Source organism: Miscanthus floridulus, chromosome 17 (assembly GCF_019320115.1).
Source record: "Miscanthus floridulus cultivar M001 chromosome 17, ASM1932011v1, whole genome shotgun sequence".
Classification (NCBI taxonomy): domain Eukaryota; kingdom Viridiplantae; phylum Streptophyta; class Magnoliopsida; order Poales; family Poaceae; genus Miscanthus; species Miscanthus floridulus.
This window is the reverse complement of record NC_089596.1, coordinates 37,885,282-37,957,370: the sequence shown is the minus strand read 5'-3', so window position 1 is coordinate 37,957,370 and position 72,089 is coordinate 37,885,282. Positions and strand designations below refer to the sequence as shown.

The following is a 72,089-nucleotide window of genomic DNA, read 5'->3' as shown; positions in this document are numbered from 1 at the left end:
GAGGCGACGGCCGTTTCGTGATGCGACATGAAGCGTTGGGATGTTTTGCCTATGCATAATATAATCGAAATGAAGGCGGGGTCGGTAACGTTACCTTAGCGGTATGGGTGACGAAAGGCTCCTACCAAATGTGTCTGTGCGGGGTTCGGACCCTGATGTTCGCGATGAGGTTGGAGTAACCTGCATAAGAATCACTAGTCTTTGTTTTTCGTATCTCGATGGCAGTTCGAGCCGTTTACTTAGCTTGGGCAACCTAACAGCTTCTCCTTTGGGGGAGATTCTGTAGGTGGACCCCTCTAAACCCTACCTGAGAAGGCAGACGTCGAAGCTAGAGACGCGAGGGGCGTTGAGCATGATTTTTCTGGTGAACAGGAACACCGTAGCTACCGAGGCGTAGGGTCTGCTAGTTTGTCCAGTTTTACTCAAAGTTCTACGCCCGTGTTTTGCATCCTTAGTTTCAAGCGTACGGAGGGGGTCGGGTGAGGAGGATGTCTAGATTGGTAGACATCCTCGACAGCCCCCGAGTGATGTTCATGTTCCCACTTTTTCACGGGGTCGGAAGCTCGAGAATGAATTTTAACGCGTAAAGTAAGAAAGCGGAGATGCTTATCTTTCTTTGGACATTCGTTCGTCGTGTCTTCTGGACCGAACGGCCGGCCTAGGAGATCCGAAAGGTCCTGTCATCGGATCATTCGTGTTCCTGCATGGGGAGGTGAAGGGCTGTCTGCCTATGTGGGCGCCTTAATTGCCACGTCCGGAGTGGGTTAGTGGCAGGCCATACCCAGGTAGTGCTCAGTTTGACCAAAGAGGGACGCCTCGTCGACCGGGGTGCATCCCGTCAGTTCCAGTGCGTCCCCTCAGATATCAATCAGCATTGATTTTGTATTTAAAGAGGAGAAGGGAGAGGGTTTTTCGTCCAACCTTTCGCCTTTCCTTAGCTGCACTGGCTCCTCTTTAAATAGGGAGGGGGAAGGGAGTTCTCATCCCACCTCATCTTCTACCGCTGAGCCGCTATCTCTCCTTCTTCTTCCTTTCTGCCAAATGTGTTCATGCGTCGTGGCGGTTCCTGAGTGAGGAAGAGTAATGCCAAAGAGAGAGAAAACTTACAGATTCGCTCGTGAATCTAGAGCGTGATGTCGAGCCAAAGGTTATCCAACATAGATGAGATGGTGCGTGCCGCCCTTGCTGAGGAGTCGCTGCTACCGAAGGAGAAGAGGCGCCGGTGGGCGTTGTACGTCGTCGACTACACCGTCGTCCACTATGCTCCTCCTTTGGTGGGAGGCGTTTCCTGCCCATACGCTGTTGTTAGGGTTGTGGCTGGGGATGATGGCATAGTCCCCAAACACCCTGGCGGTGGCACCGCTGTCGAGGTTGCAGTTGATGATGATGGCGTAATCCCTGGACGCTCCGGTGGAGGCGTCGCTGTCGGGGTTGTGGCTGACAACGATGGCGTAGTCCCTAGACGCTCTAGCAGAGGCATCGTAGATGGTGGCGCCTTCGAGGATCCAGCAAAGCGGCGGGATATCGAGATGTCGCTGATGGAGAGCGTGGCACGGCGACCGCAGTGGACGAGCTGGCCCATGTACATGCCCCGGGCGTCGCCAATGGAGAGCATGGCGCGGCGACCGCAGTAGACGAGCTGGCCCGTGTACATGCCCCGGGCGTCGCCGATGGAGAGCATGGCACGGCGACCGTAGTAGACGAGCTAGCCCATGTATATGCCCCGGGCGTCGCCGATGGAGAGCGTGGTACGACGACCGTAGTAATACTTGTAGTAGAGCTAAGCAGAGACTGTAATGAAATAACTTTGTGGGGAAGCCCCCGAGTAAACAGTCCTCTGAATTTATAAGTATATTATTCCTTTTTGTAATGAAATCGCTTTGTAAGTGATGAATTTGTGCAAAAAATGAACAAAATTACATCCCTTGCTTATGGCAAGCATTTTTTTATCTTTCTCCTTTCTGTAGGAATGATTTTAGTGCTTTCCGACCCTTCTCATGGTCTAAGTCATAAGAAGCTAGGAACGTGGGCGAACTAATTCTGATTGAACTAGTGAGCAAAGAGGTTGCAGCCACTGGGGCGTGGATGTCTCGCAGTCCTACTAGTTGTATTCAGAATTTGGTTCCCAAAATCTTAGCCCTTGGGACTCGTTTATGAGGCAAATGGAAAACTTAGAGAATGTTTGTAAATATAACACAGGAGGTTTTTTGCAAGTGTAATACTTGTATTACATATGTCATATGTTACGATCACATGCCAGCCCCTGAGTGAGGTCTGACCCTTCGCAATTTGCAGGGGTCGGAAGTCACTAAGGATCGGGGTTTTGTTATGACAAAATCTGATAAGGAAGAGTGTAAGCTTATTTTAAGGATAGAAACGACGTAGCTGCTCGATGTTCCAGGCGTTGGTGAAGACCTCGCCGTTGATGGTTTTCAACCGGTAGGCGCCTGGGCGAAGTACTTCCACGATGACATAGGGCCCTTCCTAGGGCGGGGAGAGTTTGTGGCGGTCCTTGTTGCTCTGCACAAGACGGAGGATGAGGTCTCCAACGTTGAAGGCTTGACCCCGCACTCGTCGGCCGTGGTACCGTCGCAACGCCTGCTGGTACTTAGCCAAACGGAGGAGGGCGATGTCGCGGGCTTCATCTAGCTGGTCCATGGCATCTTGGTGAGATTCTTCAGCCCCCTGTTTGTCGTATGCTCTGATTCTTGGTGCTCCGTAGTCGAGGTCCATTGCGAGAACAGCCTCAGAACCATAGACCATGAAGAAAGGTGTGTAGCCGGTGGCTCGGCTAGGAGTTGTCCTTAGGCTCCAGAGCACGGCCAGGAGCTCAGCTAGCCAGCGTGTGCCAAATTTGTTCAATCGGTTGAAAATTCTAGGTTTGAGGCCCTGAAGGAGCATACCGTTTGCGCGCTTGACCTACCCATTCGTCCGGGGGTGTGCGACGGCTGCCCAATCGATCCGGATGTGTTGTTCATCACAGAATCGAACAAATTTCCTATCGGTGAACTGCGTGTCGTTGTCTGTGATGATGGAGTTCGGTACTCCAAAGCGATGGATGATGTCGAGGAAGAATAGCATGGCTTGCTCGGATTTGATCATGGATATTGGTCGAGCTTCAATCCATTTTGTAAACTTGTCTATGGTGACAAGCAGGTGGGTAAAGCCCCCGGGCGCCTTTTTGAGTGGCCCAACCAGGTCGAGCCGCCAGACCGCGAAGGGCCATGTGATGGGGATCATCTGGAGAGCCTGGGCCGGAGGTGTGTTTACCGAGCGTAGTACTGGCACCCTTCGCAGGTGCGTACAATTTGCTCGGCATCGGCTACTGCGGTGGGCCAGTAGAAACCTTGTCGGAATGCATTCCCAACCAACGTTCTTGGTGCGGCATGATGACCGCAGACTCCACCGTGGATGTCGCTCAGCAGGAGTTTTCCCTATTCGCCAGGGATATAGAGTTGCAAAATCCTGCTGTGACTCCGTTTGTAGAGTTCGCCTTCTACAAGAACGAAGGACTTGGTGCGTCGTGCAAGCCGTTGGGCTTCCGTATTGTCTATCAGTAGTGTGTCGTGGAGGAGGTAGTCGAGGTAAAGCATTCTCCAGTCATCGGGAGGGTCAGACTCCACTGCTGGGTCCTCTTCAAGCTCCATGACCTCGGGGTCGGGCGGAGCAGTTGGTGGATCGGCCTCTGGGGTCGGACTAGAAGGGCCATTGTCAGCTTGTTCTAACCCCGCGTAGCGTATCGAGGGTTTGTGTTGGTCACTAGCAAAGATGCCAGTTGGGACTAGCTCTTGGCCGGATGCTGCTTTTGTGAGCGTGTTGGTTGCTTCATTGAGGCGCCTATGGATGTGATTGAGTTCGAGGCCATCGAATTTGTCCTCCAGCCGTCGGACTTCTTGACAATATGCCTCCATCTTGGCATCATGGTAGCATGACTCTTTCATGACCTGGTTGATGACCAGCTGAGAGTCACCCCTGACGTCGAGGCATCGGATGCCCAGCTCGATGGCGATTCATAGGGCGTTGATGAGCGCTTCGTATTCTGCAGTATTGTTTGACGAGGGGAAATGGAGCCGAACCATGTACCTCATGTGGATCCCAAGGGGAGATACAAAGACTAGTCCTGCTCCGGTGCCCTTCTTCATCAGCGATCCGTCAAAGTACATTATCCAGTACTCTTGATTGACGGCCGCTGGTGGCATCTGGACCTTGGTCCACTCCACGATGAAGTCAGCTAGTACCTGAGATTTGATCGCTGTTCGAGAAGCATAGGAAATGCCCTGATCCATCAGCTCGAGTGCCCACTTTGCAGTTCTTCCCATAGCGTCATGGCTATGGATGATCTCACCAATGGGGAACGACGTCACTACTATCACGGGGTGTGACTCAAAGTAGTGGCGTAGCTTCCTTTTGGTGATGAGGACGGCGTAGAGCAGTTTCTGGATTTGGGAGTAGCGGGTTTTGGAGTCGAATAACACCTCGCTGATGAAATACACAGGGCGCTGCACCTTGAAGGCATGCCCCTCTTCCTCTCACTCTACTACTAAGGTGGAGCTAGCCACTTGGGTGGTGGCCGATATATACAGTAGGAGGGATTCTCCGTTGCATGGAGGAACTAAGACCGGTGGTTTAGTTAGAAATCGCTTAACCATGTCAAGCGCCTCCTGAGCCTCGGCCATCCACTCGAAGTGGTCAGCTTTCTTAAGGAGTCGATAAAGGGGGAGTCCTCGTTCACCGAGGCATGAAATGAATTGGCTGAGGGCGGCGAGGCACCCTATGATCCGCTGAACCCCCTTTATGTTTTGGATCGGGCCCATCCTTGTGATGCCTGATATCTTCTCCGGGTTGGCTTCGATGCCACGCTCAGAGATGATGAAGCCGAGCAGCATGCCCCTTGGGACCCCAAAAACACATTTTTTAGGATTGAGTTTGATGCCGTTTGCCCGGAGTTTCGCAAAGGTTTGCTCAAGGTCGGCGACAAGGTGGTTAGCTCATTTGGTTTTGACTACGATGTCATCGACATAGGCCTCAACGGTTCGCCCGATGAGGTCTCTAAAGCAATTGAGCATACAGCACTGGTACGTTGCCCCAGCATTCTTTAGACCGAATGGCATTGAAACGTAGCAAAACGATCCGAAGGGGGTGATAAAAGATGTCGTGAGCTGGTCGGACTCTTTCATCGTGATTTGATGGTAGCCAGAGTATGCATCAAGGAAGCAGAGGGTTTCGCACCCTGAGGTGGAATCGACTATTTGGTCTATTCGTGGCAAAGGAAATGGATCCTTCAGACATGCTTTGTTGAGGCCAGTATAATCGACACACATTCTCCATTTCCCGCTCTTTTTTCGGATAAGAACAGGATTTGCTAACCACTCTGGGTGATATACTTCCTTAATGAATCCTATGGCTAGTAGTTTGGCTATCTCCTCGCCGATGGCCCTGCGTTTCTCCTCGTTGAAGCGGCGCAGGCGTTGTTTCACCGGCTTGGAGCCCGGGAGGATCTAGAGAGTATGCTCGGCGACCTCCCTTGGGATGCCCGGCATATCCGAGGGTTTCCACGCAAAGATGTCTTTGTTGGCACGGAGGAAGTCGACGAGCGTGCTTTCCTATTTGGAGGAGAGCGCAGTCCCGATATGGACCTTTTTGCCCTCGGAGCTGCTGGGATCCAAGAGGACCTCCCTAGAGCCTTCTGTCGATTCGAACGACCCGGTTGATTTCTTTGCGTCGAGTGCCTCTTTGATGACCTTCTCCTTGAGGGTGGCGAGCTCTTCGGAGGCAATGACTGCGGATGCGTGTCCGCAGCATTCGACCTCGCACTCGTAAGCGCACTAGAAGGAGGTGCCGATGGTGATGACCCCACGGGGGCCCGTCATCTTTAGCTTCAGGTACGTATAATTGGGAATGGCCATGAACTTCGTGTAGCATGGTCGCCCCAGGATGGCGTGGAAAGTCCCCGGGAACCCCACTACATCACAGGTGAGGGTCTCAGTCTAGTAGTTGGACCGATCCCCAAAAGTGATGGGCAGGTCGATCTGCCCCAGTGGTACGGATTGCCTACTAGGCACGACGCCATGGAAAGGTGCTCGGATGGGACGGAGGTTCGTTCGGTCGATGCCCATCTCGTCGAGCGTTTTGGCGTACATGATGTTGAGGCCGTTGCCCCCATCCATCAGTACTTTGGTGAGCCGCTTTGTGTAACAGAACCGACCAAATCATAAGAACGTAAGTACAAAAACAATCACTGAAGCGATCAAATTCCTGTACTTAAGCTCCCATAATCCCGGTAGCCTGGAAATCACGAAGGATTTCAACCAACTCTCGACATACAAACCAAGATCATAGTGATTCAACACAACACATCATCTGTTACAACATTTCACAAATAACATTCGGATTACCTCCATCAGAGTTGAAATAGAATGTTACAAACCAAGTTTGAGTGCGCGGAAGCAACATAGTTCAGTACAAAACATCACGGTTTTCAAATACATTGCCAAGTCTGAGTCATGTCCCACAAAAGCATTATCAGGTACGAGAACTAGTAGAGACTGCGCCCAACGGTCTAGTCTTCATCCCCAGCTGGGAGAAGGCAGTACTTGCAGCAACCAAAGTAGAACTGGTCATCTGCAACAGGTGGGAAATAAACCCTGAGTACGAGAAGGTACTCAGCTAGACTTACCCAACGAAAATCAGAAATAAAAGACACCAAGGATCATGCAAGGCTTTTCAGGTGGGCTAGCTTGACACAGTTGCATAAAAGAGCTTATGATTACAGTAACCAATTTAAACTTAGCATCAAGCTTATCATTATTTACCTGTCCACTAGATTAGCACCTGTACTAGAGCACTCACTTATTAGGAGCAAACAATATTAACCATAGCAGGTATAATAAGGCTGTCATCATCATATCATCATTTCCGAACCATTATGTTATTAAGTGTATCTACATTGGAGATAAGCCCGTCAAGTTCTCACTAACCGGGAGAGACGGCGACTCGAATCGAATTACAACTCAGCTGAGGGGGTATTCCTAACTCTCACCCTGGCATACTTTGCAAGGGTAGCCGTGGGTCACCTTTGGAACATCTCAGGAACCAAATTCGCGGGTTCGATCAGCGCCAGCACTCTTAGGGATTACCCTTCTGCCAGGATGATCAGGACTTTTAAATCACCTGCCCTTGGACTCACGCCTACGGCTCCCTTCCGAGGCGCACTTTATACTTATCGACTCCCGGCCTGAGGTGAGCTACTCGGCTTCGCGGTCGGTCTTCAGGCCGGCCAACTAAGAGAGAGGCATGCGTTCAACATGAACAGGAAAGGCTCCAAGATCCAGTCCTTAATCGACACAGACGGAGTCACTGCAAACCGGCAAGCCTCCGTCCGGTCTTCATTTCAAATTAAGACTGGTTCTTTTCCACGATAGCAAATATAGCCAACCGTGCCACATGTATCATCCTATATCTCGTAGGTGACAGGAAATCACCCGACTTCTACCGCGTTTAAGCAGGGCTAAGCACTACTCGAGCCTGAGCTACATAGGATTCAGGGTAACAATATCTGGACAAGGAATGGGTAACCAATGCAGCAAGTGTTTGCATCCAACACCTAAACTTAATGCAACAATATATGTAATAATAATACTGTAACTGCAGTTCGGAAAATAGGAGGCTTAATATGCTCCGGGGCTTGCCTTTCACAAAGTTGCAAGGACGGTGGTCAGGGCACTCAACGGCGACCTCGTCTGGCACTTCTCCTGAAGGCTGCTCCTCCTGAATCTCCGGTGTCGGCTGCTGCTGCTCGTTCAGTTCCTCGAATTCCAGCAGGGTTACTCCTTCCGGTACACCTATTGCATGCCGATGCACAAGATAAATATCATGGATGCATAAGGAATGACATGATGCTCATGATGAATGAATCACAATGGGTGTTTATGAAAACATCACTGGACACTCGTTTACCGAGTAATTAGCTCTATTCAAATCACTTTAAGCATGTATCCAACTTAACTTAAATAACAAGAGCAACTTACCTAATTTGCATAACCTAAGATAAAGATGCTCATCTTCAGTTAAAGGCCCAACACCTAGGAACAGTACCATGAACTTAGAATAGTAAAGACATACTTAAAATAGCAGTTAAAGCTTCATATGCAACAAGTAGTCACTTAATTCTATCATAACCAGAGTTCTATAACTCCAAATGACTTGCAAGAGGACATTCTGGAAAGCTTATGAAATTCTCTACAATTTATTTGTAAACATCAAAGCATGATTCTAAAGTTGACCGAATCCAATTCCAGTAGACCTAGAATCTGTCCCGCAATGACAGGGTTGCTAACTTAATTATTTAATGATGGTGCAAAAGCCTAATTTGACCAAACCAAGTTTACCAACTTGTTTTTCATACCTAAGAAACATCAGAAAGTATAGTGCTAACTTCTAAACAAATTATTTAATATCCTTTTCTAATTTATCTAGTTAATTAGGTGATTAAAGCAATATATAGTAAAACTATTCAGAAAAATCTACAAAAATTACAGTAGCTATCTCATGCTTCACATAGACTACCATAAAAATTTCAAAGCCATTGAGTAAGTATAACAGTCTACACAAAAATGATAAGGCATACTGGCTTAAAATGGCATAATTAAGAAATCCTAATGAAAAGTGTCAAGCAACAGATTTCCCATTTTTCCTAGCATCCTTCTATCATAAGAATAGCACCCATCAAATTTCACCTTCACTGGATCTATAGAAAATTATGAAAATTCACACAAGATCCACCTATTAATAAAAGGAAATTCTATAACTTAAAAACTACACATGCACTAGCTCTGAAATTTTTACCAGAGCTTCTAATAAACCAAAATAGAGGACCCACAAAATTTCATAATTTTTGGACCACAGAAACTCAAGATAAAATTCAAACAAGTTTGCATGCTTCTAAAAACACATTTCAAACTCCTATTTAATTCATCCAATTTTTCTAAAACATGTGCTCATATTCTATTTTTGTTAAATACTAGACAATACTAGGAACTCAACAAAATTAGAACCATAGCATTAGGATCTATATACAAGGAAATACGTATTTTTGAATAACAACACAAATCTGTGAAATAATAAAGCAAAACAAAATAAGAAAACAACTTTCAGCCGCGGTTGGGCCAGCCCAAGGAACGGCGGCCCACGAGTACGCAGTCGCGGCCCAAGACGATGGCGCGGCCCAGCGTGCTCCCGCCTCCATGTCAGAGACTGACGAACGGGGCCCGCTCGTCAGCGAAGGAAACAGGGGAGGAGCGACGGCCGGTGGCTCAGTTCACCGCCGGTGGCTTCTCCGGCGAACTCGACGGCACCGTCGTGTTCCCCACACACATGCGCATCTAGAGGACCCATCTATTGCAACGATTGCAGCGGCTAGAGGGGGTGGCGACGAGCACGGCGGCGCACGGCCGCGGCACGTCCGGCACCGGCGAGGCTACGGCGCTGCTGCCCTAACGGTTGACACTGCGAGCTTCAGCGGTGTTCCTAGGACCTAGCGCGAGCCAGAGGAGGGGTGGAAAGGGCGCGAAGACAACTGGCCACGTGGAGCGCCAGCTCCGGCGAACTTCCGCCGTGGCTGCGGTGGGGAAGAACGGCGAATACGCCCTTATCGAGGCTCGATTGACCCGGCTGAGAGGTGGAGGAGGTCACGGCGAGGCTGCAGGCGGACGGGGCAACGCGTTTTCGCGGTGGTGTGTGCGCACGGTGGCTGCGATGCTCGGTCGGCAATGGCGGGCGGCTTAGCTCTCGACGCGGCGTGCGGTGGAGGGCGAGAAAATGTGAAATGGGACGGTGAGTGCGTCGGACAGGCGCGCGGGTGGCTTCAAGGCGCGTCTGCGATGCCAGGAGGCGCACGGCGCGTGGCCAGCGCGACAGCAAGCCGGCGACGAGTGTCCCCCACGCGTCGGCTGAAATCTGAACTTTGATCACTGTAGCGTCGATTCAGTGTTCCATTCCGAGCCTGACAGCGTGACTTCAACACCTTGTTACGGCTAATCCAATGCCCGTTTGCAAAAATGGTGTACATGAAAAATGTAGATGTATGGTAGGACTACATCTTTGATTTAGAAATCAACAACTCATTCGACCTGGGTCAGAAGTTATATGAAGCCCAAGTTGGCCTGATCTCACTGAAATGCACCATGACTTAGGATATTTTTCTAAGTGTTGAAAACAGCATGTATTTCTGACTTGTGGGCCATGTTTGACCATGCTCTAGACCTTTTCATGAGTTGACCATAAAACAACTTTTGTTCCTTAATAAATTCACTACAACTTTGCTTTAGGTTGCTCAAGCATGCATAGACTCTAAGTTACTCTTTTTAAATAGTCAAACAGTGAGACTCCTAGGGTCAATTCTAGTCAAACCTTCACTCAAGGGCAATTTTGTCATTTTGACCTACATGAACAATGTCCAAACAAGTAACCTAAGTGTAGTTAAGGTGTAATAGATCATGATCAACCATTTTACAAAGTTGTTATACCACTTCTACTGATCACATGTGATAAAGAAAGTAAAACAAGCAATTCATACATATGTTTCAATACAATGTTTCACATGTTGCATGACCTTGTTGTTATCCTATACTTGTCACATTACTACCATATTGCCATGTTTCCAAGTATGAGAGTTTCATGTAACATTCACATGTTGCACTACTACCATTCACAACAATCAAGCATGAAACATACACAGTTGAAAATGTTGCATATGCACATTTCAGTAACAATGACATGATGACATAGATAATGCACATGTTTATGAAATGACATGCAATTTAGTGGAAGCCAAACACCTAGGGTGTTACACTTTGGACCGACGATCGGATCGACGACAAGCGGGTACCTTCCCGGGTGTGGGACGACATCCAGATGGTCGGTCCGATCGAAGGTTATGGTGGATTCCGACCACTGGAGGAAGGCTGGCGTGGCTGGTCTGGCGGTATAGACCTTGCAACGCGCGACCTTCTGGCGGCGTCTGGAGTCATAGGCCATTGATCCTCCAAAGATCATGAGGGCACCGGTTGGTGTTGGGAAGGCATCGTCCTTCTCCTCTACGTCGTCTATGATGGGAACAGGTTCCTTCCCCTGCTCCCCTTTGTTGAGGCCCCGGCCAAGTATTTGTGCATGAGGTTGCAATCCTTGTATAGATGCTTGGCCGGGAAGGCATGGTTTGGGCATGGCCCCTCAAGCATTTTCTCGAAGTGGTTCGGAGTGCCTTCCGTAGGCTTCCAACCACCTTTGCGGTCAGCAGCGGCCACGAGTGAGTTGTCACGCCGTTGCTTCTTATTTTTCTTTTTAGCAGGACGGTTGGAGGCGCCTTCACCGGCGTCCTCGTCCCGCCTCATCTTTCCATTGGAGCGATCAAAGATGGCTCCAACCGCCTCCTCTCCAGAGGCATGACTAGTGGCGATGTCTAGGAGTTCCTTGGTAGTTTGTGGGCCCCTGCGTCCTAACTTGTGGACTAGGGATTCGCAGGTTGTTCTAGACAGAAAGGCTCCTATCACGTCGGCGTTGGCGACGTTAGGGAGCTCATTGCACTGTTGAGAGAAGCGCCGAATGTACCCACGAAGGGTTTCATCGGCCTTTTGGTAGTAGTTTTTGAGGTCCCATGGGTTTCCAGGGCGTTTGTACGTGCCCTGGAAGTTGCCCACGAAGATCTCCGTCAGATCCACCCAACTCTGAATAGCATTGGACGGTAGGTGCTCCAGCCATGCTCAGGCCGAATCGGCCAAGAACAGCAGGAGATTGCGAATAATGAAATTGTCATCACTCGCACCACCGGCCTGACATGCAAGCCGATAGTCTTCGAGCCAAAGCCTGGGATTTGTTTCGCCAGAATATTTAGGGATGTTGGTAGGCGGTCGATACCTTAGGGGGAACACAACGTTGAGGATGTGTCGGCCGAAGGCCTGAGGGCCTGGCAGGCCGGGGCTCAGGCTTCGGTCCTCGTTGCTATCGTAGCATCTGCCACGTCGGGGATGATAGCCGCGGCGTGCTGCCTCTCCATCGTCGCCGTGGGCACATCTCCGAGCGTCGATGATGCTATGTACGTCGTGGCCATGGCTGAGGCGTTGATGTACTAGGACGACGGAGGGCTACCCGCTGGCTGGCGGTGTTTGGTGAACGGACGCGTCCTTGGTGGGACGCACTGAGGGCGTGCGCTGGCTGGTGTCAGGTTCGCATCATCGAGACAACGAACTTTCCGCTTGCTACACCGCTGCACGCTCGAGCAACGTGCGAATTTCTCGGCGAGCGCGGCGATCCTCAAATGTCGCGGCCTCCGGAAGGCCATGCAGCAAGGCGGTTGCTACGGCGATGTTCTGGCTAGCTCGGGCAAAGTGAGGAAGGGCCCCATCGTCGGTGAGGATCCTTTGGTGTACGGCGCGGGCTGTGGCGCGCGCGCGCCCCCTGTCTTTACGACGTTCAATCTCACGATTGATGTCCACGTACTCCCAGACAAGCCCTTGCCCGGCCTCATCGATCTCTTGCTGATGAGCCCTCAGCTGCTCCATCCTTAGGCGAGATGGGGCTATCATCTCTTCCCCGGATCTGCTGTTAGGGTTGTTTGTAGGGGTGACCTCTTCCCTGGAGGCGCTTTCAACATGACCTTCGGGGGTCTACATCATGAAGCATTCTCGAGAAGGGTGGTGGCTCCCCCTACTGGAATCCAAGCTAGAGAATGATCCTGGCTCCTCGTTGAGGAGCCCGTAGAGGGTCTCCGTATCATGCTCAATCGCCCCCATGAACTCGATGTCTGTGGGTGACTGAACCATATGTAGCGCCTGAAGGCAGCCAGCGGTTGCCGCAGCGTTGCGGAGACTGAACGGAAACGCCATCGGGGCACTCTGAACGGACCCTTCTGGACACAGGGTGGCATTGTGAGAGGCCTCCCTTGGTGACTGGACTCCTAGGGAGTTGCTCGGTGGGCCCTCAAGCCTAAGACAGCTAAGGTTGATGGAAGGGAGAGATGGGGCGGCTGAGTGAGTCAGCGCCAGCTCTCCTCCTAGTGTGATGATGAAATCTAGGTCGCCGAAACGCATGTGTGCGCCTGGGGCCCAGCTGATTGCGTGGGTGGCCATCCGAGGCCTGATTTGGAACATGCAAGCTCCCCTACCTGGTGCGCCAACTATCGATGTTTCGTGCAAGCACCAGCAAGTAAATTTATAGTAATGCGTGTTAGGCTCGAATGGTGCGCTAAAGGACATAAGATTTATACTGGTTCGGGCCAAAAGTCCCTACGTCCAGTTTGTGGCTGCTCGTGTTATTAGCACCATGAACGGTTTGTAGTAGGGGTACAAATGATCGAGAGAGGGACTGGTCCCAAGTCTCTGATGGAAGGGCTAAAGGGAGGTCAAGAGGTTTGAAGCCACTTGACTGTGTGTATCTGAGTGTCGTATTGTTCGGTCTTCAGCCTCCGTCCCTCTGATGGAGGAAGCGCATCCCCTTTTATAGAGAAAAGGAGTGGCTTTTACAAGGGTGAGGGTTTAGGATGTATACTCTACTTAGTCTTGTGGCTCACGTCTACACAATCCTCCTCCTTCATTCTAATGAGTGCGAAGGAAGATAAGTGCCTACAATACTGTCGATGTCTCTGTAGAATGTCAGGTTGATCACAGAACGTTGCCCTGCGCAGGGTATGGGCTGTAGTATAGTGGTTTTGACTTATCAGCCTCTCCAAGCCTTGCTCCGCACGCCTTCTGGTTCTTGTGAGTCTTCGTCGAAGGGACGAGGGGTCGGAATCTGATGAAATGCCATGGTCAAGGCCTTCTGTCTTGGCGGACCTAAGGGGTCAAGAAGCGGGCGCCGCTCCCTTGGGTCCATAGCATGATGATGAAAAATCCATCGTTCGTGGAGATAGTAAATCCTTTTTTGGAGCGTAGCGGTTGTCGTATATCTTCATCGGGTTGCGTGTCCCAGGGCTGAAGGCGGCATCTACAACTCTACAGGGTGAGGAGCATGCACCTGTATAACCTTTCGGGCTCTGCGGCGCCTGGAAGGGTCTAAAGCACCTGTCCTGTCATCCCCTGGCAGTACTTTTCCTGCCAGGGCGTAGGGTATGGTTCTTGGAGCCATGGTTGACCCGAACGTCTTGTCTTGCCCTGTACTTATCATCTTGAGGGAATGGGGAGAAGTTGTCAGGTAGGATGAATCCAATCTTTAGATATGGAGCAGGGTGAGACTCATTCCTTGCCATCGGGCGAAACAGAGACCAATTCCTATCTCTCGGGTGAGACCGACCTCGCCCCTCCGGGGTTGGGCGAGGTGGAATCTATCCCTCAGCCCTCGGGCGAGACCAAGCCCACCCTCAAGGCGTTGGGCGGGACAGAGTTTGTCCCTTGGCCCTCGGGCGAGACCGAGCCTATCCCCATGGCGTCGGGCGAGACGGAGATTAACCTTGAGCCCTTGGGCGAGGCAGAGTTATCTCCCAAAGGCATCGGGCGTGGTGGAACCAAACTCTTGTCACTCGAACAAGGGATGAAACGGTGCCTTATGCATCCAGAAGTTTTTCACATTTGATGGTTATTGGTTCCACCTTCTAGGGTACCCCGGTATTAGGTCCCCGACACTTCTAATCGTAATAGTTGGTCTTCTTGCTCAACGATGCGCTAGAATGAGCGACATAATCACCCTATACACAAGAATTCTTCTAACTGCTCAAGATCTTCATAGCAAAAGGATAGACCATGGAGGATCCAGCGGCATCGGGAGCACTCAAGGAGGCAGATAGAAAAGAAACATGGCTAAATTGTTGAGTTGCTCTCGCTAGGGTTGGATAGACATTTTATAGCCGACCTAGAAGGATGAATCCAAATGCCCGTGAAGCAACGATGCTCTCATAAAAGTTTTGAAGCATGGGCTCATGAGCTGACATAGATGGTGACAAATAGTAGTCCCCAGAACAATATTCTTTACCCATCACTGTGGACCTATCAGGGGCACAGACGTGATAATTTTGGAATAAAATTACTTTTATCCCAAAATTGGGGGCATGTGTTTACACCAAAATTTGGAAGAAGAGTCATAGGGACTCGAAAACTCCCAAGATCATGTCATCAAGGAACCAATTGCGTGCAGATCGAAACCAGCTGATTCGAATGCAAAACTAGAATCAGCTTTCTTCAGATAGCGCCAATGGATAACGACAAAGGCTATGATCGGCGCCAGGATGAGACATGTTGGACTCTACAAAAAGGGAAAGATTAGAGTCTAAGCTATCTTAAATTAGGAATGTTTTCTCTAGGGTCAAGAATTGTGATGAGTCATGCTTAGACAGGAGTCATGCGTAGGTCCCAGGTATATATATCGAACCTCGGCTATTGTAAAAGACACATAATCAATCCAATACAAGTTATTTACTTTTTTTGGCTCCGGTCACCCTTAGGAGTAGGAGTAGAGTAGATCTCGGGGGGTTCTTCAGTAAGTACGGCTGCAGCGATCCAGTCGACCTCCACTGCTTGTCTGTAAGTACCGTCATGGCTTATACCTCTGTTTGTATAGCTACATCGATCTGGTCGATCTCCACTATGACTTTGGTATGAGTTAGTTATCGATTCTTGTCTAATTCAAGTATGGCTGCATCGATCTGGTTGACCTCCATTGCTCGAACTAGATCAAGGTCAAGTTATCGGCTCTATCTAAGGGTGGCGTTCCTTCGGATAGATTCATTAAGTTACCGATATTGCTTATTGCTTCCATTATTGATTTAATTACAACAGAATCACTTTGCCTGATTGAGATTGATCTAGATCAGCCTTATATCTTGTTTAACCCATTGTTTGTTAATCTAAACTAATCTAAGCTACACTTTAAACAGTGAGTTATGTTTTATCGGCTGTTTTACATCAATCTTGATCGTTGAAAGCTCTAGTTTAGTTTTGGTGAATTGATGAAACCCTAAGTGCTAACCTAGTTTATCAAGTGATCATGAGATAGGTAGCACATTCCAAGTGGTGAAGCAAATGAAGATCATGTCATGATGATGGCGGTGCCATGGTGATGATCAAGTGCTTGGACTCAAAAAGAAGAAAGAGAAAAACAAAAGGCTCAAGGCAAAGGTATAAATAGTAGGAGTTATTTTGTTTTAGTGATCGAGACACTTAGCGAGTGTGATCACATTTAGGTTCGATAGCTGTACTATTAAGAGGGGTGAAACTCGTATCGAAATGCGGTTATCAAAGTGCCACTAGATGCTCTAACTCATTGCATATGCATTTAGGATCTAGTGGAGTGCTAACACCCTTGAAAATGTTTGTGAAAATATGCTAACACATGTGCACAAGGTGATACACTTGGTGGTTGGAATGTTTGAGCAAGTGTTAGAAACTTCACCGGTGGAGTGTCTGCCCGTAGAGTGTGGATAGTCCGACGGTGCCACTGGCGCCCTAAACTCAGGTGAACGTGGTCACTGTAAGTGACCGAACGCTGGTCTCTAAAGGACCGGTGCGTCCGGTTAGTAGCAGCAGAAGAAGCGCAGCATCGGTCATCGACCGAATGCTAGCGCTGAAACAACCGGACGCTGGCTGGTTGCGTCTGGTCACACTGACATGGTCATGCACAGGGGAAACGCCAAGTGACCGGACGCTGGGTGAGTCTGGTCGAGCATGACTAGATGTGTCCAGTCATGAAAAGTCATCTCTGGATGCTTACTGGAAACGACCGGATGCTGGGGTTCAACGTCCAGCCACTTTGAGCTGCTGCGTCCGGTCATCACTTGACCATTGAGATTGGATGATCAACATTTGAAGAGAGGGGACACATGGCACGCATCGTGTGATCAGATGCTGAGGTCCAGCGTCCGATCGATATGATCAGAGCGTCTGGTCACCCCGTGTTGTGCCTAGTGAAGGGGTATAATGGCTCTATTTCGTGGATGCTTCTATTTAAGCCCCATGGCCAGCTCAAGCTCACTCTCTTAGCCATTTGCATTAACATAGCAACCTTGTGAGCTTTGCCAAAGCCCTCCCACTCATCTCCATCATAGATTCAACATCTTTGTGAGATTGGGAGAGAATCCAAGTGCATTGCTTGAGTGTTTGCATCTAGAGGCACTTGGTGTTCGTGTTTCGCTGTGGGATTCACTTGTTACTCCTGGTGGTTGCTGCCACCAAGACAGCTTGGAGCAGCGAGGATCGTCAAGGGGAGGGTGGTGATTGTCTCCGGCTCCGATCGTGGTGATTATGAGGGGTTCTTGACCTTTCCTCGGCGGAGAGCCAAAAGGTACTCTAGTGGATTGCTCATGGCTTGTGTGATCCTCATCTTGTGTTGGTTGTGTGGCACCCTATTGAGGGTTTGGCGTGTGAAGCCAATTAGCGCGTGAACCTCCAAGTGAGTGAATCGCCACAACGAGGAGTAGCTTGCCGGCTAGCAAGTGAACCTTGGTAAAAAAATCATTGTGTTCATCATTTGATTCCGAGATGATTCCTCGACTTGGCGGTATAAACAAATTGCTCACTCTCTTCACTTTACCACAAACTAGTTGTCAAGCTCTTTAGTGTAGCTAGTTGTGAGAGCTTGTTAGTTTGGTTAGTGTGGCTCTTTAGTTAGCCTTTGAGAGCACATTAACTTAGTATAGTGTCATAGCTTTTGTGTGGATAGAAACTATATAAACTAGAATTGTGGTAGGTGGCTTGCTATTTTTGTAGGCTAGCGCAACACTTGCTTCGCCTCATAATTATCTAACCGGTTTGTAAAGTGTTGTTGTAGAAATTTTTAATAGGCTATTCACCCACCTCTAGCCATTAGGACCTTTCAAGTGGTATCAGAGCCGAGGTCACCATGATTTGAGGCTTAACAACCTTCGGTGTAAAAATGGCTCAAATCAACAACACAAAGAAGCCACCCCAATTTGATGGTACAAATTATCCTTATTGGAAGTCAAAGATGACCACACATATCAAGTCAATCAATAGAAAGGTGTAGAAGGTGGTAGAAACCAAAATTGAGATTGGTGATCCAAAGAATCCCACCGCGGCCGAAGAAGTGCTTTTCCAAAACAATGACATTGCTCTAAGTGCCATTCATGATGCAATTGATGAGAGAACATTTGAGCAAATCAAGAATATTGAGATGGCTCATGAGGCATAGAAGAAATTAGAGGAATCATTTGCAGGCACTCAAGCCGTGAAGGGTGCAAAGGCATATATTCTCAAAGAGAAGTTTGCAAGATTCAAGATGAAGGAGGATAAGAGTGTGCCAGAGATGTTTCATAGGCTTCAAGTGCTTGTCAATGATCTCAAAGCACTTGGAGAAGAGGTGAAGGACAAGGACTTCTCCCACAAGTTCTTAAGATGCTTACCTTCAAGATTTGGTACATTGGTCACTATTCTAGTGAGGAGTGGTTTGGACACCATGACACCAAATCAAGTGTTGGGAGATATAATGACCGATGATACATATAGAGATGATGATGAGAAGGAAGAAAAGAAAGAAGAGATAGATGAGAAGAAGAAGAGTGTGGCATTCAAGGCCACATCATCCAAGGGCAAGGCTAAGCAAGAAACATCAAGTGAAGATGATGGCTCATGGGATGATGATGATGATGAGAAGATGGCTCTCTTTGTCAAGAAATTTGGCAAGTTCATGATGAAGAAAGGGTACCATGCTAGAAGAAAGAAATCTTCATCCAAGAACAAGGAAGAGTCAAGAAGGTGCTTCAAATATGGAAGCAAAGATCATCTTGTTGCTCAATGTCCATACAATAGCGACAATGATGATGACAACAAGAAGAACAAGAAGAAGGACAAGAAGGAAAAGAAAGAGAAGAAGGACAAGATGACCTTCAAGAAGAAGAAGGGTGGTTCATATGTGGTCACTTGGGATAGTGATGCTTCCTCAAGTGATGATGATGATGATAGTGATGATGACAAGACCACCAAGAAGAAGGCACTTGCAAGCATTGCAATCAATGAGAAGCCTTCTCTCTTCGACACTCCATCATGCTTCATGGCTAAGGCCACTAAGGTACAAAATTGTGATGATGGAAGTGATGAGAAACATGATAATGAAAATGAAAATGGAAGAGATAGTGATGATGATGAACCTACTAAGGATGAATTATTTGACATGTTAGAAGATGCTAAAGAACACTTTGACATCAAAAGAAGGGAATGCAAAAGCTTGCGTAAGGAACTAAAAGCCCTTAAGCAAGCCTTTGATGAGCTCAATGCATCTCATGAGAGGCTAGAGGAAGCCCATGAGAAGCTTGGTAAAGCTCATGAGAAGCTTGAAAAGGCTCATTCCTCTTTGCTTGATGAGCAAAATAAAAAGAAGCATGTTGAAACTTGCAATATAGGCTTAACTTGTGATATAATTGATGAATCATTATCTATGCCTATCATTGTTGCTCCCACTAACCCTTCTTGTAGTACTTCTATTTCCACCTCATCTAGTAGTGATGGTTTCACTTGTGATGCCTTACTAATGGTTGAGAATGAGAACCTCAAGAAGGAGGTCAATAATCTCACTCACACCTTAGCTAAGGCCTATGGTGGTGAGGACCGCTTGCTTATGTGCTTGGGTAGCCAAAGAGCCTCTCTCTACAAAGAGGGATTGGGCTATACCCCCAAGAAAGGCAAGGCAACCTTTGCTCCTCACAAGACTAGCTTTGTGAAGAACAATAGTTGGTTTTGCACTAGTTGCAAGCAAGTTGGTCATGTAGAGCAAAAGTGCATGAACAAAAAGTCACAAGCTAATGTATCCTCTATTAAGTTGATTCTTTCTATGTCCCTACCAAGGGTGCAAATGGTGTAAAGGCTAAGTTCATTGGTAAACCATGGATGGGCTCAAAGAAGAAAGTCATTTGGGTGCCAAAGAGCTTGGTCACTAACCTTCAAGGACCCAAGCAAGTTTGGGTACCTAAAAAGAATTAATCTTCTTTTGTAGGTCAATTACAAAGCCAGAGGAAGGCATTGGGTTCTTGATAGTGGGTGCACTCAACACATGACCGGTGATGCAAGAATGTTCAACTCAATCAACACCAATGGCAAAGATGGTTATGATAGTATCATATTTGTTGATAATGGCAAAGGCAAGGTCAAAGAACTTGGTAAGATTGCAATATCCAATGACATGAGCATATCCAATGTGTTGCTAGTAGAGAGCTTGAACTTCAATTTGCTATCCGTGGCTCAATTGTGTGATCTTGGATTCAAATGCATATTTGGGTAGATGATGTAGAGATCATAAGTGTAGATGGCTCTAACTTGATCTTCAAAGGCTTTAGATATGAGAATCTATACTTGGTTGATTTCAATGCTAGTGAAGCTAAATTATCTACATGCTTGTTCACTAAGTCTAGCATGGGTTGGTTATGGCATAGAAGGCTTGGTCATGTTGGAATGAAACAATTGAATAGATTGGTTAAGCATGACTTGGTTGGAGGCTTGAAAGATGTTGTGTTCGAAAAGGATAAGCTTTGAAGCTCTTGTCAAGCCAGAAAACAAGTTGGAAACATCCATCCTAAGAAAAGCACGATGAGCACTAGTAAAGCATTTGAGTTATTGCACATGGACTTGTTTGGAGCAACTCAATACACTAGCATTGGTGGTAACAAATATGGCTTTGTGATAGTAGATGATTACACTAGATACACATGGGTATTCTTTCTAGTGGACAAGAGTGATGTGTTTGCAACATTCAAATCATTTATCAAGGACATTCACAATGAGTTTGAAACAACCATCAAGAGAGTTAGAAGTGACAATGGTAGTGAGTTCAAGAACACTAGAATTGATGAGTTGTGTGATGAATTTGGAATTAGACATCAATTCTTAGCCAAATACACTCCACAATCAAATGGCCTTGTTGAGAGGAAGAATAGAATACTCATTGATATGGCAAGGTCTATGCTTAGTGAGTACAATGAGAGTCAATCTTTTTGGGCCGAAGCTATCAACACGGCTTGATATTGTAGCAACTGCCTCATTGTCACCCATTGAAAGAGAAGACACCATATGAGCTCTTGAATGGTAGAAAGCCCAACATTGCATATTTTTGGGTCTTTGGTTGCAAATGCTATATCTTGAAGAAAGGTACTAGATTGGGCAAGTTTGAAAAGAAATGTGATGAAGGATTCCTACTTGGTTATTCAACCACTAGCAAAGCATATAGAGTTTGGAATTTGGATAGTGGTACTCTTGAGGAAGTTCATGATGTTGAATTTGATGAAACCAAGGGTTCACAAGAAGAGAATGAGAACTTGAAAGATGTTAGAGGCATTCAACTTTCAAATGCCATGAAGAACATGGATGTTGGTGAATTGAGGCCTATGCAAGTGAATGATGATGAAGATGATCAAGTGCAAGTGGTCTCCAACTCAATTGTCCAAGATGATACAACTCAAGCAAGCTCTCATGATAATGAACAAGATCAAGTGGCTAGTACATCATCTCAACCTAATGATCAAGCAAGTGCAAGCAATCAAGTTCCAATCCTCCAACCAACCAATGTTGCAAGGGATCATCCATTAGACACTATCATTGGTGACATTTCAAGAGGTGTGCAAACTAGATCAAGGTTGGCTTCATTTTGTGAGCACTTCTCATTTGTGTCATCCATTGAACCAAAGAAGATAGATAAAGCATTGAAGGATGTTGATTGGGTGAATGCTATGCATGAAGAATTGAATAACTTCACAAGAAATCAAGTATGGGAATTAGTAGAGAGACCAAAGGGACATAATGTGATTGGAACCAAATGGGTCTTTAGAAACAAGCAAGATTAAGATGGGATAGTAGTAAGGAACAAAGCAAGATTAGTAGCACAAGGCTATACACAAGTTGAAGGTCTTAACTTTGGAGAAACATATGCCCTGGTTGCTAGATTGGAAGCAATTAGAATCTTGCTAGCCTATGCTTGTGCCCACAACATCAAGCTATACCAAATGGATGTTAAGAGTGCATTTCTCAATGGTTACATCAATGAAGAAGTATATATTGAGCAACCTCCCAGTTTTGAAGATGACAAGAAGCCCGACCATGTGTCTAAGTTGAAGAAGGCATTGTATGGGTTGAAGCAAGCACCTACAACATGGTATGAGAGATTGAGGGACTTCCTACTCTCTAAAGGGTTCATGATGGGCAAGGTTGATACCACTCTTTTCATCAAGAAGATTGGAAAAAAATTATTTGTGTTGCAAATCTATATTGATGACATCATATTTGGATCAACAAATCAAGACTTTTGTGATGAGTTTAGAAAGATGATGTCTAATGAGTTTGAGATGTCCATGATTGGAGAGTTGAGTTACTTCCTTGGTCTTCAAATCAAGCAATTGAAGAATGTTACATTTGTGAGTCAAGGCAAGTATATCAAGGACATGATCAAGAAGTTTGGCATAAATGATAGTAAAGCCATTAGCACACCAATGGGAACAAATGACAACTTGGATAGTGATGCAAGTGGAAATATGATGGATCAAAAATTGTATCGTTCTATGATTGGAAGCCTACTCTATGTGACCGCATTAAGGCCGGATATCATGTTTAGTGTATGCATGTGTGCAAGATTTCAAGCCTCACCAAGAGAAAGTCATTTAAAGGCTACTAAGAGAATTTTGAGGTACTTGAAGCATACACAAAATGTTGGTTTGTGGTATCCCAAAGGAGCAAAGTTTGAGCTAGTTGGTTACTCCGACTCAGATTATGCGGGATGCAAGGTTGAAAGAAAGAGCACCTCAGGCACATGTCAATTGTTGGGAAGATCACTTGTTTCATGGTCATCAAAGAAGCAAAATAGTGTTGCATTATCAACCACCGAACCTGAATACATATCCGCTGGTAGTTGTTGTGCACAAATACTTTGGATGAAGGCCACTTTGAGTGACTTTGGAATCAAGTTCAAGAAAGTGCCATTGCTATGTGACAATGAGAGTGCAATCAAGTTGACCAACAATCCGGTTCAACATGCAAGAACAAAGCACATTGATGTCCACCACCATTTCATAAGAGATCACCAACAAAAAGGGGACATTTGCATTAAGAGTGTAGGCACCGAATATCAACTTGCCGATATATTCACCAAGCCATTGGATGAGAAAAGGTTTTACAAGCTAAGGAATGAGTTGAACATATTGGATTTCTCAAATATATGTTGATGCACCCCCACTTATATGACATGCCTCTCCTTCGAGCAATCCAAGGTAAAAGTTGATTGGCATGGCATACATCCTTGCTAAGGACTTGTTTAGTGCATCTAGACATCTTTCACATTTAATAGGCTCATTTATGAAAATCAAATGAATTTGATGATTGTATGGTACCACTATTGCTTCTATGCTTATTTTTAATCTAGTGGTAGCATATGACATGTTAGTGGGCTTGTAAACCTAGTATTTAATCTAAAAAATGAGCTCTAAGTGTTTAACTCAACATGGTACAAGATAACCCTTATTTGGAGGTGTGAAGAAGCTTGTCCTTGGATCAAACCGAGTTAAATATCTTTGGTAAATGATCTAGATTGGACCAAATTTGGGAATATGATCCTCACCCCATTGATTGACATTGATAATCTCAACCTATCTATATTTTGAACCTTTGTGGTCATTGATGACAAAGGGGGAGAGAAACAAAGATATTAGTACATGGGGAGAAAAACAAAGGTATTAGTGTACTAAGATTAATGAAAAGGCAACAAAGGGGGACAACTTGACATAGGGGGAGAGATATGACAAAGGAAAAGGATCAATTAAAATTTTGAGCACACAAGTAGGGGGAGCAAGCTCATGAACTTGTGTGGTGCATTTGAATGTGCATTTCATATGTTTGCTTGCATGGCACAAGTTTTAAATTTCAATATCCATGCTTGTGTGGTGTATGCTAGTTGTAGGTTTAAATGATGAAATGAAAATCTAGCATGCATAGGTTATCCAGTGATTTTATTTCCAAGTGTTTCCAAGTGGTATCGAGCTAACCATGGTGCTAAGGATGGTATAATGGTGCACTCTGATTGGTATCACACTTCAAAGGTCCATCTTTTATACCTTAGCATCATTTGGTAGACAATGTCTCGTATATTTCCTATCTAAGCATATGTGCAAGCTTCAATCCAAACTCTTAGCACATATGTAGGGGGAGCAATTGCTACCATTTGGGGTTCATGAAACTTGTCCATATCCTTTTACACATGGTAAATATGCTTGGGCAAGCAACATGTATTCAATTGAATTTTAATTCATATCTTTGTGAAAGGGTTGTCATCAATTACCAAAAAGGGGTAGATTGAAAGCTCTAGTTTGGTTTTGGTGAATTGATGAAACCCTAAGTGCTAACCTAGTTTATCAAGTGATCATGAGATAGGTAGCACATTCCAAGTGGTAAAGCAAATGAAGATCATGACATGATGATGGCAGTGCCATGGTGATGATCAAGTGCTTGGACTTAAAAAGAAGAAAGAGAAAAACAAAAGGCTCAAGGCAATGGTATAAATGGTAGGAGCTATTTTGTTTTGGTGATCGAGACACTTAGCGAGTGTGATCACATTTAGGTTCGATAGCTATACTATTAAGAGGGGTGAAACTTGTATCGAAATGCGGTTATCAAAGTGCCACTAGATGCTCTAACTCATTGCATATGCATTTAGGATCTAGTGGAGTGCTAACACCCTTGAAAATATTTGTGAAAATATGCTAACACATGTGCACAAGGTGATACACATGGTGGTTGGCATGTTTGAGCAAGGGTTAGAAACTTCACCGGTGGAGTGTCCACCCATAGAGTGCGGACAGTCCGATGGTACCACCGGTGCCCTAAACTTAGGTGAACGTGGTCATTGTAAGTGACCAAACGCTAGTCTCTGAAGGACCAGCGCGTCTGGTCAGTAGCAGCAGAAGAAGCGCAGTGTCAGTCGTCGACCGGATGCTGGTGCTAAAATGACCGGACGCTGGCTGGCTGCGTCCGGTCACACTGACATGGTCATGCATAGGGGAAATGCCAAGTGACCGGACGCTAGGTGAGTTTGGTCGAGCATGACCTGATGTGTCTGGTCGTGAAAAGTCATCTTTGGATGCTTACTGGAAACGACCGGATGCTAGGGTTCAGCGTCTGGTCACTTTGAACTGCTGCATCCGGTCGTCACTTGACCATTGAGATCGGGCAATCAACATTTGAAGAGAGGGGACATGTGGCACGCATCATGTGACCGGACACTGAGGTATAGCGTCCGGTCGATATGACCGGAGCGTCCGATCACCCCGTGTTGTGCCCAGTGAAGGGGTATAACAGCTCTATTTCATGGAGGCTTCTATTTAAACCCCATGGCCGGCTCAAGCTCACTCTCTTGGCCATGTGCATTAACATAGCAACCTTGTGAGCTTAGCCAAAGCCCTCCCACTCATCTCCATCATAGATTCAACATCTTTGTGAGATTGGGAGAGAATCCAAGTGCATTGCTTGAGTGTTTGCATCTAGAGGCACTTGGTGTTCGTGTTTCGCTATGGGATTCACTTGTTACTCTTGGTGGTTGCTGCCACCTAGACAGCTTGGAGCAGCGAGGATCATCGAGCGGAGGGTGGTGATTGTCTGCGGCTCCGATCATGGTGATTGTGAGGGGTTCTTGACCTTTCCTCGGTGGATAGCCAAAAGGTACTCTAGTGGATTGCTCATGGCTTATGTGATCCTCATCTTGTGTTGGTTGTGCAGCACCCTATTGAGGGTTTGGCATGTGAAGCCAATTAGCGCGTGAACCTCCAAGTGAGTGAATCGCCACAATGAGGAGTAGATTGCCGGCTAGTAAGTGAACCTCGATAAAAAATCATTGTGTACATCATTTGATTCCGAGGTGATTGGTCTTCATTGGTATTCATTCTTGTGATTAATTGGCTCCTTCCTCGACATGGCGGTATAAACAAATTGCTCACTCTCTTTACTTTACCGCAAACTAGTTGTCAAGCTCTTTAGTGTAGCTAGTTGTGAGAGCTTGTTAGTTTGGTTAGTGTGGCTCTTTAGTTAGCCTTTGAGAGCACATTAGCTTAGTGTAGTTTTATAGCTTTTGTGTGGATAGAAACTATATAAACTAGAATTGTGGTAGGTGGCTTGCTATTTTAGTAGGCTAGCGCAACACTTGCTTCGCCTCATAATTATCTAACCAGTTTGTTAAGTGTTGTTGTAGAAATTTTTAATAGGCTATTCACCCCCCTCTAGCCATTAGGACCTTTCAATCGTGCATAGCGTGCGGTTAAGGCAAGTTTGATCTTGAGTAGATCTATTGGCTTAGGAAAACTGTTTCATGGCCCGTTATCATGGCCTATGTGATTCTGCCTCACACCCCACTGTTAGCACCATGGAGTGGGGATCGCTATTTGGTAGATCTGTTCCTGAGAGATCATGACCTTAACTGTGCGCTATGCCTAAATCGGCTGTTTTAGCCGATATCGAGCGCTTTCACGAATAGTTCACGTCACGAGACCATTGATGTAGCGATAGGTTAAAAGATGTATTAGCCCCATGATCTTATTATTGTATTATGGCCTACATGATTCTGCCTCATGCCCCACTGATATTAGTAATAAGTTAGGGTTGTCGAGTCTATTGTTGTTTCTACGGCCTGCATGATTCTGCCTCATGCCCCACTGGTCATAACGATAGATGAGATCTAATATGCTCATTAGATTTATCTCTATTAAATGGTTGAATGATGATGAACTATTTCTTTCATAAAAAGGGGTTCGGTTACTTGTAGTCATTGGCTTAGCATGAACTAATTACTATTGATATCCTTTTGCTAGTGACCAATATTTGTCTAAACAATGATATGCATCCAGAATGATTACCGATTCTTCTTACACAACCCCATGAGCTTTAATCAATTTATTCTTATGAATGCTGGAATCAACTATTTAGTCGATCTACTTTCATATCGGCTCTCAGAGCCGCACATTCGAGACTGTCTGGTAACACCGACATGTTCTGCTCTTAACTACTGATAAACTTTCTCTCCTTGTCAATTGTAGGGTCAAATTGACTGGCACGTCTTGGGAGGAGTGTGCAGGATCGACCACCCCTCCGCTGAAGCTAGGCAGATCTCTAGCTCCGTCGAGCGGACCGTTCTGGCTTGCTCGTGTGTCCTCAGCACGAGATGAAATTCCGTGTCGATAGACACAGAATGCAAGAGACAGCGATTAGATAGGTTCAGGCCGTCAGTTTGACATAATACCATACATCCTGTATCTTTGTAGATTATATAATGAGAGATGAGATCAAAATGACGGGGGTCCTTACCCACCTTATATAGCCTAGGGGTAGGGTTATAGATCGGTTGTTTCTATCCTGATTGGTTTTACAAGATAGGAAGTTACAGATATTACATGATCTAGCATATCCGAGCAGGTTTTCTAGATCACCGAAGATCTTCACGTAGTCTCGCGAGGCACGCCGACCTGTGTTGTGCTTCGCACAACATCGTCTTGTAGGCTGGGCCTCCACTAGTGGCATGGCCCATGCACCGTCTTGTGAGCTGGATCTCCCGTAGCGGCTCGGCCCATGTACATCCCTACTGGTATCGGGGGTTAACCCCCACAGCTAGTCCCCGAGCACCTTGCATTCATTGAGCAACACTGTCTTGAACTTGTCCAAGCTGTCGAGCATGCAATCGAGCTGCTGAACATGCCATCCGAGCTATTTGAACATGCGTCCGAGCTATTTGAACATGCGTTCGAGCTGTTCGTTTGGTTACTAGAGCCGAGCACACTCAAAGCCAAGGTTTGTCAGAAGGATGTAAGGAGCTCAAGTAAAAAAATTTCAAAGTCTCCATCTTAGGTGAAGTGTGCCCACTTAGGTTCCGGGCGTCGAAGTTGGTCGTGTGGCATCCTTGACTTAGTTAGCACAGAAGAACTTAGCTGCTTTGAAGAGATCTAAGTCAAAGAAATAAGCATATTCACCACAAGGTGAAGTGTGCCCACTTAGTCCCCGAGCCTAGCACTAGGTGAAGTAGTCTCATGGTGCCAGGGTCAAAAGTAGTAGTCTTCAGGTGCTGAACCAGTTTCTAGCTTAGCCAAGAAAAATAGTACAGTCATTGATAGATGACGTGTACACACATAATCCCTGAGCCTGCTGGAATATTATGAAGAAATCTTGTAGTAGGGTCAGATAAAGAAAATATCATGTCGTAGCAATGCTCAACGTTGAATATCAACCCATGTTTGACACGGTTTGACACGGCGGCCCACTAGGCCCACTCAGCGGCCCAGCGGTGTGTGGAGACGTCGGGTGAGAATGTAGCATGGCAGGCCCAGTATCCCAAAAATCCTAGAAGGCGAAGGGTTAGGGGTTGAACCGTTATAAGAGCACCGCGATCTCAACGCACATTCCCACTTTCTCTCCACCACTTCATCTTCTTCCTCACGCCCACATCGCTTTGCCTAGCAACTGCTCTGCCACTAGAGCAACTGGAAGCGTGCAGCCTCCTCTAGGATACGGATCTGTTAGATGGTGCCCAAAAGAAACCACAGTGGCTCGAGTAGAGCATCACACGAGCTCAATCACACCAAGGAATGGGTGGGGTCTATCAGCAACGAGACGGCGCTCAATCGGTTGGTGGAGGATGACATGCTGCCTGATAGGGTGATGGCGGGATGGCATCTAGCTCGAGGTGAGAGCTTTCCGACTCCTCGCGGTGATGAATTAGTAGTTTTTGAAGATTATTTCTATTGCGGATTTGGTGTTCCAATCCATCCGTTCCTCCATGGATTGATTGACTATTACGAGATTAGTCTTTCCAATCTGGGCCCAAATTCCATCCTTCATGTCTTTATCTTCATCCATTTCTACGAGGCTTATCTTGGCATTCTTCTGCATTTTGATCTCTTTCGCTACTTCTTCTATTTGAAAGCCTGGGGGGATCTAGATCTAGGATCGTAGGCAGCATGTACTTGCAGCTTCGGGATGGGATGGTTGGCCAATACATCACCACCCCGTTGAACGAAAATGTGAAGTATTGGGTGCAGTGATGGTTCTACATGCCACAGTTGGAACACTATGTGGCATGTGACATTGATCATATTCTTGTGAGCAACGCCAAGTGGTCGGAGAGACCTGGTGCCAATGGGATGGAGCACGTGATGGAGCTGTTGGCACTGATCGCCCAAAGAAGGGTGGATGGGGTCATAGTAGCGACGAACTTCACTTTTCGATGATGCCAACCCAGCAAGGAGGGAGCACATCCCAGATATGAATTTTGGGGAGATACTGATGGGACCCATGAGGTGCCCAAGCTGATTAATCGGGACGAAGTCATGCGACGAATAGGAGTGTTGTTTAACCTCGTGTGGCGTTGTAGGATCAATGATTAGCAGTGGGCCTTCAGTGTAGGAACCCTCTCACCATGGTTAAGAGTCTTTTTTTAGTTTTGCTTGATTCCTTATCTGTTGCAATATACTCATTTGTTTTCTAGAAGATTTGTGGGCAGGATTGGGCGGTATACTTCTCGGTGGTGCCATCCGCTAACTGGCCGAGGCGTGTTGATGCTCGGTCGAGTAGTCCTTAGCGTCGAACTAGACTGAAGGCTAGTGGGGCTAGCTCGGCCGACATTGATGATGGAGACAAGGATGAGCGGATGCTGTATGTCCACGAGAAGCTCCGAGGGAAGCGGCCAGCTGGCGAGGAGCCATCCTCAAAAAGAAGAAAAATAGTTAGATTGTCTCGCTATGAGGAGAGGCCGGTAAGCATTAGAGCATTGACCTAGCCTCGGAGATGGTAGGTGGTGCTATCAAGCTCGTCGGACGACGATGGACAAGCAGCACCTCCTTCACCGATGGCTATGATGCTCCCGCCGTATGCATCGGCTAGGGCGGAGATGCACGAGAGGCGGTGAACGTGGGAGTCTGTAGCAATAATGCTCGATAGCACACGGGTGGCACTAGGAACAACAGCTCAGGTGATGCCATCAATGATAGCCTAGATGGCTACCATAGTCTCTGAGACCACGTGGATGACTCCAATGGTGGTAGCACAGGCGACCACCGCAGTCCCCGAGACTACGCGGGTGACTCTAGTGGTGACGGTGGAGATGCCAGGCGATTTGGCTATTGGGCAGACCGGTTCTAGGCGGGGACGCAGGTTCTGAGCTGTGCAACAGGAGTCCCAGTTGTAAGTGCCTTATTCATTTGCCGTATTCCTTCGCATGGTGGTTTGCTTCTTGACAAATTTTTTGCTTGTTGTGTGGAGTTGATGGAGGTCATGCAACCATCAGCTACTGATGATGGAAGGCACATGGAGGAGCTAGTAGCTCCCCATGCCAAGCAAGCACAAGCAAGGGTGGATCTGGTTTCCCCCACCATGGAGCAACCGATGGTTGCGGAACTGACCGCCCCTACTATAGAGGAGCCCTCAACAACTAGGCCGACCTCACCTAGCGACAGATTGCATGATGAAGGCGATCCTAGTGTAGAGGAGGTGTGGGATGCTAGGGCGACGTCAAGTGGCCTTATCGAGCTGGTACGGAGCCTATAGGGGACGCGCCAAGCAGTGCAGTGCAAGGTCCACCCGCGGTTGCTGAACAAGCGTCATCTGCAATGGCGTCAAAGGTGAGAGTGGCGCTCAAACACTCTGTCCAAGCACTACAGCAACCAAGGAGGGCACCTTTACCAGCGGTCACCATTGAAATTGAAGAGATAGTGTGGGAGCCCACCCCGCCTCCCCAACTCCTCCGCATGGTCATTCAGCGCGGCGAAGAGTTTGAGATGCTGGAGGGAGAGGCACACGTGGAGACAAAGAGGCTGAGGGATGATCTAACATCAATGATGGGCCGCATTGAGGTAAGCCTAAAGTGCTCTTCTTTTTCCTTTAAAGAGCGCAGTCTGTTAATCCATTTGCCCGCTGCAGAATGTGATGAAGGTGTCCGAGCAGCGTCAACAGCAGCTGGAGGAGATGACTCTAGTACTAGAGGAGAACAAAAGTCTACAAGTGTCAGTGAAAGACCTCTAGGCATGCCAACTCCAAGAGCGCCACCACAGGGAGGGCCTAGAGGTGAAGGTTCTAGCATTGGAGAAGGAGTGCCAACAAATGGAGGTGAAGGTCCAGTCGATGGCCGAGCAGCTTAGTCGTAGCACTAATCGGCAGAAAGGTTGGTCTTAGAATTTTACTTTGCTAGTATTCAACATTGTGAGACGTCTGACTGTTATACGTAGCACTGGAGATGGAGCTCGGCCTTTCCCAGGAGGCCTTCGGCTGGCTTCAGGAGGCAAAGGAGAAGGCGGAGGAGAAGGTCGAGAAAGTCACTAAAGATCTTCAACGTGAGTGTTTTTCACGCTATTTTGACTTGTGAGGCGTTAAGCGCATGCTTAGCATATGGCCGTCTCATTTGTACAGTATCAACACCAGGCCCAGGCATAGTTCTAGGTGCTCGTGGAACAAGTGAAATGCCCATGATGACAAGCTAGAGACGATGATCGCATGATCTAGCCCGTGCTAGACTACGTTGGTCTTGAGCAACCCAAGGGGGCACGGCTGCCTGGTGATGGGCCATACAGGTCGGTCATGGATCGTTTCTAGACAACATGGGTGGACTTCAAGGAGTTCGCACGTAGCGCCATGCATGAAGCCATCCTCCACACACTTGTGCAACTATGGTCACACTACCCTTCAGTGTATCTCTGATGGGTGGAGACCGGGTATGCACAGGGCATGAACGCGGAGAAGATCATCAGGCTTGAAGAAGATGCAGAAGAGACGATGAAGAGGTTGGCCAAAGATGTCAAGCTATTCGGTGAAGGGGGAGCAGTGCTCCATAGATTAGAAAAAAACCCATGTTGAATTGTTGTACAAAAGTGCTTAGCAACTTTTGTTGAACACTTGTCGTTATGGTGTGTTTGTGTTTATATTTAATATAAACCATCCCATTAGTAGTGTATAGTTGAGTCCCTAGCCCTAGCTAGCCTATTAACCATACGTGGGGCACAAGGGCCGTGTGTGTGTGTGTGGGAAGAACAGGGCGTTGCTAAGGAACCGCTGCCGACCACCGATGACGCAGAGGGTGGACGCTCATGCACATGCATGGAGAAGTCAAAGACAAGGTCGTCTTGGGAGGCGTCCGAGCATCAATGTGTCTATTCATGCATTTGCCTTAGGCATAGTTGGCATGTCATCTTTAAGATGTTGTACGTAGAAACATAATTGGTTAGAAAAAAGCATGAAGATAACAATATGGAGAAACATTAGAACAAAAAGTTTATTGAATACTTGAATATGAATGGTACATATCTTTGAAAGGAGACCCTTCAAGGGTAGAAATGCCTAAAAAGATCAATGTGCTAAGAATTTGGGACTTCTCTTTCATCCATGTCACATAGCCTGTAGGAACCTGGTCGGGTGATTGCCTTGATGATGAAGGGGCCCTCCTAGGGTGAAGATAGCTTGTGCATCCTATTGGTCTTCTGCTTCTTGCGGAGTACTAGGTCTCCGACCATGAAGAATCGATCATTGACGTTGCGGTTGTAGTATCTTCGCATGCTGTCAAGGTACTTCACTGTCCAAACACATGAAACCAGGCGCTCCTCCTCTAGGTTGTCCAACTCAATGAGCCGGGCTTGGTTGAAGTATTCTTCATTGTAGTTCTCCACTCTGAGTGCTTGGAAAGCGATGTTGGCTAGTAAAATGGCCTCAGAGCCTAAAACCATGAAGTATGGGGAGACACTAGTGTTGCGACTAGGCTGGCTCCTTAGTCCCCAAACCACAACTAGCAATTCCTTGAGCTACTTACCGGGGTGCTTCTGCTCGTTCTTGTAGAGCCTCTTCTTCAACACGTCGAGAATCATGTTGTTGGCGTGCTTAGCTTGGCCATTTGCCCTAGGGTGCATGACTGAGACAAACTTAACTGAGATGCCCCTTTCGTTGTAGAAGTTCTAGAAATCAGCACTAGTGAATGTGGACCCCAAGTTGGTGATGATGCTATTCAGCATACCAAACCAGTGAATGACGTCATCAAGCAGCTCGGCTACCTTCTTTGCTATAGCTTGGACTAGGGGTTTGTATTCGATCCATTTGGAGAATTTATCGATGCAAACATAGACCTAGTGGAAACCTCCCAGCGTGGGCTTGAAGGGCCTGATCATATCTAGTCCCTAGCATGTGAAGGGACAAGATGTAGGAATCGTTTGCAAGGCCTAGGTTGGGACATGGATTTGCTTTGCAAAAAACTGACAATTCTCACACCGGTGAATGAATGCCTTAGCATCGGCAACCGTGGAAGGCCAATAGAAACCAGCTCAAAAGGCTTTGTAGGCCAGTGTTCTAGATGCTGCGTGATTGCCGCAAGTGCCGACGCGGATCTCCTTGAGTATTGTCTCGCCCTCTTCCACGGAAACGCACTTCTAGATTAGCTCTCCCTTGGCATTCTTGCGATATAACTTTCCTTCAACTAGGATGTAATGCTTGCTATAGTGAGTGAGGCATTCTCTCTTTGTGTTGTCACCCAGGATGTCTGTAGTGATGAGGGATTTGATGAAAGGTTCCCTCCAATCACTGCTCGGGTCGAGGACCGATGCGACTAATGGCTTGGCAGGTGGTTTTTCTTCAATGCCTTCTTGCCCCTACTTTATGGATGGCGTCACCAAGTCCTGGATGAACACTCCGACTGGAACTTCAGCCTAGGTCAACCCTAACTTTGATAGCTCATCGGTTGCTTGGTTGTTAGCCCAGACCACATGCTGGTACTCGATGCCGTATAACTTATCTTCTAACTTTCTTATCGCGGCGTAGTAAGCGTCTATCTTCTCATTGTGCAATTCCAATCCTTGTTGAGCTGATTGATCACAAGTGCGGAGTCACCGTACACCTAGAGGCATTTAATGTAGCAGAACCGACTAATTTATAAGAGCACAAGTACAATGGAAGCCCGTAAGCGGTCACCCTATCATACTTGAGCCCATATAAACCTGGTAGTATATCGAGTACCACAAAGGGTCTCGATTAACCATCAACATACAACCAAGATCGTACATGATTGAACATACATGTCACACATTACATAAAGTTCACAAATATAGTTCATCCATCAGAGTACGAATTAAAGTTATTACAAACCACGTTCAGGTAAGATAGTAGCGGAAGCAAATGAAAAGTATGAAACCAACATCTGCAACATTGTTTAAATATAGTGCCAGCTCATGATCACACTTCCACAAAAGCATAAGAGAGGGATTAATAAGAGATGCTTGCCTAGGGCTTACTTCTCGTCCACGACGAGATAGAAGCAGTTCTTGCAATAGCCATGATAAATTGTATCATCTGCAACAATGGGAATAAAACCCTAGGCACGGTTGTCTATATTTGATCAAAGTTCAACCATACTAAAACAACGTGCAAAGTGCCAATATTACACCGAACTTACGTCACAAATACCAAACTTCAAGCTACAAGTCCATTACATGAATAATAGGGATATAGCTACCGCTTTAACTAGTCACTAGGCGACTCTAATCTTCAATGTGCTCACTATCGAGGTCGGAGATAACATCATCCTCATCCTCTAGCTCCACCTCTTCTTCCTCCCAACCGTCATCTTCAACTATCATTTCTGGATCTTCTTCTTCCTCATCAAGGATCGGGTGTAGTTAGTTGTTCAGAAAATTCACCTCATGCTGAAGATCAACCACCACATTCTAGGTCTATGCAAGCTGCTGATGCAAGTCCCTCTTGACACAGTCCTGCTGCACGATTAGGGCTTCAGCTCTATTTCATGCTGCTTCTATCAGGGCTACACGGTTGTTTGCTTGGATCTGCTGGCACGTAGATATGAGCACCTCAACACGAGCAGTCTCTAGCTGCTCTAGCAGTCCTGCTAGCACTGCTTGATCATCCGCTCTTGCCTCTTGGGCAACAACTCTCTGTTGATCAACTTGCTCCATTTGGGTTAGAGATTTCCCAATGCTACATATGCCTGGTCTGTTTCCCATCGAGCCTCACTTGCTACCTTATTGTGCTTGCGCACACACTTCCTCAGCTTACACTGTGCAGCTTCGGCTCTCATGAGCCTATCCATGCAACTGGTATAGGACTCCTACCAAAAGTCCTTGGTGTCCTAACGAGCATAGACAACCTTCATCACTGCAAATATTGCACTCATAGCGAGACTAGAACTATCTGCTCATTCATCTTAGTCTTGGATCAACGCATTATGGTTGCACTATGCCCAAACTACTGTGGATGGATCCACCCGAGGAAAAGTACCAGCAACACTGTAGGTAGGCTCATCCCTGTGCTGTTGATAGATTTGACTCAGCACCTCAAAGGCCACTACTTGGGCAGCCTCCCAAGGAGTTTTTCCTTTAGATTCTGCCCTCCATTCCTACTAGAAGGGTGCTTGGTTATGAGCTGGTATGGTTAGTTGTACTTCATACCATGGTTCGTAACTAGTTGGGCTACATGTCTCGCTGTTAGTGTACCTGCACAAGAATTTCATTTTAGCCCAATCCCACAATTATATATGCAGAATGTAAATCTAGGCTTTAGGTTGCAAGCTAAATACTTTCATATATATACTTCTATATCAAAGCTACCCGAGAGTAAATACGTCCCATATATACATATAAATATGCATATACAGTCGTATCAAAGCTAACCCACAATTAAATACCTCTGTATATATATGAGACATATATATACTTTAGTATCAAAGCTAACTCTCCCTATTAGACCGCACACTCACATCTTGCGGTCATGCCACTGTGATGATGAGTGACATCTTACCTTAGGCGTAGAGGCATTTGATCCATACATTACCACTCAAGTGAATGGCATCCATACAATAGTCGTCGTATGGATGACGAAATTGAAAACCCCCAAGTTAGTACTTAATTAGCCACCTAAAATCCTTAATTGAGCATAAAGGAAGTGATCACTGGCACACTTTAGATTCAAACTTTAGGTTTAAACACCTATATATATATATATCAATTGCCAAAACTGGTTTTGGAAAAACAAAAACCTTTGTTTTAAATACACATGTGGCAATTAATGTTGAATCTTGCTCTAATACCAGTTGTAGCAGAACCGACTAATTTATAAGAGCACAAGTACAATGGCAGCCCACAAGTGGTTGCACTGTCATACTTGAGCCCATATAAACCTGGTAGTCCATCGAGTACAATGAAGGGTCTCAATTAACCATCAACATACAACCAAGATCGTACATGATTCAACATACATGTCACACGTTACATAAAGTTCACAAATACAGTTCATCCATTAGAGTACGAATTAAAGTTATTACAAGCCACGTTCATGTAAGATAGTAGTGGAAGCAAATTTAAAGTTTGAAACCAACATCTTCAACATTGTTTAAATATAGTGCCAGCTCATGATCACACTTCCCCAAAAGCATAAGAGAGAGATTAATAAGAGATGCCTGCCCAGGGTTTACTCCTCGTCCACGGTGGGACAGAAGTAGTTCTTGCAATAGCCATGATAACCTATACCATCTGCAATAATGGGAATAAAACCCTGAGTATGAGAAGGTACTCAGCTAGAATTAACCGTGATAAACCAAAAATAAAGTGACTCTAAGGATTATGCAAGGCTTTATAAGTGGAGCTAGCTTGACAATATTTTGCATAAAAAGCTTACCAATTCAAGTATACAGTTATGATTCGGTCATTGAGTTAATTATAGCTATTCATCTCAAGATTAGCAACTAACCTATGCCAAACATGTAGTATATCATTTAGTAGCATACAATAGTAACCATAGCCGGTATAATAATTCTATGTTCATCCAAACCATCATATTCTATAACACAGTTACTACGATGTTGGGACTAGCTTAAATCACATGATTGCTCTATATCATCACATACACATATGTTGGGACTAGCTTGTTAGCTTAATCACATGATTGCTCTAGTATAAGTGCTAATCTAGAGATGAATAGCTATAATTAACTTGGTTACCGAATTCTAAAATGTATAGCTCAACTAGTGGCTTTTATGCAAAATTTTGTCAAGCTAGCTCCACCTATAAAACCTTGCATACTCCTTGGTGTCACATTATTTCTGGTTTATGATGGGTAAGTCTAGTTGAGTACATTCGAGTACTCATGGTTTATCCCACCATGTTGTAGGTGAAGTTCTTGGCCTGCTAAAGATGGTGGCTAACCGTCGGTGGGCTCAATGACTCTATATTTATTTCTCATCTATATGCTTTTATCAGAGGATGTCACTTATGCTAGCAATGTATTTGGAACTTATATTAATGTAATCATTTGAAAGTTATGTTGTTTTCCCTTAACCGGTTTTGAAACCCAAATTTGTACTATTATTTGTGAACCCATTTGAAATATTATTTCTGCTACAACTCTGTGTATGTGATGTGTATTTACTTAATCATGCGATCTTGGTTATGATGTTGATTTACCAAGGTCCTTCGTGACACTCGACGGACTACCAGGTTTATATAGGTGAAAGTATGTGCGTGTCAACGTGTATAATGTGAATGAGCTTCATAGTTGCCTCTGGACCCTCTATAAAGGTAAGGACCTCCAGCCTGAGGTCAGGGGCCCTCGGCGCCATGATGCGGGCATCCTCCATTGTGGCAGGAGCGGCGGCTATGAGCTAATGCGGTGGAATAAGATGGGGCATCGTTCTAGAACTCGTTGACTTGGACTTGCGCTGTTATGATATGTGCTCAGACCTTCTTGACCTCTGGAGTGTGAGGGAATTTGTTGAGCTCATTGAAAGCGACGGCTAGATTAGCGCTTGGAGTCTGGTAGACTGGTTGGTCACCGACCATGTCAAATGCCTCCTCTAGATTACGTGGATGGTGGGGTGGGCCACGACCATCCTCATCAGCCCCATGGGCTGCTTCTGCATCTCGACGATGTTGTCGATCAGCGTTCTTCGCTAGATGAGCTTCGCGCTCTTCAGCGGTTTCGCCGCCCTTGGTGATGCTGTCGTGGCTGACGTGGAAAATCATGCCCCCAAACTTCGAAGGGAAAGTAGGGCAGCTTGATATGGTCTTGGTTGAGCCCTCGGAATAATCATCGGGGCTCTTGTTCAGAACATTGTGGAGAGATTCAGTCAGAAGAGAGGGATCATCCGAGAGCTGGCGAACAGCCACCATGTTGACCATGGGGGTGGGCCGACCGAAGTCAGCTGGGTCAATCATGTAGAGGTTGGTGACATGGCCGCACTTGACGTGATCGATAAAGAGGTGGTAGATGACATTCTGGTATGTAGATCCCGCACCCTTTAGCCTAAAAGGATAGGGCTTTGATGAGTCATCCATCGGGGCCTCGTAGTCGACCAAATGTAGGTCGATAGCGGGAAGTGGTCGGCGCCACACCGTGCGCCCCTCTGGAGTGGTTGTGATCACCAGATTGAAACTTGGCTGCCTTGAACAATGTGGCTGAGCAGGTCACTCGGTTATAGTGGCTTAGTGATCTTGGAGTACGAGAAATTCATCGCTCACTCTAGATTGATCTAAGACCAAATCCAAGAGGAGCTGGCATTCCGCTAAGCGGTCTGTGACCCAATCGATGGATGCGATCAGATCATCATTGCTGATGGATCTCCTAATCCAATGGTGGGGCGCCGGGATCGGAGATGTCGTTGCAAGTGTTGGCGTGATCGGCGTAGGGTGATCCTACACCGCCTCCACGATCTCCTCATTGTCATTGGGGCTAATGACCTAGGTCATGGATCCGACCATGGAGATCTAACCTGGCTCGGGAAAGGCCATGGAGCTCAAGAAGGTGACCATCTAGTTCGCCATGAATTCAGCACGCACACCCCCTACCTGGCGCACCACTATTGACAAAATACGTCTAGCAGTCTACCGAGGGGTATGCCCATGGTAGTAGATGAATCGGTGGAGGTACACATGAGGGAACCGGATGGTGACACATAATGCAAGAGACAACGATTAGACAGGTTCAAACTGTTAGCTTGATGTAATACCATATGTCATGTATCTTTGTGGATTGTATTATGTGAGATGAGATCAAAACAAGGGGGGTCCCTACCCTCCTTATGTAGCCTGAGGGTAGGGTTATAGATCGGTTGTTTCTATCCTGATCGGTTTTACAAGATAGGAAGTTATAGATATTATGGGATCTAGCATATCCGAGCAGGTTCCCTAGATCACCGAAGATCTTCAAACAGTCTCATGAGGCATGACGACATGTGTCATGCTTCGCACGGCGTTGTGTTGTAGGCTAGGCCTCCACTAGTGGCATGGCCCATGCAGCGTCTTGTGGGCTAGACCTCCCCTAGCGGCTTGGCCCATGTACAGCCCTACTGGTATCAAGAGTTATACCCCCACAGCTAGTCCCCGAGCGCCTTGCATCCATTGAGCAACATCATCTTGAGCTTGTCTGAGCTATTAAGCATGCAACCGAGCTGCTGAACATGTCATCCGAGCTGTTTGAACACGCACCCGAGCTGTTTGAGCATGCGTCTGAGCTATTCATCTAGTTGCTGGAGCCGAGCACACTCGAAGCCAAGGCTTGTTAGAAGGATGTAAGGAGCTCAAGTAAAAAATTCAAATTCTCCATCTTAGGTGAAGTGTGCCCACCTAGGTTCTAGGCATCAAAGTTGGTCACATGGCATCCTTGACTTAGTTAGCATGGAAGAACTTAGCCGCTTTTAAGAGATCTAAGTCAAAGAAATAAGCATATTCACCGCAAGGTGAAGTGTGCCCACTTAGTCCCTGATCCTGGCACTAGGTGAAGTAGTCTCATTATGCCAGGGTCCAAAGTAGTAGTCTTCATGTGCTAAACTAGTTTCCAGCTTAGCTAAGAAAAATAGTACAATCATCGCTAGATGACGTGTTCACACATAGTCCCCGAGCCTACTGGAAGATTATGAAGAAATCTTGTAATTGGGTGAGAGAAAGAAAATATCGTGTTGTAGCAACGCTCAATGTTGAATATCAACCCGTGTTTGACATGGTTTGACGCGGTGGCCCACTAGGCCCACTCAGCGGCCCAGCAGTGTGTGGAGACATCGGGTGAGAATGCGGCACGACGGGCATGGTTTCCAAAAAAACCCTAGAAGGCAGAGGGTCAGGGGTCGAACTATTATAAGAGCATCACGATCTCGACGCACATTCCCCACTTTCTCTCCACCACTTCATCTTCTTCCTCACGCCCACACTGCTTTGCCTGGCAACTACTCGGCCACTAGAGCAACCACAAGCACGTAGCCTCCTCTAGGAGATAGATCTGTTAGATGGTGCCCAAAAGAAACCGCGGCGATTCGAGTAGAGCATCACACGAGCTCAATCGTGCTGAGGAATAGGTGGGGTCTGTCAGCAACAAGGCGGCGCTCAATCGGTTGGTGGAGGACAGTGTGCTGCCCGATAGGGTGACAGTAGGATGGCGTCTGGCTCATGGTGAGAGCTTTCCGACTCCTCACGATGATGAATTAGTAGTTTTTGAAGATTATTTCTATCTCGGATTTGGTGTTCCAATCCATCCATTTCTCCGTTGATTGATTGACTATAACAAGATTAGTCTTTGCAATCTAGGCCTAAATTCCATCCTTTATGTCTCTATCTTCATCCATTTCTACGAGGCTTATCTCGACATTCTTTCGCATTTTGATCTCTTTCATTACTTCTTGTGTTTGAAAGCCCAGGGGAATCTGAATCTAGGATCGTAGGCAGCTGTCGGGTATTGATATCAGGGATACCCAAAGCAAGATAGTTAGCACCCATGCTGACTTCCCCCAGATGGCTCAAACGAATTTGGATGTGAGAGGGGGCGACGTCGGCATCCTTCGGAGCCCCCGGGTGTACGCGTCCACGGGAGATGCGAGGCCATAGGGGAACCGGTCGTATGGCGGTCGCATCGGGGATAATGGGGTCCCTCCGGGTAATCAGCGGAAGATAGAGAATAGTAAGTAAATAACAATATGTACAATACTTATAGTGGGGTTTGAGCAGAGAGTTTGCTCGAAATGAAGCGCGGATGCCATGTCCTCAAAGTCGTGCGTCTCGAAGTCAAGGGGCGGCGCCCCTCTGATGGGTGCCGGAACGAGTGCCTCCTCGTGGAGGTGTAGTATGCCGAGCCGGTCGGTGACAAAGTCTAGGCTTCTGAGGACGAAGGCCTGGGATGGCTCAAGGATAGGTGGAACCCACATCCCAACAGGTGGGAGCGGGGGAAACTCCAGTGAGCCGAAGCAAAATGAATCGCCAGAGCTCGCCACGGTGAGGGTGGTGGAAAAGTGGACCATCCGATGACCAAAAAAGTGTTGAATGTACAACATCTTCCCCACGGATGGCTCCAACTATTAGTGCCGAAAGTGACCAACAAGTAAATATTTGTAGTTTTGCCATACATTGTGATCGGAGGTGGCCTAGCACTCAATGACATAGGGTTTATACTGGTTTAAGCAATGTGCCCTACGTCCAGTTTGAGTCGGTCGGTGACTTTATTCCTGAGCCTAGGTGCTCGAAGTTTGCAGTGGGGTTACAAACAAGAAGGACAAAGATGGGGTGCACGAGAGGTCTGGTCGGCTCTGGTCATAAGGGCCAAGAGCGACAGGAGATCCTCTTTGAGGTAAGTGTTCAAGCATGTGCTTGAGGTCCAAACCAAACGGTTCTATGGTTGTGAGCTAGTGAACTTGATCAATCTAGATTCACTTGTATGAACTTGAATCAACTGAGTCTCTTGGGAGAGAGCGCATCCCCTTTTATAGATGAAGGGGATGGCCTTACAAGTGAGAGGGAGAGAGTACGTATGTTTCTAAGTCTTGTTGCCCACGCCGGTGGGTACAGGATGATGGTAGGCGCCCACAACACTGTTGGATGTCAGATGCACATGGGAGGTTACGTCATCTTTGTTTGGGTATGGCAGATGTCAGCACCTGCAAATATTGTTGATGCCTAGAGGCATGTGAGGAGTTTCACCATGTTCGCTCGGTATGATAAATCCCAGTGCCCAGAACACTATCAATGCCCAGAGGCATGTGGGGGGCCTTACCGTATGGGAGTTTAATTGCCGCCCACAATACTGTAGAGGAAAATGTCGGCACCTACAATATTGTTTGTGTCAGGGCGGTTGTAGAGTATTGTTCCTACAGGTGTCAGGGTATGGTCCCTAGTATCATGGTTTTGACTTCAAGCGCCTTGCTTGGCTTTCTCCGTTTGTTCCCTAGTCCTTTCTAGGTGGGCATCCCCGGTCGGTTGGTCCCAGTCGGCTCTGGTTGCGCCAGTCGGAGAAGAGCGGTGAGCCAGCCTTCTGCGTACCCTGGTCAGAGACACGGGGTCAGAGTCAGAAGTAGTGTTTGGGCCAGGCCTTCTAGTCGGAGAGGCTGTCCGGAATCGGCTAGAGTCAGAGCGAGTGCTCCGATCGGTGAGGTGGGCCAAAGGCAGAAAATAGGTGTCGCTCCTCCTCGGATAGATCTTTCGGTCGGTGATTGGGTAGCCCTCCTGGCCTGTTTGTTTAGATACTTGGGCTAGTCTATGAGTTGCTCGCTGTCTGCTTGGGCCAAGCCTTTTGTTGGGAAGCTAGTCTATGAGGGACCCCGGGTTTATGAACCCGACACCGAGCTTTTTAGCCTTAACTATGAAAAGTGTCAAAACACATTAAAGAGTATATCTATCTGGTAGACATTCTCTATGCCTGACCCTTTCTCATGTTAAGATCTAGAAGCAAGGCTTGCGGAAATGAACACTCAGTAAAACTGGTCAGACTGCAAGAAACCTACACCCCAGCGGCTACGACATTTTGTGTCAACCAGCGCGATCAGAGTTTTCTCACCCACACCCTGAGCTTTACAGCCTTAACGACGGAAAGGGTCAGAATGCATGAACCTTTTTATATGCTCCACCTCGTCTAGAGCAACAAGAACCGCCATAAGCTCTCTCTGCTATGGGAGGGACCGTACGATGTCATGGAGGTGTTCTAAAAAGGAACCAATAATCTTAGGACCATCGACAGCGAGGTCTTTGTCAATGCCTGGAACATCGAACAACTACGTCGCTTTTACCCTTAATCTACGCACCCTTTCTTTTATCGGTTTCGCTATTGACTCCTCGATCATTAGTGACACCCGACCCCAGCAATGGTGAGGGGTCGGGCCTCACTCGGGGGCTGATAAAAGCATATCTATTCAGTAGACATTCTCTATGCCCAACCCTTTCTCATGTTAAGATCTAGAAGCAAGGGTTGTAGAAACAAACGCTAAGTAAAACTGGTCGGACCGCAAGAAACCTACGCTCCAGTGGCTATGGCATTTTTGCTCATCAGCGTGATTAGAGTTTTTTGCCCACACCCTGAGCTTTTTATCCTTAACTATGGAAAGAGTCAGAATGCATTAAAGAGTATATCTATCTGATAGACATTCTCTATGCCCGACCCTTTTCTCACGTTAAGATCTAGAAGCAAGGGTTGTGGAAATGAATGCTGAGTAAAACTGGTTAGACTGCAAGAGACCTATGCCCTAGCAGCTATGGTATTTTTGCTCACCAGTGTGATCAAAGTTTTTTTTACCTGCACCCCGAGCTTTACAGCATTAACGACGGAAAGGGTCAGAACTCATTAACCTTTTTATATGCTCCGCTTCGTCCAGAGCAACAAGACTGCCACAAGCTCTCTCCATCATGGGAGGGACCATACCTCATTGTGGAGGTGCTCTAACCAGGCACCTATAAGCTCAAGACCATCAACAGTGAAGTCTTTGTCAACGCCTAGAACATTAAATAGCTATGTCGCTTTTACCCTTAATCTATGCATGCTTTCCCTTATCGGTTTTGCCATCGACTCCTCGATCTTTAGTGACACCCAACCCCAGTAATGGCAAGGGGTCGGGCCTCACTTGGAGGTTGATAAGAGTATATCTATATGGTAGACATTCTCTATGCTCGACCCTTTCTCATGTTAAGATCTAGAAGCAAGGATTGTGAAAACAAACGCTGAGTAAAACTGGTCGGACCGCAAGAAACCTACACCCCAATGGCTATGACATTTTTGCTCACTATCATGATCAGAGTTTTTTGCCCATACCCCGAGCTTTTTAACCTTAACGACAGAAAGAGTCGGAACGCATTAAAGAGTATATCTATCCGGTAGACATTCTCTATGCCCAACCCTTTCTCACGTTAAGATCTAGAAGCAAGGGTTGCAGAAACAAACATTGAGTAAAACTGGTCAGACCACAAAAAACCTATGCCCTAGTGGCAGCGACATTTTTGCACACTAGTGTGATCAGAGTTTTTTGCCCGCACCCTGAGCTTTTTAGCCTTAACTACAAAAAGAGATGGAATGCATTAAAGAGTATATCTACCCGGTAAACATTCTCTGTGCCTGACCCTTTCTCACATTAAGATCTAGAAGCAAGGGTTGTGGAAATGAATGCTCAGTAAAACTAGTCGAACTGCAAGAAACCTACGCCCCAGCGGCTATTGCGTTTTTGCTCACCAGCGTGATCAGAGTTTTTTCACCCGTACCCCGAGCTTTACAACCTTACCAATGGAAAGGGTTAGAATGCATTAACCTTTTTATACAAAAAGGGGAGAAGAGCTAAAAATATGTTTGGCCATAGCAAAATTTAAGAGCTTATCCACTTATTACAAGTTTGCCGCCTGGCTTATCTGCCTAACGAATTTCTTGGGGGGTGACCGTATCCTCTATCTTGGTAGGTAAGTCCTATGCCAGAGGAGACACCTCCTTCTCAATGTCGTCCATCTTAGTGTCGGTGTAGATAGACGTGAGAATCATCATAGGTAAGGAGGGATACAGAGCTGAAAATGCTCCTACGGCCCATTCAAGCCTAGGAGTTTGAAGGCTGGCCCTCTAATGGGTTCACAACCGCTCTAGGGCACCCATAGAGTGAGGGGTGGAAAGGGATGGGCCCACTAGTGACTAGTACCGGGGCGCACGAGTGTCGTGGGCATCCTAACCCACGTTCGAGTCTTGGCCGGTTCCCAGTCCATGGTTTTTCCTTGAAGAAAGGCAACGAGCCATTGGGACCGGTCGAACGGACCCGAGAACTATATGGATTGGCCACTAAGAATCTAGAGTCAGTCACCAGCTGACCCATGTTGGACCCCCGCGAATGGGAAGCCAGGGCCCCACTCGGACTAGCCTATTAATAGCTCACCGAGCACCATGTTTCGTCCATTGAGGGAAAACGTGGCATGGCTCAGCCCCTCTGTTTTATCAAAAAAACGCTTGAGGGATGACGATCACAAAGATGAGATGACCCTCAACCAAACCCCTACTATGCGTGGGGGCTCAAGGGAAGTTGGACTCGTAAGGAGACCAAACGTGCGATCGTAGTACGACACGCGGACCGATCGGATCCTAGGGGATCAAAATCAAGAAAAATCTATCCGACCTCCCGAATCCTACGGTTACATACCCCTAAGAAGACCGATCACGACAAAAAGGAATCATCATCCTACCAGGACATGCCACGGGCTACAAAAAGAAGGCCAAGGCCCTCAGAGTCCTCCTGTCCAGAAAAGCCTCCAAAGGAGTATTCTACTCCTCCGTAGGCTCGGGGGCTACTATCGGGTATTAATATTAGGGATACCCAAAGCAAGGTAGTTAGCACCGATGCTGACTTCCTCAGATGGCTCGAGACATATTAAAAGGTCTTGCCTGACCCTAAAGCCACGGGCTCTATCTTGCCTGACCTTGAGGACGTGGGTTTCGTCTCACCCGACGGGGACCCATACCACCACCAACCACTCTAGGTCCAAGCGTATGGGCCTAGATCAAAACTCTAACACAAGGGAAGAGGCTGGCACACCTCGATGTTATCCATGGCCATGATGGGCCATACCTGGGGATTCACATCAAGAACAGTGTCGGGCATGCCGGTGCTGTTATGCCTAATCCTCATACGGACGCTGACAGGCGCGTCAGTTCACCACAACATCCACTAGGACGGAGTGGAACTCTATGACCGGCAGATGATGCCTATGCATGGCGCCAGTGACAAACAAAGCCATGACATGGAGCCATCCCTATTGACATCTATAAGATCGGCGGGGCCACATGAAGGAGAAGAAGGACCCGACAACCCTGGAAGCCTTCTTCTCCTTTTCCTCCTCTATAATCCGTGCTTTCCCTTCACCTATAAAAGGGAAAGCAGGGCGCCCCATGAAAGGGGAGATTTGAACACGGGAGATCTAGAACACAAGAGGACAACACGAGCACATGGCTGAGCAGCAAATGAGCTCTTAGCACCCGTTCACTCTTCCACCAGAGACTTGGGATCCTCTCCCTCTCTCGCCTATTTGTAACCCCTACTACAAACCAAGTGTCGGTAACATGAGTAGCAGTGAACTGCACGTAGGGACATTCCGTCTAAACTAGTATAAACCCTTATGTCCTAGCACACTATCTGAGCTAGACGCGCAAATACAAATTTACTCATCGGTGGCCCAAAAACACCAACAGCAGCGCATACTTGCAGCTTCGGGACGGGATGGTTGGCCAATACATTGCCACCCCGTTGAACACAAATGTGAAGTATTGGGTGCAACGATGGTTCTACATGCCACAGGGGGAACACTATGTGCATGCAACATTGATCAGATTCTCATGAGCAACACCAAGTGGTCGGAGAGACCCGGTGCTAATGGGATGGAGCAAGTGATGGAGCTGTTGGCATTGATCGACCGGAGAAGGGTGGATGGGGTCATAGTAGCGACAAACTTCACTTTTTGGTGATGCCAGTCCAGCAAGGAGAGAGCACATCCTGGATATGAATTCTGGGGAGATACTGATGGGACCCATGAGGTGCCTAAGCTGATTAACTAGGATGAAGTCATGTGGCGAATTGGAGTGTTGTTTAACCTCGTGGGGTGTCATAGGATCAATGATCAGTAGAGGGCCTTCAGTGTAGGAACCCTCCCACCATGGATAAGAGTCTTTTTTTAGTTTTGCTTAATCCCTTATATGTTGTAATATACTCATTTGTTTTCTTAAAGATTTGTGGGTAGGATCGAGCGGTATTGTCGATGTTTGACCACCGATAGTGGAAGTTTGTTCGGGCTTCAGCGTATGTAGAACTCAATAGTAAACGCAAGAGACAGTCGATTTATCCTAGTTTGGACCCTCGATCTTTGATCGAGTAATAGCCCTACATCCAGTCGGCGTTAGCCTTTGCGTTGGATTGATTGTAAAGTGTTGTGTTGTACAATTGTTGTTATGGTCTCCCCATCTAAGGAGCCCGGCCCTCCTTTATATAGTCAGGAGGCCAGAGTCCTAGTCGGTTTACAATGAGAGTTCCTAGTAGGATTACAGAATAGTACTACTACTAAGATTACAGGGGGAAGAATCCTAGTTAGACTAGTTCTTCTCCCTTCCTTGCGGGGTATCCCGTGGGTCCTGCACCGACAAGCCCCCGAGCACTTCATGGTTGAGTTCTGGAAGCCTCGTCTTGTTCCTTCAAGTCTTGTCGAGTAGGAACAAGCTTCGTCCGAGTGCTTTCTTGAGCGAAACCGTGTAGCGCTTCGTGAGATCTTCACGTGGTGTGTACCTTTTTGAAGAAAAAAGTACTCCCATTTGGATGTAGCCCCCGAGCCTCTTACTATTTGGCACAAGGAGCTTGAGGATCTTTTGTTGAAATCACCTTGATTCTTCATCAAAAGGCTCCCGAGCATATACCCGATTTCTTTGTTTTAAAAGAGCTCGGATTTAGCTATGTCCGGGTTCTTTTTATCGAAAAGAGCTCGGATATGGCTATGTCCGGGTTCTTTTATCTTGTGGCCTTGAAGTCGTCTATCTTGAAGAAGTCTTCTGAGTGACGTGTGCTTTTTTGAAGGAAAAAGTGCACTCACTGAGTGTAGCCCCCGAGCCTCCTGCTATTTGGAACAAAAAGTTGGAGGGTCTTGAATCTGAGTTGTTCGAAAGAACTGTATACCTTTCCTGTTGCAGCCCCTGAGCATATAGGAAGAACTCGGATGCAGGGTCTTGACGTATTCTCTGGTAGTCTGTTGTTGCCAGATGTAGTTGTATGGTGGTGGTTGAGTGTAAATGCCTTTTGTTCACGGGTTGTACTGTGTTGGTATATTCTTTCGAATATTCTCATCTTCGAGTAATGTTCCCTCTCGCCTGAGTCTTCCATTATTGAGTCCTATCTTTTCACTGTGTCCTTTGTTAGGCTTGTTTTGTTGGTACTCCTAGTCCATGTGCACCGCTCCTTTGGTCTATAAATACCCTCCCAGAGTGCTTGTTTTCATCCATTGAACATTCTGTTGAAACCTTCGTAGTCATGAATATGGTAGTTTGTGAAGTAGAGCAGCCCCCGGGCATGTTTTGTAGTTCCTGTGTGTCTTGTCGTAGCTAGAGGAAGTCTTGTGATAGGGATTAGAGGTAGGCTAATCCCATGGCAGCAATGTACCAGGATGTACGTGGCGGTAGTTGGAGGAAGTCTTGTGATGTGGGCTTCGTTCCTTCATCTGGCAGTTCTGGGTTGATCCTCGTCGTCTGTCCTGAGACTGTCCAGTGCAGATCAACACCATATCTAGCATCACATCGGTCTTGGGTAGACAGATGCCTGCCGGCCTTCTCTGCTCCATGTTGTCCCGCCGTGCTACTGATTTCTGCCTTGGATGCACTGTGTCCGTCCTTTGAAGAAAACCGTATAGCCGAGGGCAGTTTGTCCTTCCGAGTAGCAATTTGGGACACGTAGTCATTCCAGATCCTAGCCATGTCTGGGTTCCTCTTTGCTACTTTGCTTTTCGTGGTACCGAGTTCGTTGGGTCTTGTAAGATTTGTAATCTTCTATTTTTGAAGTCGCTTGTAATGGAAAGAATCTAGTCTTCTGAGTTGTCATTTATTTTTCTGTTGTAGTCCTGGTTGTTCATGAGATTCCTGAGTTCTTTCCGTAAGAACCGAGTTCTTATGTTCCATGTGAGGTAGCCCTTCTTTTCTTCATGGTTGATGGGTTGTTTTTTGCAGTAATCTAATAACTCCATTGTAGTGCTGGATGGATAAGTCTGAAATCTGCCCGTTGAATTGTACCGTTGTGTGGATTTGTGCCCTCCATCATTTTAGCTGTGTCAGTAAATGGACCGTTGTGTTCTCACACCGTGTTTTAACGGGCCTGGTGGGCCATTTTTATCGTTGTAAAATCTATTTAAAGACCTTTCATCTTCTTTTTCTTTACTGTCCATCTCTTGCCTTGAAACCCTAGCTCTCATAAATCCACCGTCGTCATTGCCGCTGCCATTTTAGCACCGCTGCCATCTTAGCACCGCCGTCCAAGCTTTCTCTTCCCCTAGTTGCTTTTTGCCTCCGTTAGTACATGGGTAAGAAGAAGGCCACGAGCAAGTCCTAGGCAACCTTCGTGGACGAGGAATCATCACTTTCCGTGATTGAGAACCAGGAGTTCGTGGCCATGAGGGCTGCCTAGAAGTCTTGGCCGGCTCCGACGATGACCGAAGATCAGCTTCGGGAACTTGTCAGTGATGGTTTGATCCAGAGCAAGGCCATTGCTGAATGGAGAGTTCTAGGCGAGCATCGGGTCCCTGCTCCAGGTCCTGGTGAGATCGTTCTTTTCGTCTCCTTCATTCATGATGGACTTTGTCTTCCTACCTCCGCCTTTCTTCATCAATTTCTCAACTATTTTGGGATTTGCCTGAATCAACTTGCTCCTAATGTAGTCCTTCACCTTTCTGTCTTTGTTCATCTTTGTGAAACTTTCCTTAGAATTTCCCCTTCTCTTTCTCTCTTTTGTTACATCTTTCGTCTGAAACCCCAACCCCACCGCGAAGACACCAGTGTTCTTGGTGGCTGCAGGATTCAATTTCGCCAGGGTCTTAAGAGCAAGTTCTTTGACTATGACCTAGTTGATTCTATAAGGGATTGGCGTGCCAACTGGTTTTATGCCACCAATCTGATTCCTTCTCTTGTTGTTCACTCTGGATCTAGTCCCTTGGTTAATGACCGATGGGATAAGAACCCTGTGACGACGGCTGAGATTCAGGCAATCCAGCCATTTCTTGATAGGATAAGTATTCTGAAATAGTAGGGCTTGACCGGCTTTGGTATTGTCTCGAGCTTTCTTCATCGCCGTGTTCAGCCTCTGAAGGAGCGAGAGCACCTTGGCTTCGAGTACTCTGGGGCTAAGGATCCTTCACGAATGGTCCCTGCTCTTGAGTTGACCAACGAGGAGGTTCTCGAGCATCTCCAAAAGATGCTGAAAGGAGCAAGCGTTGTCTCGCTTACTATCTCCGAGTTCTCCACCAACAACCCGCCCCCAGCTGTAAGTCATTTTATCTTCGCGCGGGTACTTTCTATATTTCTTTTGCTGTATCCGTTTTTGCTTAATTTTCCTTATCTTGTTGTTTTATTCTTTTCATAGGGATTGGGGCGCAACTTTATTGACTCGGTCCCTCTTGATGTCCTCCCTACCATGGTGAATACTAGGGAGAACCTTGCTAGGGCTTCTATAACTAGTAAGTTCCCAATCACCATAGTGTTTCCTGGAGTTTCTTTCGGATTTGTTGATGTATATGAAGAATATGTTCCTCATCTAGTCCCTCGAGGTCCTCGTAGTGTCTTGAAGAGGGGGCGAGTGGATGGTTCTTCATTTGGTTTACCTTCTTCCAAGAAGTCTCGCCAGCCAAGTACTCGTCCAGGTACTCCAGTTGTAGCTAGCATGCTCTTAGGTGAGCATATTAATACACTCTGTCCCTTTGTCTTCTTGTTTTTGTCTTGAACCGAGTACTTTCGTTCCTTTTTCAGCTGGTGCTTTGGTGGCCTTAGTCGAGACTGAGGAAGAAGAGGACGATGATGTGCCCCTTGTTATGCGGCGGTGAGTTGTTTTCTTATTTCCCTGTACTTGAAACCTTCTTTTTGTTTTGACATTAGTCTTGATCTCTTTGTAGTAAGCGGTCGTCGGATATGAGCTCTTCTAAGGCTCCTGCACCGGGCTCTTCTATAGCTCTAGAGCTAAGTTCTTCTGTAGCTTTGGTACTGAGTTCTTCCGGGGCTTCGATACCAGCTATACCGCTCCTACCGCCGAGTGGTGGGGACGTTTTTGCTGCCGTGGTTCCTCTTGCGAGGTCTTCTTTTTGTTTTACAAAAAAGAAGATAGCTGGGTGAGTGGATTCTATCGGTTATGTGTGTCTTGGTTTTGTCTCTTTGCTTCTGTTCTCCTTTTCTCTTGTTCTCATTGGCGAGTTTCTTTATCAACTTTCAGGCCTTTGTCTTCCCTTGTCCCTCCATTGACTTCTTGCCAGCCCTCTATTGTGCCACCGAGTACTAAGCCTCAGGACTCGCAGCGCACTGTTGGTGAAGTGGTTGTGGGGGCGATGAAGCTTTCTGGCGATGATGCCGCTGCTGACTTGGTTGCCTCGGAGGTGACCATGGCCATTGCGATGGGTCCTTCTAAGGGATAGGCCTTGGCTTCCTGGGAGATTGCTCTGGTCATGCCTTCTTCGCCTCGGTTGGCTTCTCCTTCTCCTTCTCTTGCCTCCGGTGGTCCGCCTTTTGCTGAGATGTGATGTAGCAGTTTGATGCCACTCATCGACTATCAGAGTTAACTGCTGCCTAGGGAAGCTTATTGACCCTTGTGACTTCTTTTGGAGAAAAGCTCCAGGTAAGTTTTTCCACCGTTCCTTCTTTGGATGTTCGTTTTTCTTCTGTCCTTATGCCTTGTTTTTCTTTGTCTCTTTTTGCTCAGTCCTTCTCTCATGATCATACCATCTTCTTTTTCTCGTCTGAAAATGAGAAAAAGTTGTCTTCCGAAGTGAGCGCCCTGAAAGTTGATCTTGACCTCCTCCGGGCCGAGATGGAGGCTGAGCGTCAAACGCATCAGGAGGAGGAAAAATCTCTTCATGCCTGGGTTGTTGAGATCGAGAAGCAGAGGGATGCTGCTTTCCAGGAGGCTCAAAAGAATTCAGAGGCCATGAAGAACTTGGAGGCCATGAAGAAGGAGTGCAACGGTATTGTGGGTTCTTTTTGTTTCCTTCTGCATTCAAATTTTCCTTTCTACTGACTTGTTGTTTGTTGTCTTGTCCAGCTCTCTGGGTTGAAAAGCAGAAGCTCTCGGAGGGCGTTGATGAAATGAAGACTCTTGTTCGTACGAGTCACAACAAGGCTGAGGAGGTAATTACTCATGCTGAGGAGGAACTTGCGCTTGCTAAGTTGATTAGGCGTGGAGCTGATAGAGATCTTGTGCAGGCCCAAAAAACTATTGAAGACTTGTCTGGCAAGTTGGCGACGGCTACTGAAAACTAGAAAGCTTTGTGGAAATCCTTTCGTTCAGTAGCCGACGTTCTCCAAACTCCAGCGGATGATGGGCAATCTTGGGCTCAGTTAATTCCTCGAATTCTGACTCGTTTCCAAGAGTTTGTGAAGAGGTGCGCTTAATTGTGTACTAAGAATGTCCTGGCCTAGGTCCGGGTTCTTGCTCCAGCGGCTCCTTTGTCCAAGATAGCAGAGGAAGCTGATAGTCAAGAATACATTGATGCCGTTGAGAGGATGGAGCCTGAGGTTGAAGACTTAGCTAGTAGAATAGTTGATAATATTAATATTGTTATCCCTTCTCCTGATGATGAGGCTTGATGTATTTGACCTTTATGCCCGTGCCTTGTAATATGACATTATACTTCTTTTTGAATGAAGATTTTTTGTTGATGTCTTCTTTGCCCGGATGCCTTGTTTATTCCTTGGATGATTTGTCCAATTGGTCAGAGTTACTTGAATTGTCGAGTACTTTGTCTTTCTCTCGTCTTTGCCTTGTAAACAATTCTACGTGCTATCTTGACAAACTTTCTTGATTTGTCGAGTACTTTTCTGTCCCATGTAAACAACTTGTTATATATAGGTCTTAGTGTTGACAACCTTTCTTGATCTATCGAGTGCTTGTCTAGCCTTCTTTTGTGCCATGTAAACAACTCGTTATATGTAGATCTTTGTGTTCTTGGGTATCTCCAGTGTAGCCCCTGAGCCTCTTGCTATTTGGAACAAGTAGCTAGAGGGTCTTGTCTTGAAATTGCTGTGGTCTATGCTCAGGCTTAGTTTCAGTCATTTCGGGTGTTAGCTTGTTAGCTACCCTCATCGGCGTGCTCAAGCATCTTTTCAGCTATTTTGCTTCGGTCGGGATACTCAGGCGTATTTTCAGCCATTTTGCTTTTTATTTCGGGTGTTAGCTTGTTAGCTACCCTTATCGGTGGGCTCAAGCGTCTTTTTAGCTATTTTGCTCTCGGTCGGGATGCTCAGGCGTCTTTTCAGCCATTTTGCTTTTTATTTCGGGTGTTAGCTTGTTAGCTACCCTCATCGGCGGGCTCAAGCGTCTTTTCAGCTATTTTGCTCTTGGCCGAGATGCTCAGGCGTCTTTTTAGCCATTTTGCTTTTTATTTTGGGTGTTAGCTTGTTAGCTACCCTCATCAGCGGGCTCAAGCGTCTTTTCAGCTATTTTGCTCTCGGCCGGGATGCTCAGGCGTCTTTTTAGCTATTTTGCATTTTATTTCGGGTGTTAGCTTGTTAGCTACCCTCATCGGTGGGCTCAAGCGTCTTTTCAGCTATTTTGCTCTCGGTCGGGATGCTCAGGCGTCTTTTCAGCCATTTTGCTTTTTATTTTGGGTGTTAGCTTGTTAGCTACCCTCATCGGTGGGCTTAAGCGTCTTTTCAGCTATTTTGCTCTCGGCCGGGATGCTCAGGCATCTTTTTAGCCATTTTGCATTTAAGAAACAACTCGAAGAAAGCCATGATGAGACATATGTTTGTCGAGAGAGAATCATCTTTATTGATCATGAATATTGATGTGTCACAATGATACATATGTTTTTGGTGAGTGCTATCTTTGTTGATCATGAACGTTGATCTCTTGTGTCTTGTATACATATTTTCCCTTGAGTTGTTTTCATGCGTAGAATCTTCGTAGCTGACTGATGTGCCATGTATTGTTGACTTCTTTTCCGTCTTCAGTTATGAGCTTGTATGTGCCTGGTCCGATGACTTTTGTGATGATAAAAGGACCTTCCCATGGACTGAGTAGTTTGTGGCGTCCATCGGTTTTTTGTATTCTTCTTAGTACTAGGTCTCCGACTTGTAATGATCGAGACTGTGTATTTTTGTTGTAGTGGCGCCTTAGTCCTTGGAGGTATCTTGCTGATTGTAGGGTAGCGTTTACTCTGACTTCTTCTGTACTATTGAGTTCTAATCTTCGGGTGTGTTCTGCTTCTCCTTCGTCATATTGCTCTATCCTTGGTGATGTCTAGATCAAGTCTGCGGGTAGTACGGCTTCTGATCCATACACCAGGAAGAAAGATGAGTATCCGGTGACTCTGCTTATTTGAGTCCGTAGCCCCCATACAACCTTGGGTAATTCTTCAATCCATTTTGATCCATAGTCTACTAGTTCTTCATACAGTCTTGGTTTCAATCCGGCTAGTATGAGTCCATTAGCCCTTTCTACCTGTCCATTGGCTTCTAGATGTGCGACTGATGCGTAATCTATGCTGAAGCCACAATCCTATGCCCAACTTTTGAATTCTGTAGCTATGAAGGGAAAACCCAAATCTGTGATGATTCGATTAGGCATGCCGAAGTGGTGCATAATGTCTTGGATGAACTCGACTGCTTTGGTTGCGATGTATTTTGCGAGTGGTTTGTATTCGATCCACTTGGTGAACTTGTTAATTGCTACAAAGATGTACTCAAAACCGCCCTTTGCTTTCTTGAGAGGTCCTACTTGATCTAGCCCCCAATAGGAGAAAGGCCAAGCGGGTGGAATGCAGATGAGATTGTGAGCTAGCACATGAGCTTGTCTTGCGAACATTTGACAACCTTTGCATTTTCTGACAAGTTCTTCTGCGTCTTTCAAAGCGGTTGGCCAGTAGAATCCGATGCGAAATGCCTTGCCTACTAGTGTTCTTGAAGCAGCATGATTTCCATAGCAACCTAAGTGTATTTCACCTAGGATTTCTTTGCTTCTACAAATCAGATGCATTTTAGGAGTACTCCTGACGATGCGGCTCTTCTGTATAGCTTGTCCCCCACTAGGACATAGTTTTTGCTTCTGCGAACTACTTGGGTAGCTTCCTCTTTATCTGCTGGCAACTTATTTTCTTTGATATAATCAATAAAAGCCTGTGTCCATGAAGTGTTGACTACCAGAATCTGGTTGCCTTTGGCTGTGAGTTCTAGGGTTATCTCATCGGGTTGTTTGATAGAAGGAGCTGATATCTCCTCTATGAATACGCCGGGTGGAACCTTTGCCCTGTCTGATCCGAGCTTGGCGAGGACATCTGCTGCAATGTTGGAATCTCGCAGGACATGTAGAATTTCTAACCCTTGGAAATGTTTTTTGAGTTTTTGGATTTCAGCACAGTAAGCACCCATGTTTTCTTTGGTGCAATCCCAATCTTTGTTGACTTGGTTGATGACTACTACCGAATCACCGTATACGAGTAATCGCTTGATTCCGAGGGTAATTGCCACTCTGTTGTCACCGTTTTTTGCACGTGTCAAAATGATCAGAGTGGGCTAATCGGCAGGAGGAAAGTTACTGTATATGCTGACAGCCGATGAAAATCAGCTTGTAAAGATGGTTGCCGATGAATGGTGGTGATCGATGGAAAGGTTGATTTAGACTCGGGCGTTGCCGATAAGGTTGGAGATGTTATTGTCGATGCCGATGAAGGAAGGCTTGAAGACTACTGCCGATGAAATAGGAAGTATGCCGATGGAAAGGAGGTCGGTGAGATTTCCATCGTAATTGAGGCGGACAGGGAAATAGATAGGAGTTGATTTCCTTTTCTATATTTGTTAGAGTATGATTCATGTAAGAGTCACGTGTTTCCTTAGATATGGACTTGGTGTCCTAGTTGTATTTGGTTATGTCTCTTTAGATTAGGGTATAAATATAGATTGAGGGGCAATGTAATAAAGAATCAATGAATCAATATCAAAACCAATTTTTACTCCTATTTGCATCTACTTACTTTTCGGCGACTTCGTCAATTTGCATATTTTTCCTTTTTACGAGTTCTCATTGATTCGGCAAGTTGCATAGCTTCAGTGCGACCTTCGGCGATTCTCGAGTTCCGTGTGAGTACCTCTTGGCCGTGACTTCCGGGCGTATCGCTGTTGTCAGGACTAAAGTGCTCGTATCTTCATCCTTGTCGATTAACAGGTCAAATCGACTGGCACGCTTTGGATATCGATTCGGGTATTAGCCCTTTGTGTTTGCAGATCCACTTTTGCATCAACACATTTTTTGGCACGCCCGGTGGGACCAATCAATCCGATCAATATGTTCAATTCCGAGATCGATTCAGGGAACATTATCACGGTATCAGAAGAAGATCTTAAGGAAGAGCAGAGGCAGGCTATGGAAAAGGCTGTAGAAGAATACAGGCAGCTTTGTCTGAAATCGTTTAGCCTGAACAAGAGTGGACAAGTCATCCAGAAGCAAGATTTGCTGTTGCCTCGGCAGGTTACCTTTGACTCCAATCCTGGTAAACTTCAAGAGATGGTTAATTCTGCAGTAAATCATGCTTTGATTAATCATTCCAATGTGCTGTCCAATACTGTTCATAATGCTGTGGTTCGAACTCTCAAAGAAGGACAAGTGTCACCGCATTACGTTGGGCCTGCCTATCACCAACCAGAGCCGGCATCTGTCAAAACTCCATCGGCTCCCTCGGCCATTGTGGGTATAGAAGTTACTTCTCCTCCAGTATCGGCAGGCTTACCTAATATTCAATCTACACCGATACGATCAGATCCAGTACTACCAGGAGGACGAGTTCAGCTTAATACAGATCTATCGGCATCAGCTATGTCAGGCCCTGTGTCTCAGAATAGCCAGATTCCTGCTAATTGGTGGGGATATGGTATGCCTCCGGAGTCATCTGCTTTCAATCCTGGGTTACCTCAAGTGTTTGATGCAGTAGGAAAAGCTCCTATACCATCGGCTGTTTCGCCGATGGCTCAAGTGCCTCAATATGCCACAGCAACTACTGTGCAACCAACTCCAGGAGGTTTCCAGATGCCTTTGGTTCAAACACCCAATTCAAGTCCATCGGCAAGCTTACTGCCGATGCAGTAGAAAGCCCCTGCTATGAGTCAAACTGGGGTTCAATTCATGCCTCAAGCTGGTTATAATTATCCAACAATGTCAGCAAATTACCAGCCATCGGTAAGTTTTGTACCGATGAGTTCTAATAATGGTTGGTCAAGACAGTTACCTGTTCAACATACAGTTCAGCAAAATCAGTAGGTTGCAGGGATTCAACAAGGTCATATGTAAGCTGGTTTCCAGAATCAAGCATTGGCAGCTCAGCCGATGAATCCTTTCCAACAGGTTAATGGACCACAAGTAACGACAAATATGCCGATTGCTGGAGATCGTGGGCCACAAAGATATGTGGAGGGATATCAGCAGGCACCTCCCGTAGAAATTCAGCCAGTTCGTCAGCAGGAGGCTGATGCTTTTTGGGCCGATAAGATAGCAAAAATTATGAAGGATCAGTTTGGGATAAAGCCCAAGGTCAATACTTATTCTTATCGGACTCCATACCCTCCTGCATATGATTTAATTCCTCTCCCAAATCGGTACAAGGTACTAGATTTCACTAAATTCTCTGGGCAAGATGATACATCAACAATGGAACACGTCAATCGCTTCATTATTCAATGTGGAGAGGCAGCTAGCAGAGATGAATTAAGAGTTCGATTATTTTCATCATCTTTGTCTGGATCGGCATTTACATGGTTCATTTCATTACCACCAAATTCTATTATTACTTGGGTTGATCTAGAAAAACAATTTCATAAGTATTTCTTTGCTGGAATCCATGAAAAGAATCTTACCGATTTAGTAAAATTGAGATAGCGTAATGATGAATCGGTAGAAAGCTTTGTGCAAAGGCTACAAGATGTAAAAAATAAGTGCTACAGTCTGGTGCTAGATGATCGACAGCTTGCCGATCTAGCTTTCCAAGGGTTATTGCCACATCTTAAAGACAGATATGCTTCTCAGGAGTTTGAAAGCCTCAGTCATCTTGTGCAAAGGATCTCTGATCAAGATACTAGGGTTTTTGAACCTAAAAAGAATTGGAGTAAAAAAGTATCATTTGTTGAAGAAGTAGGAGATTCTGATTCTGATGAAGAACCAGTTATCGGCTTAGCTGAGTGGGTTAAGAATAAAAAGCCGATATCTTGTCCCTTTGGTCAGAAAGAACCAGAAAAGTTTACCTTTGATATCACCAAGGCCGACAAGATATTCGATCTTCTGCTTCAAGAGGGCCAAATTAAGCTGTCACCTAATCATGTGATCCCATCGGCAGAAGAGTTGAATAAGATCTTGTACTGCAAATGGCACAATGCAACTTCACACAGTACAAATGAGTGCAAGGTGTTCAGGCAACAGTTACAATCGGCTATTGAATCTGGGAGAATTAAGTTTGGTACTTCCAAGGCCCAGAAGCCGATGAAAATTGATCAACACCCTTTTCCAGCAAATATGTTGGAGGCCAAAGGGAAGACCAAGGTATTGATGTCAGAGGCTGCTGAGAAAAACGCATCAGTGGATCCCCAACATCGGATAACTACCGATGATGCAAAAAGTAAGAGTTTGCTGGGAGAAAGCAGTAGTTCCAAAAACCCTCCTCGACCTGGCATTATGATTACCCATCGAAGGCAGCAGGAGGGTTGGCGTCAGCGTAAGGACCGATATCAACAACAGCAAGAAGAGAGACGTCGGGAAGAATGGTATCAGCATAAAAATCATTGGAGGTGCCTGTTTTTCATCCATTGCTGGGAAGAAGGTATTAAATTGCCAACTGTTGAAAATTGCCCTGAGTACAATGGTTATTATGGGGTCAATCGGTCAGAAAGGAGGTTTCAACCTAGCAATCAGGGTTTATTTATCAATGAGCCGATCAGAGGCAGAGCATCAGTGCATGATCGGCTGGGGGGTAGACTTAGTGTACATGAAAGGCTTGGTAAATGCGCTGGATATTTTCCAAGGAATCAAGAGGAGCTTGAGGAGATGGCAAACGCAAGAGTTCCCGATGAAGAAATATTCTATAGGGACCCTAATATACGCCATGTAGAATCAACTAGGACCTGTTATCAGCCGGTTTGGAAGACCAAGTTTCCTCGATGGTGCCCGGAGGGTCTGACAAAGACACAGAAAAGAAGGATGCAACGTGAGCATCAGGAGGATTTATATCGAGAGGAAAATTCCTCCAATGAGAGGTCCGGTCATCAGCAGTGGCAGGTAAAACACAAAAATAAGGGTCCATCGGCAGATGTTAATATGGTATTCATGTTGCCGATGGAGTTTTTGGCACTATCTGATAATGAGGAAGAAGTTGTTCTCTCTGATCAAGTAGCTCAGTTGACACTAGATCCAATGATGGCTGTTTTTGAGAAACCTACTGATGACGAGAGACAGCATCTTAAGGCTTTGTTTGTGAAAGGCAGGGTTGATGGGCAGCCTGTATCTAAGATACTTATCGACGGAGGGGCTGCGATTAATATTATGCCTTATGTGATGTATCAGAAACTTGGTAAGGGAGATCAAGACTTGGCCAAAACCGATATGATGCTGAAGGATTTTGAAGGCAATGTGTCACCGGCTAAAGGGGCAGTATGCGTCGAATTGACTATCGGCAGCAAAACCTTACCGACGACGTTCTTTGTTATTAATGGCAAGGGTGCATATAATCTGCTTCTAGGGAGGGATTGGATTCATGCTAATTGTTGTGTTCCTTCTACAATGCATCAATGCCTTGTACAGTGGATTGGGGATAAGATTGAGTTTGTCCCTGGTGATTCTTCTTATATCATCGCATCGGCAGAATCAGATACTTATGAGCGAACTAAATGCATATCAGGAGAAGTTTGGGAAAAAGAATTCCTTAGAGTGGCTGATTATGAAATTCCACCGATCTAAGCAGTCGGTTCCGAAGAAGAGTTTTAATGGATAGGTTTGCCGATGATGGAAAATTAGGTCAAGGGTTCACATCGGCAGATGATTTAGTAGAAGTAGATATTGGTGATGGCGATAGGCCAAGACCTACTTTTATTAGTGCTAAGTTAGATTCCAAGTGTAAGCAGCAAATAACTGATTTGTTAAAAGAGTATAAAGATTGTTTTGCTTGGGATTATACTGAGATGCCTGGATTAGACCGATCGATAGTTGAACATCGGTTACCTATCAAATCTAGATTTCGGCCACATCAGCAGCCAGCGCGCTGATGCAACCCTAATATACTTCCTGACATTAAGGCCGAAATAACTAAATTAATTGAGGCGAAGTTTATTCGGCAGTGTCGATATGCAGAGTGGATCTCTAATGTGGTTCCTGTTTATAAGAAAAATGGAAAACTTCGTGTTTGTATTGATTTCAGGAATCTTAACAAAGCCACACCGATGGATGGCTATCCAATGCCGATTGTTGATTTGTTGATTGATGCTGTAGCCGGACATCAAATTATCAGCTTCATGGACGGTAATGCAGGTTACAATCAAATATTCATGGCTGAAGAAGATATTCCCAAGACTGCTTTCAGATGTCCAGGTCATGTAGGGTTGTTTGAGTGGATAGTCATGACGTTTGGTTTGAAAAATGCCGGCGCTACTTATCAAAGAGCTATGAACTTTATTTTTCATGAATACATCGGCACATTAGTGGAGATCTACATTGATGATGTAGTGATTAAGTCTGGAGATATCACAAAACATCTAGCCGATCTACGAAAGATACTGGAGTGCACAAGGAAGCATGGATTGAAGATGAATCCTAATAAATGTGCATTTGGTGTATCAGCAGGTCAATTCTTGGGTTTTATGGTGCATCAGCGGGGCATCGAAATCAGTAGGAAGTCTATTGATGCAATTAACAAGGTGGTTGCTCCTACCAATAAAACCGAATTGCAATCTTTGATCGGTAAGATTAATTTCATTAGAAGATTCATATCTAATCTATCAGGTAAGATCAAGGCTTTCAGTCCATTACTTAAATTGAAAGCTGATCAGGAATTTGTATGGGGAGCTGAGCAGCAGTTAGCCCTAGATGAAATTAAGAAATATTTAACAAATCCTCCAGTGCTAGTTCCACCTCAACACGGGAAACCTTTCAGGTTGTATTTGTCAACTGATGATACCGTTATCGGTTCAGCTCTTATTCAAGAATTTGAAGGGAAAGAATGTGTTATTTATTATTTGAGCAGAAGATTAGTGGATGCTGAGACAAGGTATTCGGCCATCGAAAAATTATGTCTGTGTTTATACTTTTCTTGTGTCAAATTAAGACATTATTTGTTATCTGCCGAATGTACGGTCATATGCAAAGACGACGTAGTCAAGTATATGCTGTCGATGCCGATATTAAGTGGTAGAATCGACAAGGGGATTTTAGCATTATCAGAATTTGAACTACGTTACGAATCGACTAAGGCAGTTAAGGGGCAGGTTATGGCTGATTTTGTCACTCAGCATTGTAATACAGTGGACTCTCTGGAGGTTGCTCCTTGGACACTTTTCTTCGATGGATCCACATGTGGTGAAGGAGCAGGTATCGGCATTGTGTTGATTTCACCTCAAGGAAGGAAGTATGAGTTTTCATTGCCGATTGTTGCTACATCGACAAACAATCAGGCTGAATACCAAGCCTTGATAAAAGGGTTAGAATTGCTGAAGGAGATACGTACCGATGCTGTTGAAATCTTTGGTGATTCTATGCTAGTTATAAATCAATTGGCTGGGATTTATGAATGCCGAAGTGAAGTTTTAATTTCGTATTATGAAAGATGTTTGCAATTGTTGAAAGGGTTTAGAGATTTTCGTCTTGAACATATTTCTCGACTGCATAATGAAGAGGCTAATCGACTAGCTCAGCATGCTTCAGGGTATCAGCCTATTCAGGAAGTGCTAACATCGGCAGTCGATACTGATGACTGGAGAAAGGAGATTGTCGATTATTTAAAGGATCCATATAAAAAGGTTGAAAGACGTATAAGGTTCCAAGCTACCAAGTATGTGCTCCTCGATGATGAATTATATTATCGAACTATAGATGGAGTTTTACTCAGATGTGTTAGCAGTGATGAATCAAAAAGCTTGATGGGTGAAATTCATGAAGGAGTGTGTGGAGCGCATCAATCGGCTTTCAAGATGAAGTGGATGATCAGAAGGAATGGATACTATTGGCTGACTATTCTTGAAGATTGTTTTAAGTATTTTAAAGGATGTCAGGGGTGTCAAAAGTTTGGTAATGTTCAAAGAGCGCCTGCATCGGCTATGAACCCTATAATTAAACCTTGGCCATTCCGGGGATGGGCTATCGATCTCATCGGTCAGATTTATCCACCATCGAGCAAAGGACATAAATTTATTCTGGTTGCTACCGATTATTTCACAAAATGGGTTGAGGCAATTCCTTTAAAAAAGGTGACATCGGCTAATATGATCGATTTTGTGAAAGAGCATATTGTTTACCGATTTGGTATTCCTCAAACTATCACTACCGATCAGGGTACTATGTTTACATCAGGAGAATTTGATGAGTTTGCTGTAGGTATGGGAATTAAAGTTTTAAATTCTTCTCTATATTATGCTCAAGCTAATGGTCAGGCTAAGGCTTCTAACAAAGGGATCATCAAACTCATTAAGCGCAAAATTAAAGAAAATCCTAAGAGGTGGCATATAGTATTAAATGAAGCCTTGTGGTCATATCGGATGTCATGTCATGGTGCAACCAAAGTAATGCCTTATCAGTTAGTATATGGACACGACGCAGTATTACCTTGGGAAATTAAAATTGGCTCTAGGCGAATACGTTCTCAAAATCAGCTGACAGCCGATGATTATGATACTCTTATGAAGGATGAGTTGGAAGATGTGGCGGGTCATCAGTTAAGGGCTTTAGTTAGCATCGAAGAAAATAAGAAAAGAGTAGCCAGATGGTATGACAAGAAGGTGAAGGTAAAGGAGTTTGCCGATGGAGATCTGGTCTGGAAATTGATTTTACCGATTGGAACTAAAAGTTCAAAGTTTGGAAAGTGGTCTCCTAATTGGGAAGGTCCATATCGGATAAATCAGTCTGTTTCTGGTAACGCATATATTCTAGAAACCCTCGAAGGGGTTGTGTTTCCCAGAGCATTAAATGGAAAATATTTAAAAAAATATTACCCTAGTATCTGGATGGATGCATAAAAGTATAAGTGCCGATAACAGTCCTATCGGCTAGAATTATACAAGGATGTCAATGTCTCATAAAGTGCCGATGCAATAGACAAGATTTACAAGTTTAACAAGGATTGGATAGCCAATATCGCACGCAGGCGAATCTGGTCGGCTTCCTTCATTTCTTTGATGTCTTCATTGGCAGCACCCTCCACAGGCTTGAGTTTTTTCTTCATGGCCAAGGCTTTGCGAGCCTGGATGTCTCTTTCTTGCTGAAGGGCCTTGATGGCATTGGGTAGCCAGCTTTCTTCTTGTTGGGCATGAGTTAAGGCTGCCTCGACTTCTTTCAATTCAGCCAATAGAGCCATCTTCTTTGCCGATAAGTCTAAGATTTTCTGCTTAAGTTCAGCGCCCGAAGTTTGCAAGTTGCCGATGCCCTTGTGCTTCTCATCGGCAATCTATTTCAATTGTAGCATCTCTTCTTTGAGTTGAGCCTGAGTTGCTCTATCGGCAATGCATTGAGCAGCCCATTGATATTGCAGTTGATGGCTTTCCAAATGGGCTGCTGGGAAGAGTATTTCTTCAACATCGGCAGGGACCTGGCCACGGATTGTTTTGAAAATTGTCTTTGCGAGGTCTGAGTCATCTACCAGTTGGGCGGTATCCTGCTATAACAAGTTCAGGAGAGCTTCCAACTTGGACTTAATTTCTACCGATATTGTTCCCAGTGCAAGGGAAGAACTTGTTTTCTCTCCATCATTGTTAGAAACGTCAATGGCAAAGGAAAATAGGCTGTTTGGGGAGTCTTGTTCCTGAGAAAAAGAAAAAGAGGTCAGTTAAGGATAAGTATGAATATTATAAATCGACTAGGTCAATCGGCTTACCTGTTTCAAGGCAATTTCCTGTACTTGGCTGGAGGAAGCAGCCTGGAGTATGCCGTGTGGAGGATCGGCTGAGCTTGCCGATGGGATATCCTCTGTGGCCTCATCGGTGGTTGGCTCTTGGGGTATGATGACCGATGGTATGTCCTGTATAGGAGGATTAACTGCTTGCTCAGTTGCATCGACTGATTCTGGCCGGATTGCAGACATTGGGGCAGATGTGGGGATCGGCATGGACTTCTGTTGTTTTGGCTGTGCCTTGGCATCTGTTAAAGCTTTGCGATTTGCTTGGGCCTCAGCAACGGTTGGCTGGGGGGCATCCGCACTTGTTGGTTGTGGAGCTTGGACATCTGGTACGCTTGCCGATGTACCCATTTGTTGCTGCAAAACAAGTGTAAGGTATGATATTTAACAGATAAAATGTAAAATCAAAGGAATACCTTTGAAGGTTTGTCAGAAGTAGTGGTGCTTGATGTCAGAGGAATTGCCGATGACGATCCAGCAGCCGCTCTTACACCCTGATGATTAATGTTAATACAGTTTGTGATCAACATGAGTAGAAATAAACAGGTTTGTTACCTTGAATGCCTTGATCAGGGTTGTAGCAGCAGCCAATGGAGTGGCCCTAGCTGTAGCCAATTTGGACTTGGAGGTGATGGTCTTGGCACGGGTCTTCTGGTGAGTCAAAGCAGCTAAGGTGGGGGCGTTGTAGCCGATCGGTGATATCGAGGAAACAGGCCGAAGATCGAAGGGTTTTCCACTTTTGCTCATAGATGGTGCTGGGTTGTTAACCTGTCACGAGAAAGTTAGTTACCGATATATGAAAGGAAAAAGCAGAAGGGAGTTAAAAGAAACTTACTGCGTCATCGGGAATGGCGTATTCAGGGTCGATCATGTGCCGATATGTGTGAACAGATGTTGCAAACAGTTGTTCCCTCCACTCTCACCACCATTGCTTATATGATTCGGTGATGAAAGATACTGGCGTCCAGACGGATATATCGACATCTGTAGTATCGGCATTGGGGGAGAGTCGCACTACCCTGCTCCAATCTGTTCCGCAGGTGATTGTTTCTCTGGGTTTGATCACATCGGCAAAACAAAGTTTGATTGGCAGTTGCCCAAAAGCCAATTGACGGGATACTGCCGATGGGTTGTAAAATTCATATGTGATATTGGTGTTTTTCCCGCTACCGAATGTGTTTACTGGGATTGCCCTGGGAGTAATGATGGCCATCATGAGTTCATTATCCTGATTTAGAGTGTCATTGGCAAAGTTGAAAAGAAGGGGGAATCTGTTTTCTTCGTCAATATAAGGTACCTAGGCCCTATGATCATGAGAAAGACCATTGTAGAAGCTTTGGAAGAATCTGCCGATCTGGTCTTCATTGGCCTCTGTTCCAGGAAGGACAATTATGGCTTCACCAAAATTGAGGGGTGAGCATGTTGCCGATTCCTCGTCCCCAAGCACGTGGTCTTCAGCAATTGCTCATGGGAATTGTTGGGCAAAGAAGTCCCATTGCAAACATTTGTGCATATGGGCATTCAGCCACATGTTGATAAACCACCACGGGCCTCCTAAGTTGCTGATGGGTTCGCCAAGCAAAAGTTTCTGAGACACTTGATGAAGAAGATGATAAGTGGAGCTCAGAAGGTATCGGCCAAGAGGGAACCTTACACCATTAGCCAAGAGTTTAGCCGCGGGGAGGAAGGCGTTGGTTGGTCCTACTGATCGACCACAGAAGATAAATTTTTCTAGCCACATATTCAAGAATGTGGCATGTTCCCTCTGGTTAACTGTCTCGGTTCTCTGGCATTCTTGAATGTATCCCGTCCAACCGCCGATGTTGCGGGTATTCACCCTATATTTAGATTTTCTGCCATAGATGGAGCCTTCATCGGCAGTTGAAATATCCAAGCCAGTGAGCATGTAGACATTGGCAAGTGTGGGAGTAGCTGGGCCATGTCCAAACATAAAAGTGTTTGTTGTGTCTGACCAGAAGTAAGCAGCTGCAATCATCATTGACTCGTTCTTTTGCATATCGGCAATGGATAGCCTAATGCATTGGTCTAGCTTCCGTTCTGCCCAGTGTACTTGCATCGACCTATTGACTCTTAAGTACCAATCTTTCCACCCTTTGGTGGTTTTGGGCCAAGATCGGAATGTATCTTTCCATAAATTCAGAGAGAAATTTTGGGCTCTAAAAGGGATTCTGTTAACCTCTGCATTAATCAGATCAGTTGGATCTGGGTTGCCCATTGGTCCTAGGCATTGGACATGCAGCTGATCGGTTGGAATAACTAATTTGTTGCGCAGTTCCTAAATTTAGAGGATCCAAAGAACAAAAGAAAAGAGAAAAAATTACCAACTGTATGAACTCGCAAAGACCAGAGAATCGAGGTAAAAGGTAACGGAAGTGGAACGAACCGCAGGGACGTCGAAGTTGATTGCCATTATCTTGAGGTAGATGGGGGCACGAGCCGGAGACTCGAGGTTGACGCTGGAGAAAAGTTCTTGTTGGTTGAGGTCGCGCAGTTGTTTGTCAGAGTGGCCGCCAGAAAGAGAGAATGTCAAAGATTGGAGTCTGAGGGTAGAAGACGAGCGTTCCGGAGAAATCTATTTATAAGCCGCTTGGAGTAGGGGTATTCTGGACATATCTCTATGCCGCGCGCATGTAGGTCGAGGTGGTTCAGATGGATATGGTAACTGTTCGCACGATAATCAAGGGATTGTATAGATGATTTGATGGCAAGTAATCATGACTTGGTAGAGATCTTGGTACAGGATATTTTAATTCTGAAAATGGCGGCATTATTATGTTAGGATCTTGCTGATGGATTATTGTTTCGGTATCTTAACCATAATCAGGGCAAGAGTGGTTGGCAATTGTGCGATATTTACTGAGGTGCGTGAATCAGGATTAGATTTGATTAGATTTGATAACAGATCAAGTTTTGGCTTGAAGGATGAGTTACGGTATTTGATTAGATTATGTTAGGATCTTCATCCTTGTCGATTAGATTATGTTAGGATCTTCATCCTTGTCGATTAACAGGTTAAATCGACTGGCACGCTTTGGATATCGATTCGGGTATTAGCCCTTTGAGTTGCATTAACCGAGCGTGCCAAAAGATGTGTTGATGCAAAAGTGGATCTACAAACACAAAGGGCTAATACCCGAATCAATATCCAAAGCGTGCCAGTCGATTTGACCTGTTAATCGACAAGGATGAAGATACAAGCACTTTGGTCCTAACAACAGCGATACGCCCGGAAGTCATGGCCAAGAGGTACTCACATGGAACTCGAGAATCACCGAAGGTCGCACTGAAGCTATGCAACTCGCCGAATCAATGAGAACTCGTAAAAAGGAAAAATATGCAAATTGACGAAGTCGCCGAAAAGTAAGTAGATGCAAATAGGAGTAAAAATTGGTTTTGATATTGATTCATTGATTCTTTATTACATTGCCCCTCAATCTATATTTATACCCTGATCTAAAGAGACATAACCAAATACAACTAGGACACCAAGTCCATATCTAAGGAAACACGTGACTCTTACATGAATCATACTCTAACAAATATAGAAAAGGAAATCAACTCCTATCTATTTCCCTGTCCGCCTCAATTACGATGGAAATCTCACCGACCTCCTTTCCATCGGCATACTTCCTGTTTCATCGGCAGTAGTCTTCAAGCCTTCCTTCATCGGCATCGACAATAACATCTCCAACCTTATCGGCAACGCCTGAGTCTAAATCAACCTTTCCATCGATCACCACCATTCATCGGCAACCATCTTTACAAGCTGATTTTCATCGGCTGTCAGCGTATACAGTAACTTTCCTCCTGCCGATTAGCCCACTCTGATCATTTTGACACGTGCAAAAAAACGGTGTCAACACACTCGTAACCCATGGATGAGAGCTTCGTATTCTGCTTCATTGTTGGTAGCTTGCCATAATATCTGAAGGACATACTTGAGTTGTTTTCCGTCTAGAGAAATTAGGAGGACGCCTGCACCGGCTCTGCCTAGCTTGAGTGATCCATCAAAGTACATCTTCTAATGATCAAGGATGGTGCTTGGCACGGGTTGCTGAATTTCTGTCCATTCGGCAACAAAATCAGCAAGGGCTTGAGATTTAATTGCTTTCCGCAGGGTGAAATCGATGTTGAGAGCACTGAGTTCAACCGTCCACTTAGATATGCGCCCTATTGTGTCTCTGTTGTGTAAGATGTCTCTGAGTGGGAAATCTGTCACCACGGTAATCTTGTGGCTTTCAAAATAGTGACGAAGCTTGCGTGAAGTGATCAGTAGCGCGTAGAGTAGTTTTTGCACATGTGGGTACCAGATTTTTTATTCTGACAGTACTTCGCTGATGTAGTATACTGGGCATTGTACTTTATACACGCTCCCTTCTTCTTCTCTTTCTACTACTATCGCCGTGCTGACTACAGTAGAAGTTGCCGCAATGTATAGCATCATGTCTTCGTCTTTCTTTGGAGGTGTGAGGACCGGTGAGGAGGTGAGGTATGCCTTAAGTTTCTTGAAAGCTTCATTGGCTTTTTCCGTCCACTCGAACTTGTTTGTCTTCTTTAGTAGTTTGAAGAAAGGTAACCCTTTTTCGCCGAGTCTTGATATGAAACGGTTGAGTGCCACCATGCAGCCTGTTAGTTTTTGTACATCTTTGACGCTTCGAGGAGGGCCCATCTCTGTTATGGCCTGAATTTGCTTGGCGCTTGCTTCGATTCTGCGATGACTGACTAAGAATCCGAGTAGTTGTCCTAAAGGAACTCTGAATACACACTTGTTCGGGTTCAATTTCCACCTCCACCTTTTCAGATTCTCGAAGGTTTGTTTTAAGTCTTCAATCAGTGTATCCGGGTTCTTTGTTTTTACGACCACGTCATCCATGTATGCTTCTACGTTTTCGCCGATCTGATCACCAAGTCATGTTTGGATAGCTCTTTGGTAAGTGGCTCTAGCATTCTTAAGTCCAAACGACATGGTCTTATAGCAGTAGGCGCAGATCCTGCTCTTTTAATGCGATCTGGTGATATCCAGAATAGCAATCAAGAAATGATAATAGGGCAGATCCTGCTGTTGAATCGACTATCTGATCAATGCATGGTAGCCCAAACGGATCTTTCGCGCAGTGTTTGTTGAGATCTGTGTAGTCGACACACATGCGCCACTTGTCCGTATTCTTTTTTTGTACTAGAACTGGGGTTGCTAGCCAATCTGGGTGAAGGATTTCTCTAATGAATCCGGCTGCCATTAGTTTTGTAATTTCCTTTTTAATTATAGCCTTCTTGTTGGGAGAGAATCGTCGTAGTCGTTGCTTCACAGGCTTGGAGCCTTCATTGATATCAATTCTGTGCTCAGCCAACTCTCTTGGGACCCCTGGCATGTCGGCCGGCTTCCAAGCGAAGATATCCTTGTTGTCCCGAAGAAAGTTGGTGAGCACGAGTTCCTATTTTACTAATAGGTGAGCACTGATGGTTGCCGTTTTTGAGGGATCACCGGTGTCTAGGTCGATTTGCTTGACGTCGGCTTCTTTTGGTGGTGCTAGGATGGTTGGTCTTTTAGCCGGTATCTCTAGTTCTTCTTGGCTTATTTTTGCGGTGATAGTGGCTATTTCTTTTCCTCCATCGTTTGCCTGTGCTTTCGCTACAATTTGGATTGCCTAAACATCATAGTCAAATGCGCGCTTTAAATCACTCTAAAGAGAAAGAACACCATTAGGCCCTAGCATCTTAAGCAACAGGTATGAATAATGCGGTATTGCCATGAATTTTGCTAGTGTCGGGCGCCCGAGGATTGCGTGATATGATGAATCGAAGTCCGCTACTTCAAACTTGATGAATTATGTGCGGTAGTTCGAGGGAGTCCCAAAAGTAACCGGTAGAGTGACTTGTCCAAGTGGCATTGCTGCTTTGCCGGGTACTATGCCATAAAAAGGTGTGCTTGTTGGTGTGATCATCCTGGCGAGTTATAGTCCCATCTTCTTTAGAGTTTCTGAAAAAATAATGTTGAGTCCGGCTCCTCCATCGATTAATACTTTCGTAATAGTCATATCAGCAATGGTTGGATCTAGAACCAGTGGGTAATGGCCTGCGTTTCCTACGCTGGTCCATTGGTCTTCTCTTGAAAATTGGATTGGATACTCTGACCAATTGAGATATCTTGGTGTAGCAGGTTCTGCTGCCATGATGGTTCGTAATGCTAGTTTTTCTTGATGTTTGCTTCTGGAATCTAGAACCCCGACAAAGATCACTGCCACTGTCCCTCTGGATTTTTGGAATCCCTTGTCTTCATGGTTGTCTCCTTTTTTCTGATTGACTTCTTTATTGTTTTCCTTGCTATCTTTTCTAGTGTATCTTTCATTGAATGTGTAGCAATTTCCGATGGTGTGCTTTCCATTGGGGTGCAAGGGGCAACGTATGTTCTCGATTTGTCATATCTTCTGGGTTTTGAAAACTTCTTTGATTTGTCAGCCATTGCTACTGTGTTGTCTGGACCATGCTTTCTCTCCTGATGTCTGTTGTTTCGAGGATTTTGCCTGTCCGGGTTGTCTCTGTTGTTTCTATCTAGGAATCTTTCTCTTGTTTTTTCCTCTGCGGTAATCATCTTTTCCACTGTCCATCTGAATTCTTCATTGTTTCTTGGGTTTTCTTTGCAGAAGTCTTGAAATTGCCACCTGGCCATGATTCCGTGTGAGAAAGCTTCGATTACTTCTCGTTGGGTGATGTCATGTACTTGAGCTCGTAGTTCGCCAAATCATCGATAGTAATTTCTGAGACTTTCCCCTCCCTTCTGCTTGAGTCCTTTTAACTCTGTGTGGGTGATTGGATGTGTAATAATTCCCGTGAAATTTTCACAAAAAGCTCTTTGCAAGTCTTCCCAATTTCTAATTGATCCTAGATTCAATTTGTCGAACCATTGAAGTGGCATGGTTTCTAGGGCCATGGGAAAGAACAAGGTTTTGATGTCATCGTCTCCTCCGGCTAATTCAATCGATTGTGAGTAAATCCTGAGCCACTGCTTTGGTTCGGTCTTGCCATCATACTTGGAGTGGTTGGACGGCTTGAACTTGTGAGGTAGTCGTATTGAAGCTAGTCTGTTTGCAAAACAGGGGAATCTATCGTGCGTTCTGGCTTCTATATATTCCGATTCTGCGCCCCCTTCTTGCCAACTGTCGTCTTGGTGAGAGTAGTTCTGTGTGGCTGTCTAAGTAGGCATTTTGCTTCTGGCCTTTCTTGGTTGTTCGACTCGGTTGTTTTAACTATGATTTCTTCAGCTCTCTCCGTTGTGACTTCCGCTTGGTCCAAGTCTTTTGAAAGCGGACTTCCTTTGATTTTGATCTTCTTGTTCATGAGATGTTGCCCTTCCATCATGCGTCCTAAGGACTGTTGATCGGAGAAAGTCCTGAAGCTGTTCTTATTTTTCATTGGGATATGAAGTCGCCCTGAGTTCTTCTAGTGCTTCTCGGATCTTATCGTATGGTGTATTCACTGCTTGTCCTTCTTCGACATCTCGCTCTGACTTTCTTCTATTGTACTCGGCTAGGTCTGACTCATATTTGATCCAAGTGTTCTTTCGCTGCTTAGCATGGCGCTGACGTCCTTGTTTTAATTTGTTCTTTCTCTCTCTGGCTTGCCTTTGACTCTCAGTCTCACCATCGTGCCCCTGGATAAATGGTGATATGTTGGATTTGGATTCATCTGAAGACCTTACATCGGGTGCTTCTGGGGGGATCAATGGTGATCAAGGATGGCGAATCATGAATACTTCTCTAGCGTGAGTTGTTCTATCATCGTCGTTGATTTTCGTACAGCCAGAGCTGTTGATAACTTCAGTAGAGGTTTCAAGGTCATAGATCGAATCTCCTTCTTGGTAGGGTAGAATTGCTGTTGTCGTATCGTCGACTAGTTGGGTGTCGTCATCCTCAGGATCGGTACCTGGCCAGTGAACGATGTAGTCTTGAGATGTTATAGTTAAAACGAGACCTTCCTGGGCTCCTTTCAGTGGCATTCTAAGCACGAGATAGGTGGATCCTTCGTGCCATGTCTGATAAGGTGTTGCCATGTTGTGGGGTCCGAACAGAAGAGGACCCAACTTCTTTGAAGTACT

General features: G+C 45.8%; 1 protein-coding gene across 1 annotated transcript; it reads right to left on the bottom strand.

Annotated features, from left to right (window-relative positions):
- Nucleotides 1-32,368: 32,368 nt before the first annotated feature.
- On the bottom strand, nucleotides 32,369-32,827 carry LOC136515552 (uncharacterized). Its single transcript, XM_066509110.1, has 2 exons — nucleotides 32,731-32,827; nucleotides 32,369-32,637 (listed from the first exon to the last, which is right to left on the bottom strand). Exons 1-2 carry the CDS (start codon nucleotides 32,825-32,827, stop codon nucleotides 32,369-32,371), a joined length of 366 nt encoding a protein of 121 aa, XP_066365207.1.
- Nucleotides 32,828-72,089: the final 39,262 nt, after the last annotated feature.

Excerpts from the sequence above, each read along its gene's own strand:
- LOC136515552 (XM_066509110.1), bottom strand. The coding sequence starts at position 32,827 with ATGCACCCTAGGGCAAATGGCCAAGCTAAGCACGCCAACAACATGATT. Across the intron at positions 32,638-32,730 it reads GAACGAGCAGAAGCACCCCG|GCTCTGAGGCCATTTTACTA; the intron begins GTAAGTAGCTCA and ends TCATGGTTTTAG.